Source organism: Plecotus auritus, assembly GCF_963455305.1.
Source record: "Plecotus auritus genome assembly, chromosome: 7".
NCBI classification, from domain to species: domain Eukaryota; kingdom Metazoa; phylum Chordata; class Mammalia; order Chiroptera; family Vespertilionidae; genus Plecotus; species Plecotus auritus.
This window is the reverse complement of record NC_137774.1, coordinates 163,274,733-163,346,821: the sequence shown is the minus strand read 5'-3', so window position 1 is coordinate 163,346,821 and position 72,089 is coordinate 163,274,733.

The window sequence follows — 72,089 nt, the reverse complement described above, 5'->3', positions numbered from 1 at the left end:
TAACCTGGTTTCTCAACATTTTTATCTATCTTCATTATGATAAATAAAACACCTTAGCCAACCTTTAACAATGCCTGGGTATTCTGATAACTATAATGAAGACTCCAGTTACAAATCATTACTTTATATCCCCAACCAGACAAGAATTTCTGTTAAGTTTTATTTTTGTTGCTTGTATAATGAAAACTATTTTTTTTTACATTTCTCAAATGCAAAATTATAACATTTGGTATGCTTTTAGAAATTTCAAATGCCCTTCTTTCCCTCTTACCCACTGCCCAATAGGCATTGCACTCCCCAGGCAGACAATTTGTTATCCAAACTTTTATCCTTAGCATGTAATACAATACCTGGTCCTCAAAAAATATTTTATCAGAGAAAAAAAGCATAAATAAAATAATGAACAAGTTAGAATATGTAAGTTTTACTCCAATATTTACTATTACCTGCATAATATTAGCCTGTGTACCCTTTAGAAAAAAAGTGGATTATACCAGAAATCTGTAAGATCTTTTCTGCCACTAACATTCCATAAGCTTGTGATCCATATGCATGATTATGATCCTGAGTTCATAATTCTGTGTAAGGGATGACTCTTTAGAGATAGGAAAGCATATACCTTCATAATTGAATGGAGATTAAAAGATAATCGATAAAAATTAAAAAAATTTCTAGTTAATCACAGCAGCTGGACCATATATACTTATCTTCTGACTCTCAAAATTATTTTAAAATAAAAGTTAAAAAAATATGATACACAAATCCTTAAAAAAACAAAAGGAATAAGAGCAAAAACATCAGTGAACAAAGGAGTTTAGCAAATACTTGGAAGTCAGCAAGGTGATAAAATGGAAACGTTTTCTGAGATAAGAAACCTAAAGTTCATTTAGAGGCCAGTATCAAAGTGAAGCCACCTGATTTGGCTTTGGAAGGCATTCAGTTCCAAGGAAAGTGTAGAAGAGCTATGAGTCTGAAAATGGGGGGATTATTGAAAATTCTCATGTGATATAGTATTATATTCCTCAGCCCCTTCTAGAAAGTACTGCCTCAAATGTTGTTGATAACAATATAGATTAAATCATTCAAAATGCAAAATATTTACTTTCCATGCATGTCATATTACAGGTCAATTGAAGAGCAGCAAACCAAGGAAATGAGACAGACAATTTAACAAACAAGAGATTTAACAAAGGAAAGTGACCAAGAGGAGGGCCACAATAACAACTTCAAGGCATTCCTAAAAAGAAACCAGTCCAGATGTAATTAGGAAGTGTTTCAAAAATCTTTCAAGGCCAGGTCTCCAAGGGGAAACATGGCTTTGTAGTTTATCTGCTGTGTTTGAATATATGGGGGGGGGGGGGAAGCATAAACAGGAGCATGACAGATTTTATATAATTCTAGAGGCCTGGTGCACAAATTCATGCACCAGTGGGGTCCTTCGGCCTGGCCTGAAAGGATTGGGCCAAAACCGGCTTTCCGACATCCCTTGAGGGGTCCCAGATTGTGAGAGGGAAGTTCTCAGGTGACACACCCCAGAATCGGGCTCCCTCCTCTCTGGTTCCGGGTGCATCACCTGAAAACCACAGCTGCCAAGTCACCGAAGCTCAGCAGCTCCTGCGTTGAGCGTCTGCCCCTGGTGGCCAGTGAGCATCATAGCTACCAGTCAGAGTGTCCCCCCCCTCATTGTGCGTCATAGCTACTGGTCAGACAGTCAAACAGTCAGACGGTCACTTAGGCTTTTATATATATAGATAAATAAAAATAGGTACATAGAAAATAATGTAAGTTAAAAAATTTAATGCCAAAAATGTTGAAAATAAATAAAATTATAACATATATGTCTCTTGGCATTAAATATTGACATGATTATAATGTAAAAACTAATTATTTAGTTAAATACACATTTTGTAAAATACTTAGATATTATAAACAGAATTTGTTTCTAGATAGAGATAATGGAGTAGATTTTCGAAAGAATCCTTTTAAGACAGATTCATATTTTCCATATGAATCTTTGAGGGTCCAAAATTCAGTTTTTTGTGCAGCAAACACTGAGGCAACAGCTAATAAGTCACAACCTGATACTATTAAAGATTTTTGGCATGATGTATAGTCTAACTTCTTTTTGATTGAAAGAAAATACATATGCTTCTCATCTTTCAATTCATAATGAATTAAATACTTGGATAGTCATAAATAGATTCTTTGGTTTAGAAACACCCAAAGCAATTTCCTTGAATGTTGGCTTACAAGGATGTTAGTCATCCAAGTTTGGTCCTGGGAGCAAGGAGAATTCAAATTCTTGCCAAACTGACATCTATCTCTGGAACTCAAAAAAAAAAAAAAAAAAAAAAAAAAGGAAAGCAAGAAAAGCAATATTGTCAGCTTTTTGAGTTGTTTGGTAAATGGGACAAAGCAGAATATCAGAAGGAGGATTAAGCTGCCCATGATGTTTCACCTCTTTCTTGCTTTGGGGACAGATCAGATACAATGACTTGTATTTCATCTTGAAAAGTATATAAAACATGCTTGAACAATTGCAACTCTGAAAATTTAACTGAGGAAACAGGACTCTGTGTTTTCAAGGATATTTTCTGCCCCCTGGTGCATATGTGTCTTATAAAAGTGTTAAAATATGTGTATGTGGGATAGCTATATTTACCTAAAATAACAGTTTCCTGATCACCAGGTCAATTGCATATTATCAATATAGTTGGCTAGCATGATCTTTTATGGAATGAGGAGGTAATAGTGGTCCTTGCAGACTAGATAATTAAAGAAGACTGGAGAGTTGGGAAAGCTCTGAGGTAGGTCAGTGAGTGGCTAGAAAAATTAAAACTCACTCTAAATCTTTACTAAAAGGTATAGAAAAAAAAAAGAGTTCTCCAGGTCAATAATTGCATACTAGCTAACAAAAACTGGTAAAGAAAACACATCGAGAGCCCCATTTGCAACTGGAGTCACTACATGATAAAGTTGATATTAATCCATTGGCGTTCTCCAAGGTCCATAGTTTTTTGTTCTTTATTTTTTTCTTTTTTGCATAGATCAGATAGGTTATTAGAATGAGAATTTGGTAAAAACCACTATCTTTGCATCCTTCAAGTCCTTGAAAATGACACTGCTCTCTGTGGACCCTCTGGGAATGGTTGACTAGATTTTTAAGTAGAAGCAGATCTAGTGACTTTTCGGTTCTATTACAACATCTCTCATTACATTTGTCAGAGAACCAATATATGAATTTGGCTTTTCGCTGAGTGTGTTTACACTAAACTATATATTCAAGAACTTGGAAAATAACCAATGGATGTATTCAGGGACCAAAAGACTCACCATAAGGTGAATTCCAGAGAAAGGCCATTATTTACTTGGTTTTCTATACCCCTACCCCAAAAGTCCCATTCTGGACTTTTCAGAAACTACCATCAGTGTAGAATCAATATCAAGTAATCCTTACCAATGGTTCTCAACCTTTCTAATGCCATGACTCTTTAATACAGTTCTTCATGTTGTGGTGACCCCCAACCATAAAATTGTTTTTGTTGCTACTTCATAACTGTAATTTTGCTACTGTTATGAATCGTAATGTAAATATCTGTCTTTTCTGATGGTCTTAGGCTCTACAGCAGCGGTTCTCAACCTGTGGGTCGTGACCCACAGGTTGAGAACCGCTAGCAGGGTCGCCTAAGACCATCGGAAAACACATATATTTACATTATGATTCATAACAGTAGCAAAATTACAATTATGAAGTAGCAACAAAAATAATTTTATGGTTGGGGTCACCACAACATGAGGAACTGTATTAAAGGGTTGCGGCATTAGAAAGGTTGAGAACCACTGCTAAACATTTGGGGAGTATATCCCTATCCTCACTTCATAGTCATCCTGCTAAGTAACTAAATTTTGAAGATAAGAATCTGAAATTCCCCAAGTGGATCCTTAGGGGTAATGGGAATTTGTGCCACTCCTATATTTAGATCCAGGTGTTCAGACCCATGAGTTCTATTTTTAAAGGAAGACACATAATAGCTTTTGATGTAGGATGCTTACTGCATCTCGGAAGAAAGCAATCCATCTATATGTCTTCCGATCTTTTATTCCAGCAATGCCTTCAAAAAGTAGAGTATTTTCAGCAGCTTTTATATGGTGTAGTAAGACCAGTAGATCCCATGGTCTCAGGCTTATTGCACACCCCCTTTGAAGTTTAGTGAGCCCCTTGGATTAAGACGATATTAACCAGCATACTGTTTCAGTGAATCAACCCTCTTAAGCCGTTGTATAGTGGTGCGGGTGGAGGCATTGCAGGCAGAAAAGGCAAACTGGTAGCTGGAAAAGTATTGGTTCTAGAAAAAGATTTATGGCTGCTGCTTCCGGGATAGAAGCACAATGTAATCAATGGCAACCCAGCGGCTAGTCATGCGAAGTCAGGGTTTCAGCATTGGTGTTCATTGCTGGCAGGTTACATAGGCAATAGAACAGTAGTTGTGCCTGTCATTTTCAGGCAAATAAGAAGTGTTTTGACAAAAAAGGGCATACATTTTTCTATGCATGTTTATAACCTGGCATCTAGACAATGATGATGCAGAACCTAGTACTCAGGATTCCAAGGAACCCTGCTTTGCTATTTAAAAAGAGCCTTGTTGGTAAAACACGTGACATGTGTGTGCTCTGGTGCTTACATCAGTCCTTTCAGGTTAAGCTCCATCCTTCTCCACCTTGGCTACTGAAGCCCCCTCTAGTAACTGTGTCAACAGATTCCTGTGTCCATGTACTGGCTTTGGCTAATAGAGATATCAGGAAGCAGACTGGAGAAGGGAAGTGAGTTGGGGATTTTTAATCTCACAGCTCCCTACCTTCAGGCTCTGCAAAGGGCTCTCTCCTTTCAGGTTGAAAGAACAAATTATCCTGCACCTTCAGCCCAGAGTAGTAACAATCCAAATATTTCTAGTATTTTTAAGTCCTATACATTACCTGTGGATTAGTAAGTATACCAAAACTATGTAGATGATCCATTTACTAAACCCCCTTCAAAGTATCCTCATTTCTGTATGCCATCTTCTTCCTGCAGGGACTCTGACTGATATAATATATGAAAAAAAAATGGGGGTAGGGGATTTTAATGAAAGTGAAAACATGGAAACCAGAAAGTTCTCTTCAAGTAATTAAGAAAATGGACAGAGTTTCTAGTGAAAATGTTTTGTTAATACTGAAGTGAGAACCTAGAGAAGTGATAAATCCCAACAGATATAATTAACTGATAATATGTTATTTCTCTTAAGGAAGGCTTTAAGATTTGAAGCTCCAGGGATACTAAATTAAAGTTAGATGTAATCTACTCTCATTGATGTTAAACAAGCCAATTGTGTATATTTATACCAGAGATAAATCAATTAATTTTCAAGTATAAATCTACACCTCTCTCTACGTAACCCTGAACAGGCAAATATTTCCACTGTTTTCATTATAATCCCCACCCATCTTATGCTGAATAGATAATGATAGATAACCAACAATACAAAACATCCCTAACTTAAATAATAACTATTTGCTGCTTATGTGTGTGGACTCAGCAGCTACTAGACCAGTGGCTCTGCTAAACTTGGCTGGGTTCGCACACAGGATGGCTGCTCGCTGTCAGGTGATCTCTCTTGGCAAGATCTCCTGACAATGGAAGGCGTGTAAGAGCATCAGTGGAGACACAGGAGGACTCTTGAAACCTTGACTTAAAAACTTACAATTCCTTCAATCATGGGCTACTTTTTCACCCAAACAATATGCAGGGCTAGCCCAGACTCAAGAGATGGGAAAATGGCCTTCACCTCTCTAGTGAGAGGAAAAACAAAGGTATATGGTAAAGAATGTGAATGCAGAGAGGAAAAGTATCAGGGTCCTAATTTCACTCTTTATGCGCCCTATGGGGACTGGCTGTTTATCTCTTTCCATTATCCAAGACTCGTGTCTTCAAACTAATCATTTCCATTTTAAACAAAACTGTAGGCCTTTCTGATTGTAAGAAGCAGAGATGGAGCCCATGAACATGAAAAAAAAAAAAAAAAGATAATTTGCATTAACAAGGGCCAAGGAAAAAGTGACTGGGCTCACGAGGAGCAGGGCCCCTAAACCAGGCACTGACATTAGACATCAGGATTTGAACTCTGTGCTCAGGCAGCCAAATGTTTGATCAACTCGTCATCTCTTTGTTTTCTGCTTCGATCCTTGACTATCCTGCTCCTCTTTTCATGCAATGGGACGCTTCCCCTGGGTCCAATATGCCCCCTCTTTCCAGTATTCTCAATAGCCTCGATGGAGCAGAGAACAGTTTGGAAGCATTTTTCCGAGAAGGTTGGGTAGAGTGAGGAATTGTAAGTTAGGCAGCAGTCAGGTGTGGGAGGAGTCCTGAAACCATCTCCAGTTATAACACAGATGTTTTCTCCATTATTACCATTATCCTGGTGAAGATTCTTTTCTCTTTTTATAACTCAAAAACTGCCGCATGAAATGTTCCATACAAAGAGGAAATAGAAATTCCTGCTACATCTGTACATAATATGGAAATTCCTCCCCCCTACTAAACTGTTTCTATCTGCAAAGGATATTTATCACTTATGTAGGCCTTGGTAAGTATATCAAAACATCTGAGATAAAAATTGACTTCTGCTCCCTTGCTTTTCAAAGCATGCTAAATTTTTTACAAATAAAACAAGATAATTTAATAAAATATAAATCATTATATTTTCATTTAACTATAAATTTGAATACAATGGTTTATTATTATTTACATTTGAGAGTGAAATCTACAGACTGTTAGATTTAGTGGGAATGCCTACCTCACCAAGTCAGAAATGACAGGAACTGAACAAGCATTATGGGAGGTACTTTGACAAACATCATCTCACTGTACAAAGCTGCCCGAATGTAGTGGTCAGGGGGTTGGGTCTGGGGGCATCTGCCTGGGTTCATATCCTGCATCTCTTGGTTTCTAGCTGACTTTAGGCAAGTTAGTTAATTTTTTGCTTCAATATTCTTTTCTTTTTAAACATTTATTTTTATTGATTTTTTACAGAGAGGAAGGGAGAGAGATAGTTAGAAACATCGATGAGAGAGAAACATCGATCAGCTGCCTCCTGCACACCTCCTACTGGGGATGTGCCCGCAACCAAGGTACATGCCCTTGACCGGAATCAAACCTGAGACCTTTCAGTCCGCAGGCCAACACTCTATCCACTGAGCCAAACCAGTTAGGGCTGCTTCAATATTCTTATCTATAAAGAGGAGTAATAATTGGGCCAATTTGAAAGGATACTTACTGGTATATGGATGAAGGGACTTCAGATAAGTAAAACCTATAGAGGAAACACATAGTAAATGCAAAGTTAATATAAGCTATTATTACTTTTGAAATTACAAACTCTATTCATTTTTAGTCTAAGGGCTCTTTTAATGTTTCTTAAAATTAAACTGACCTATTATTCAGTTTAAGGGTGACAACAAATGCATACAGTATTAATATATGGTAAATTAGCTTAAGACTATATTTTAAAATGCTAGATTTTATTATTATTGCCATTATATCTCATCCATTTTTCACCTGAGTGGAAGGAGTGATGTTACCATCAAAGCTGCCATGGCCAGATCCCACTGCCTGCTATGGACTCATCAAAGATCAAGTCATAAAGCCTGAAAGTACTTCTGCAATTTAAAATTCTATAATTAGATTCTGCTACGCCCTACTAACTAAAAAGAGGAAAATCAAGGATTCTCTCTTACCTTCTGTGAAAAGATTGTTCAGATTAACTTCATGGCTTGGTTTCAGTCTTTTCACTATGGAACACCTCTGAGGGAAGAGATGTTTTGCATTTTAACTAGAGGCCCCCTTAACCTTCTGTCTGGCATTTGAAGAACTCTGTCTGAGACGCTAATAAAGGGCAAGCAGGAGGGAAGTGAAGAGCCGTCGCTCCTTTGTCTCTTATTTGTTGCAGCCTTTTAGGAGCAGAAGTGGAAAGGGCGCTGATTAATTTTGTGCCTTCACGTTTCCCCAGTCCCATGACATATCGGAGGGCTTTCCTTTTATGGTTTCAGCGTTGCTCTTGAGCTTCCTTTACATACTCCTCCCATGGAAAGCTAACCTTTCTGCTTTTATAGACTGATCCTGCTCAGAGTCAAAACAAAGCGGGCAATCAAAGGCTAGGGTGGCATTTGAAAGCAAGATCATACCAATGGGACTCACAGGATGAGCTCTCTGAAGCCCTCGCGTGTATCTCTTGAAACCAGCCTCCTCTGCATACCATTTGTTACTAAAACGCTAATACTGTTAGTGCTCAACTCACATCCCTGCTCTCTGTGGGCTTGGTGTACACTGTCATGCACATTCTTCACAGGCCTGATTTTCAGATTGTTGGACAAAGTACTGGGCCTTTATTATGATTGTACCTCGACTCAGTCTTATGTCGGGCCAGCTTACTGACTGGTCTGTGTTACGCAGCCAGAGGATGGTGACCTACTTACTATGCCTTTTCCTGCTTAAACATATTGACTTTAAGATTAAATATTGTATATATTCTGCTGCTTTCTCTGTGGACATGAGACTGCTAACTCATAATCTGTGGGCTTTTAGATATACTGGATGTGTTAATTAGTAGAGAGCCATAGTATTGGACACTACTTTTATTAGCTCTGTGTGCTACAAGCCCTAACCACTTGCAGATCTCTCTCTCTCTCTCTCTCTCTCTCTCTCTCTCTCTCTCTCTCTGTGTGTGTGTGTGTGTGTGTGTGTGTGTGTTTGGGGCGGGGGGCGCAGAGACTACTAGTAGAGGGCGGATACTGAGGTAGGAATAGAATGTAAGACAGAACTTGGAAGGTGGTTACAGCAGGGCAGGATCTTCTTTCTCTTTTATTCCTATTAGGGAAAGGAACTTTAATGAAACAGTTAAAAGGAGAGTGTCTTTCTTAGATTAATAGCACATCAGCTTTATGCTACTGGAGTGGACATCGCTGCCACTTCCTATGTTCCATTAGGACAAAAAAATATGAATGACAAAGTTTTAAGGAAATAAAGTGTCCCTCCTCCTCGCCTCCCCAAAGGAATCAGAGAGATCACAGGCTTTTGTGCTTTCTCAACAAGATTAAGCCTAAACCAGGAACTGAGGATAAGGCAAAGAGAGAAAATATCTGGCAAATCCAATAAGGAGAGATAAAACACACACAAAAAGGAGTCAGGATAGAAAATGGTTCTGGTTGAAACACATATAGAAATATTTTGTACCATTGTCTGAATTAATGGTTTATATAAGATTAATTAGTAATGACACTTTTTAAAAAAAAATAATGAATTGTGTCCACGTGCCTGCCATATACTACAAACTTGATAAAGGGTGATCTTTAGAGGCTAATGAGCATAGTCCAGTGGGACAGGCACTGGTCTCTAAGTTAGAAGACCAAGGCTTTTTTCTTGCTTCCTCCTTACCGATCTGTGACTCTGAGTAACCTATTTATGAAATGATGATAACTTTCTTCCAGTGTTCTCAGAAAGAAAAAATAACCAATGCTAAAGGTCTCTAAAAATCTGACGGATTTCTATAAATGCTAAGTAATACCGTTAGCAAATGAATCTTTGACTTCATTAGCCTGACTCTTGCCACAAACTGTTCTCCATCTAATTGCCATCAATAATTTGTCTTAAATTAATATAGCTCAGTAATTGTCAAACTGTAAATGATGACATTGAAGATTAAATACTAGAGAATCATGGTGCCTCGGCCACCAGTTTGCTGAGGGTGTGCCTGGGCTCACCATACCAGATCTGAGAAAGGACCCCTTATGTAATTCCTGGCAACATTCCCTGTGTCCAAATGGATTTAGGCACAAAAATTACTGCAGCACATTCTTTTGAAAAGCAGAGAACCAGGTCTCGGCATCAAGCTGATCCAGGTTAGCTTCTTGGCTTTGGCTCAATGCAATCCAAGTCGCACTAGGGAACACGAGGCTGGAGAGAAGGACCTGCGCTGGGCCTGCGGAGTTTGTTCTGTAAACCCTGACACGGAAATAGAATCGCGTTTGGATCTTCATACCTGGAGCATGCAATCAGGCTCAATTTGAAGGGGGGGAAATGTATTTACAATTTTTAAATGTTTGCCTATATGGAGTCTGAGAACTTAGAGACTGCAATTTAAACAAAAAATTTAAAAATGGTCATTATGTGGTGTGATGGAGGTGTTAGCTAATGATCATGGTGGAAATCCTTTTGTAATACATAAGTATATCAATCAACACATTGTACAAAGTATGTAGTGTTACCTGTCAATCATAGGGGAAAACATTAAATTAAAAAACAAATTTAATTTTTATTGTTAACTGACCTCTGCAGTAGTTCAGGTGGATTATGAAACTTGAGAAATATAAAGCAATGTAAAAAAACTAGGTCTACAAGGTTATCCTAATAATTAAAAATTGAGTTTTTTTTAAGGTTTAGAATGACATTTACTATTAAAAAACAACAACAAAAACACCCAGCATATAATGAAAATAAAGACTCAGACCACCATTTGGAATCTTGTGAAATCACGTATAATAAAAATTTTATTCTACTCTCTCCATTGTTTAAAGACTTTATTTGCAATTATAGCCATAGTTATTCCTTTCAAATATGTACTTTAAATTTTTAAAGGGCAAATTATTTTATTTTCAGTGATGAATTATTCAGTTGTTTATGCTTAACACTGAGAAATCTTTTGGATTTTGGCAAAGCTTTAAGACCACATTACCATCATCTGTCAACAGTTACATTGCTTTTGCATTCTGGATATAAATGCTAAAAGTATTCATATTTAACTTTTTATTTAATAAGTGTCTTCTTGGACAAATACAAAATAATTTCCTGTAAAAGTTGAAGTGGGGAAGGCCTCTGGCATTGATAGAGCTCTACAATTCCAATCAATGTTGTCCATGTAAGAAAGCACCACTGTTGGTTCAAATCCTTGGGAGCTTCCTGGTGAAATCTGAAACTGGTCCCCACACAAGAGGGGCAAGGAGAGACTGAAGAAAGGAGACCACTCCAAATCTGTAGGTGGAAGCTTTAATAAACAAGGAACTTACTTACAAGGCTTGTCTTGGGCAGCCACAGATGAGTAGATCTCTGTCCCTGGTCACCAGTATCTTAAAAGTTTATACAGAGGACTTAAATGGGGTTCAGTCCCAGACATAGTCCAGATGGTCTCAACAACAAACTGCTTTCTCAAGGCTGCATCCTTGAAAACAGATCCCACCGTGGGAGTGGTCAGCAGAGTGTGCAGTCCGAGGATACAGGAAGGGTGAGGAGGATCCTCATCCTGGGTCCAGCTCAGGGTCAACCAGCAGTTGCATCCTCTCAAGATCTCAACCAACAATCATATAGCTTTTTTTTTATCCTCACAGGAGTATATGTTTACTGATTTTGAGAGAGAAACATCAATGTGAGAGAAAAACATCAATTGGTTGCCTCCCATACACACCCAGTCTGGTCTCAAACCCACAACCTAGGTATGTGCCCTGAGTGGAATCAAACTCATGACCTTTTGTTATATGGATGGTGCTTCAAACAACTGAGCCACCTATCCAGGGCATAAAGCATTTCTTTATAGTGCATCCTTGTAAGCTATGTCATTTTTTCTTTGGGAAAGAAGTGGGACAGAAATAAACAATTTTTGAAATAAACATCAAAAGATTTAGTTAATCTGCCATGTCAGTACAGAAAGAATACATCAATAAGATGCTCTTTTTTAATAAATAGGAGATATTATCAGTCAGAATGGGCTAGGTATGTTGCAGTAATAAATAACCCCCACATTTTAGTGGTTGAGCGCAGCCATGATTCCTTTTTCCCTCATGCCTCTTGACCGTGGTGATTAATTAGACTCTGCTTATCTTAGTCCCTCAAGATCCTGGCTAATGAAGATGTCAAGAGACACCATCTTGAACTCGGGGAAGGAGGCTTCATGCTGAGTGCAGAGGGAAAGAGGGTGCTCTTGAGAGCCTTAGTTGAAGATTAAAATGCAGAGTCCAGAAATGATACTCAGCATTCCAATCTCAGCTCATTGGTCAGAAATGGATTTGTGGCTCTATCAATCACAAGAAGTCAGAGAATGAACCCACCTTGTGCCAAAAACTGGGGGAGAAATTATATGTAACCCTAAAGACCAGCTCAGTGTACCCTTCTGATCAAAAAATACTTGTTTCACTCTTCATTTCACCAGCAAAATGCACTTACAGCCTCCCTGGGTGAGAAAACTTAGAAAGTGTCCATCCAGGCACGCCCTGAAGCTCAAAGGCTCACATGTCTGAGTGATGTACAGTAATATCCATATCAGGAGGGGGTGCTCATCAGTGATCTACTGTCTCTCAGCTTGAATTCCACCTTTCCACATTCCACTTGATGACACTGAGATGCTGCAAGCTATATTTTCTCGTTTACCAACTGACTCACAGATAGACTCTGCAGCAGGGGGTTCTAGAAGGAGCCTGGAAGACTAATAGAAGGAAAAACACAAGATGCTTGCTTTTTGATCCTATAAAATGACTCCAGTCCATCAGTGGCATGTAGTCTAGTCACCGCGGCTGATTATGGTTTGTAATTTTTCAACATTCCCCAAAGAGCACCAGTTTGCCCCCTCATAGACAGCAGCATCAGCCAATGGGAGATAAGTGCTACTCCATCGAAGTTTGCATTCCATTTCCGGCGGGCTTGAACTCCAGATTTACCAGCCAGAAGGCTGACTCCTAGCTCTGAATCCAGTCCTGCTTTAATTCTAACTTTTCCCTTCAATTTCCAACCCCTGGGAGTAGCAGTTGCTTCCTGAATACTCTTTATGTGATACTTCAGTGTTCTCTTTCGCCTTTCCATATGGCAATGTTTTATATTTAATTCTCTGTTAAAACAACTGGTGTGTTTTTCGTTATGCCAATCCTTTCAACAACACTTCCAAAATATATCAGAAATCTCACTGAATCCAAAGGGGAAGGGATTTGTCTCTGGTTTTGTGTTTATTATCAACCTTTATGCCTCAATTCCCTCTTGTCTGAAATTGATATGAATATTATCTACCTCATAAGGTTGTAGTAGCCTAACATATAGGAATTGCTTAATAAAAGGCAAGCATAATCACACTTTGTACTTTAAGAAGTTCGCCCAGTTGGGACGTGGTATCAAGTTCATCAACAGTGCAACAACTTCATCTTTTTGTTTTTTTCCTCCTTCCTTCCCACAGAAAAACTCAGTCAGCAGATAGGCATACTCAAACCTGAAATGGTGGAACATAAATTGGGTTTACTGTAGAACACTCTCACGGTTTCTACTCTCACTACTGTCTCCCTAATGTTGATGCAAAACTTTTAAAAACTGAGACAAGGCAACAGCCAAATCTTACCTAATAATAGAGAAACATGTAAATTGACCGTACCTCCGCTATGCCCACAGCCAATCAGAGCAAGTATGCAAATTAACCCAACAAAAATGGTGGTTAATTTGCATACATACCTGGGTCCCAGGAACCTCCTCGGCACCCAGGTCACTCCCAGCCGGCCATTGGAGGGGCAGTGGGGGCGGGGGGAATCTTTCCAAGCCTAAAGCCTCAGGCAGAAGCTTTAGGCTTGGGAAGGGGCCAAGCCTGTGATCGAAGGGGCCCCCTGCCCAAGCCTAAAGCCTGGGCAGCTCAAGCCCACGATCAGAGGGGTGGGGGTGGGGGCAGGTCTGCCCAAGCCTAAAGCCTCAGGCAGAAGCTTTAGACTTCAGCAGGGGCTGAGCCTGGGATTGGAGGGAAGGGGAAAAATCAATGGAAACATATCCTCAGGTGAGGATAAAAAGAAAAATAAAGAAAGAAATGTCATATCCTATGAAAGACACATCTTGAAAATGCCTAAAGAAAGTTGTCATGTTTTCATGGTAAAGGGACTGGAGTCCATGTTGATGAAAATACCTTGGCAGCTGCGGTGACTGGCTTTGGCTGCAGCAGCGGGGTGATGGGGCTGGTGCCTTCCCCTGATCAGCCCGGTCACCTCCCGCAACAGGAGGCCAGACTGCAGCTTAGGTCAGCTCCCAATGGACATCCCCTGACAACTCCCAGTATGTGAGAGGGGGCAGGCTGGGCTGAGGGACCCCTCCCCAGTGCACAAATTTTGTGCACCAGGCCCCTAGTTTAAATATAAATGCAGCAATAAAATTGAGTCAACAATCATCAATATATACACACTAGAGGCACAGTGCACAAATTTGTGCACGGGTGGGGTCTCTCGGCCTGACTGGCAATTGGGGTCGATCAGGCCCATCTTGCCCAGTCCCGATCGGGGCCCATGGGTGCCAGCTGGCTGGGGAGGGACTGTGGGAGAGCTCCAGGGCATGTCTGGCCCTCTCACCCAGTCCTGATTGGCTGGACCCTAGCAGCAAGCTAAGCTACTGGTCAGAGCATCTGCCCCCTGGTGGTCAGTGCACATCATAGCAACTGGTCAAGTGGTTGACCGAATGGTCGACCAATGGGTCAGACACTTAGCATATTACACTTTTATTATATAGGATGTGCAATGTTATATACCATAAAAGGAATTTAAGATGAAATATTCCCATATAACATGTCTATCCTAAGGGTTTATTCTTTATTTAGATGAAACCAGCATCATTTGATTAGTCTCTTTGTTTTAACATTTCAAAAGGGGAATATTTTTACTTTCTTCTGTCTTCTAGAGATTACTAAAATGCTTTCACTTTGCTTGAGATAGCATAATCTAGCACTATTTTTTTAAATGACATGATTACATTAAACAAGAAGTAGATAGAAGTAAAGGATTGTCTTACAAAAGGGATGACTCATTCCAAAGTATCTTCTAGGCCAGCACTGGCCAATAGAACTTTACTGTGATGATGAAAATGGTCAATATCTGTGCTTTCCTATATGGTAGCTATTAGGCACCTATGACTGCTGAGCACTTGAAATTGTCTACTGTCAGTGAGAAGTAGAATTTTAAATTAAAATAAGTTAAGTGTAATTGAAATTCAACATTAAAGAAAGTTATTTTATTTAATTTAAATTCAAAAGTCCTTGCATAGCTAGTAGCTATAGTATTTAACACAGTTTTAGACAGAAATCTGTATTTCACTATGTCCTTCCTAGTCAAAACATATCTTGAGTATTGTATGATTTGTTCTTAGTCCATCTTGCGTGTCATCATTAGAATATACTTTATTTAGAATTCAACAAATGTTAATTGAGACCCTGCTATGTAACAGGAACTCATGCTATATAACAGGTATTTCTTAACAGGAATCATGCTCAACATCATCTCTCCTTATCCACCTCTGCCAAATTTTCAGGGTTCTGGACTCATGAGCAAGTTCCCATCTAGGAATTTTTAGTTAATAATCAATGCTTATTTGTGTATGAAATGATTAACATAAACCTATTTGGAATTGCATAGGTAGAGATATTAACAAATGGAAATTTTTATTTCCTTTCCAAGGAAAACCTTAGATTCACTTTGCCTGAGGTATATGCCTACTCTTTCATTGACTACTGTTTCCAGAAATATGAGGTCTTATAACTAACAAGGACTCATGATATGTGATAGGTATCCTATCTAATAAAAGAGTAACATGCAAGTTGACCGTACCTCCGCTACACCCACAAGCCACACCCACCAGCCAATCAGGAGCGAGTATGCAAATTAACCCAACCAAGATGCCTGTGGCCACAGAGAGAGCAGGAGGCTTGGGTTTCCCTGGCAATGGAGGAAGCCAAGCTTTCTGCCTGCCCTGGCCTAAATTGGCCTCTGCTTAAGGCTACAAAGTTTCAATTATAGAAGATAAATAAATCCCAGATACCAGGGCCTCTGCTTGGGTAGCCAGGGGTCATGGCCAGCCTGCAAACCACCACAAGACCCTCGCCCAGGCTGCCCCACGCCCCAAGGGAACACCCACCCTGATCCCAGGACACCCTTCAGGGAAAACCAGCCAGCCCCCACCCGTGCACCAGGCCTCTATCCTATCTAATCCTATCTAATAAAATAATAATATGCAAATTGACCATCACTCCAACACACAAAATGCCTGCCCCCATGTGGTCAAAGATGACTGCCCCCATGTGGACACAAGATGGCCACCACAAGATGGCCAGCAGGGGAGGGTGGTTGGGAGGGACCAGGCCTGCAAGGGAGGGCAGTTGGGGGCGATCAAGCCTGCAGGGGAGGGCAGTTAGGGGTGACCAGGCCTGCAAGGGAGGGTAGTTAGGGGAAAACAGGCTGGCAGGGGAGGAGATAGGTATCAATCAGGCTAGCAGGGGAGTGGTTAGGGGTGATCAGGCTGGCAGGCAGAAATGGTTAGGGGCAATCAGGAAGGCAGGCAGGTGAACAGTTGGGAGCCAGCAGTCTTGGATTGTGAGAGGGATGTCCGACTGCCCGTTTAGCCTGATCCTACCGGGATCAGGCCTAAACGGGCAGTTGCACATCCCTGGAGGGGTCCCAGATTGGAGAAGATGCAGGCTGGGCTGAAGGACACACACCCCTGTGCATGAATTTCATGCACCGGGCCTCTAGTAGATCTATAAACAAAAGCAACATAATCTCTCACTTATTCAGCTAAAAGTTTTCAGGTTAAGGAATACCCAAAAGCCTGCAAATAGTTTTAATCAAGTTACTCCCCTCTCCAAAATGTTCTGTGGCTCACTATTGCCAATCCTATGAAAACCAAAATTTAATTCAATTTTAATATGGTTCTTTTCTATTTTTATCTCAATCTCTCTGCCAGATTGGATCATAATTAATTCCCTAAATATCCCTGCCTCTATCACTATCATGACACCCTCTAATAATTGACCTTGAAGTTTTCTCCATATTCCACATTTCAAGGCTCTTAGCAAATGTCACCTTTTTAAGTAAGAATTATCTTTTCTATTTAATGATAACTTGAAATTAGCCTCTTGATAGCTTATATGTCACATAGATATAGGTTTTCATTCTCAACTTGGACTCAAACACTAGTCAGGTGCTAATGTGGAATTACTATAGAAAATTTAGAACATAATTCTAGAGCAAGACATTTTTTTAATCAAACTGATAAGATGAGCAAAAAGTGAGAGTCAAATATTTCAGTTGTCTAGTTTCACAAAGGAGATCTTCAATTTTTTTTAAACACTAATGTACTAAGTTGATCTATATGTCATATACATTAAAGAAGGGAAGTGTAAACTACTGGGTAGTAAAGTTGATTCTCCAACATAGTCTTTTCATTACCCATTCAGAAAATAATTCCTAAAAGGTGAAGAATTAGGACCCATGATGGACATGGAGAGTTCATGTGGAATGACATGTGGTTCTTTCAAGCCCCTGAGTTTTTGGGAGCTGTATGTTACCACAGCACAACTTAGCCCAGCCATACTAATACAGATGTTGTGACTGATGAAAAATGATGGTTTTGTTGGCTACACAGCCATCTCTTTTAGAGGGGAAATATGTGACTCATGTATTCTCTAATCAATAAAAAAGAAAGTACACATAAAATGGATTAGAAAGAATCCAATACCTGCCCTGACTTTCTGCTTTCTCTATATTAATACCCAGGATACATTCCTACTTACCCACATTCTTTTTCTCCGTATTTGCTAACCAGAAACCTTATCTCTTTGTAAAACTTATTTCATACAGCACAGCCTATATTTAGCAGAGATGCAGTATCTGTCCAATACAAACTAAATGAGCTTTGAAAATATCTGTCAAACCCAATAAACTTTGTAAAACAGTTTATGAGACAACTGTGTTTGATCTTTGGATAATTTTCTTTAGTAATACTAAGTCATCCAGAAAGAAAACAGAATGAATAATAAAATCTACTGGATCATTTTAAAACTATACTTTGTTTATTTAAATATTTGAAAATATTTTTCTATATCTCAGTTACAATAAAGAGGGCTGTGGTAAGGAAACAATATTTAATCTTGGTGTGAATCTCAATGAGAAAAATTGGAAATACCTAAGTTTTTCAGTTAATGGTTTTGAGCAATAATTGTACAAATATTTCTAGTTGCATGACTTCAGAAGCACATCTTCTCTCATATAAATTATGTAAATATATGTAATAGATAAAATACGTAAATTATATACAAGTATTTATCTGCAATTTATATACTACATTCTACATCATTGTTTTCATCATTACTATAGAGACATTAAAAGACATGATTCTTTTAGAAAATCATTTAGGTTCATGTGACTAGCTGATAGTAAAATAAAAGCCTATTTTTATGTTCTGCATTTAAGTTCCTTTTCCTCTGTATAAAAGAAACCATAAATTTCTTATTAAATTTCTTGCAAGAAAAATGACCTGGAGCATACCCATGTGTTTTCTTAGAAGCAGGAGAATTTCTCACCTTAGACAGACAGAGCTAGTTTCTTGTAGGCAGCAGGGTCTGAACTGGGCAAAACCAAGAAATGTGGTTTTATTGTGTGCCCGCTGCCTGGTTTTGTTCCTGCCTGTATAAAGCTTTCCCTTTTCCTTCCCCACTTTACTTTCAGGCAGCATGCTGTCCACCATGTCAGAGGCTTACTTGTCTTGTATATTTGCTGTGGTTCTCCAAATTGGCTGCCCATTCACTACCTTATAAGAGGGGACATCTTAAAAAAAAATACAGAAGCACAGAGTTCTGGTCTTTCAAATGTTCCACAAACAAATCTCATGTAAGAGCAAACGATTTGGAATAAAACCTTCAAGACTAACCATGATGACGATGATAATGATGATGATGATGATGATGACGATAAAAAAATAATTCTGTAGTTTGGAGATTTACTACTTTGCTGGCCAGAGAACAAGATATATTGGCATTTTTAAATATATTTAAATATACTTTGAAGATATTTTGTAATCTTTTAAATAACACCCCAGGGATGCTCACCTAGCCCTCTGTGAGGCTGCACCAGCTATTTATCAGTGTTATGTGGTATTTGTACTAGTGTCAGTGATATTCAGTCTGGGCACAAGTTGGTGTCTGCCTCACCCACTCAAACACATTCTCACATCCCATAGAAAAGTGGTTCTTAAATTTATGTTTACATGTATTACCTTGGAATCTTGCTAAACATGCAGAGTCAAGGTCTCAACTTCCAGAGACTGAGTCACAGAACTTGCATCTTTAATTACTCCCCAGAATATCCTGATATAAGTGATGCATGGCTCCCAACATCAGGACCACAGACTAGTTCTGGAGGGAGCTAACTGTGATGGGTGTTTTCCCGTTTCTTTAAAGAAGAAAGAGAGCTGGGGAAAGAGTTATATATCTAATATAAATGTAGTAATATCCCTCTCTATTATGATGTTGGCATCCTGGAGGACCCATAATATATGAAATAGGATAAATGGCCTCAATTCTTTAGAAGAATTAAAATCATAGAATTTGGCGTCAAGGAGATCTGAATTTATTTATTTATTTATTTATTTATTTATTTATTTATTTATTTATTTATTTTTAAATATATTTTTATTGATTTTTTACAGAGAGGAAGGGATAGGGATAGAGAGTTAGAAACATCGACGAGAGAGAAACATCGATCAGAGAGAAACATCGATCAGCTACCTCCTGCACATTCCCCACTGGGGATGTGCCCGCAACCAAGGCACACGCCCTTGACTGGAATCGAACCTGGGACCCTTGAGTCCGAAGGCCGACGCTCTATCCACTGAGCCAAACCAGATAGGGCTAGGAGATCTGAATTTAAAACTCAGCTCAGCCACATCCTCATCGTGGCAGCTTGGACAGGTTATCTCATCTTCTGAAATGTTTTTTCATTTATAAAATTTTTTGAAGCCAAAGTAGCTTAACAAATTTGTAGTAACAATTAAGTCAAAAAGAGAGACAATATCAATGCCTAGTGAACGGTAGTAATTTTTAAAGTTCATTTAAATACCTGCCCATCTTGCTTGTCACTTTAAAGGTTTCCTTTTATACCTGCAGAGTGGTTTCGTTCTAATAAAAATTGCTCTCCACTTGCTTCTATGCTGAAGCAATTCTGGAAAGATTAAAGTTGACATTTCTCCTGGCTGCATGCAGTTTTGACTGTCCAGTCAATTAGCAGTCTAACTCAGTCCAACTGTGTATAAATGGTGCTCACAGTTATGTGTTGGGTCCTCTAACCCCAGCTGGTGAAAACAACTCTTCTTTCAAAATCCAACAAGCGTTCTTTATGTGACGATGTACCTACGCTCAACGCTCCTTTCTTTTGCAATGAGGGAAACGGTGATTGCCCTTCATGGATGTTATAGAGTCATGCTCTGTTTTCAGGGTGTTATTGGAAAACAAACTGTTTAACCTTCCTTTGGAGTCAGGCCGCTGACAGGTAAGGGAAGGCTGGTAATCATGGGTATGTAGGACAGTGGATGGCTCAGGGGAATAATTGGTGAGGGAAAACCAAGCCTTTGAGCTCCAGGTCACTGATTCTAATATACACCAGGTCAGCGGTGATGGAAGGTGTGAGGGACTTTATACATCTTTTCTGGTTCCTGCTACATGGAGGGTTTATGTCAGAAAAGGCATCTCCAGAATTGACAGCCTCGACATAGAAGCCACGATTTAATTGACATGGAAGAACAGCCATTATTTCATATCATAGGCTGCCAGAGCGGAGACAATTTCATATGAATCCCTTTGCCTTCCAGGGACATATGCTGCAGAAGACTGGAGTGACACTTGATAAAGGAGCTCAAGTGTACACAATCCAGCAAATGGTCAGTGAAGTTGCCTGCTGAATGAAGAGATAGCTCCCAACAGTTTGTGCATTATACCTTACACAGGAGATAATTAACAACCAGGTTAAATGCCACAACCATGTGTCAGCAGTTGTCCATGATTTGAAGATATTTAGGGATGATGTCCTCTTCCCTCCATGCTGTCCAGTGTTAGGTACTATTCCAGCCTTCCTCACCTCATTTTCTAAGGAGCAGTGGTGGCTGTTTCTCTTGTAATGGTCTCCTCCTAAATTTGGAGAACTTTGGCATTCTTGTGTCATTGATCCTAGATAACAATACCCTTCATGACAATATATCAGCTAGAGCTTTTCTCCCATTGGAATTTTGGTGTTAAGAAGTGGTCATTATTTCATGGGAAGGACACTAAAGATGGACAGACCTGGATTTTAATCTCTACTCAATAGTCACTGTCTAATATGTGAAGAAATTCATGCAAGTTACTTAACTTTTCCAAACCTCATTTTCTATCACTTATCAACTGGTCATAATAATACCAAGTCTATGTAATGTATAGCATAGGGCAGTGGTTGGCAAACTGCAGCTGGCTCACGAGCCGCAGTTTGCCGCTCTGTTGCCTAATGAGTTTGCCGACCACTGGCATAGGGAATACCTTTGTGTGGTGACCGATAAGTGACTACATTTATCATGGTGATCACTTTGTAAGGTATATAAATATTGAATAACTATGTTGTACACCTGAAACGTAATATTGTATGTACATACATACAAGTGTGTACATATACACAATTTTGTATGATCATTGTAAGAATTTAATAAAATCGTATTTATAAAATGTTTCTTAAAAGACATATTTCATAAAAGATAACCAATAAGTGTCAGTTTTGTTCTATCATTGGTAAATGTAGAAATTACTGAAATATTTTTGCAGCTTTATTTTTTATGGATCTAGTCAAATGTGTAAGTCATCATGAACATGAGTCTGAGGTTTCCCTCTTTGTGGAGAATGCAGGCCTGTCCTAAAAGGGCAGCATCGGTCATGTGTAGGAGGATGTCTTCTCATCTGGGAACCTCAGGATAGAAAGGATGAATGAGGCAAAGTCAGAAACTGTGGGAAAGTACTTTGCTATGTTCACTGATTTCTTGTGAACATTTGACAAAATTAAAATGTTCACATTATAATTCACATTATATAGTTCACATCCTATATAATAAAAACCTAATATACAAATTGTCCCCTCGACTTGGAGTTCTACCGCTTGCTATGATGTGCACTGACCACCAGGGGGCAGTGTGGAACATGTCAGGCGTTGGCAATGAGGCACTGGCAGGGGGGGCAGTGGAGGCCCCAATGGGCTTCCGGGTGAGCCGGGCCGCAGCTTCCGGGACCGCAGGGGCTGGTCGGGCTCCCTGTGGGTTTGCGCAGTAGCCAGTCTGCAAGGCTGGCTGGGAGAGAGTGCGCTGCCCACCGGCTTCCGTGTGGTGCCGCTGGTCGGCCCAGAGGCCCATGCTGTGCCCAGCTGTGGTGTCTGGCTGTGCTCACTGCATCTTTGCATGGGGACTCGGGTGTCGTGACTCAGGTGGAGGGGCCCAGTTGCTGCACAGGGCCCAGAGGTCAGCTGAGACCTGCCCTTCCCCACCACATGCTCATGCTTCAATCACCAGCCAGGCCTAGGGACCGCATCTGTGCATGAATTTCATGCACCGGGCCTCTACTTATATATGTGTGCCCAATTGGTAATTTTGTCAATAATCAAGTCCATGAAAGGAACAAAAGGAACAAATTCAAATAATGATTGGTTAATTCTCTAGATTCAGTCAGGAGTGGGTATCTTACAGCTACCACATTGGTACCATTGTTCCATGTGTAGTGGTACCCTGTTGTGTGGTCTCAAGGATTGATTTAAATGATCTGTGACTAACATATTAGGTTAAATAAATAATAAAAGTTCTTTCTAGGTATCAATCTATTAAGAATGTTTGCTATTATTAATGAGAAAGAGAAAATGAATTAATTATAATTTTGACTATTGCACTATTATATTTCTCTTATTGTAATTGAACTGTTTTATTTCATATTCTAAGCAGAAATTTACTCATGCAGAGGTATTATAGCTTTTTATGTTGCATCATTTACTTCATTACTAACATTGCCCAATAATTTTAAATTTTGAAAATGTACACTATCAAGAAAAATGCAGCTTGATGTTCTAGTGCCAGGGTGATTTTACAGCACAGACAATAAGATTAGTGCACACCTGACAAGTGAGCCTAATAAATTTTGACAAGAAAGTCACTAAGAATAAATACATGTCCCCATATTTATTCTGTTCTGACTATAAATATATTTTAAAAGAATATAGAACATTTTCCTTGACAGCATCCTTGATGTTTTAGCTACCAATTTATAAATCATATAGGAATTTGACAGAGTTACAATATTCAAGGGCCCGTGTAGCATTTAGAAATGGAACATCCAAACCAACCTTGAAACTAAAGAAAGATAATAGTTATATGAAATGGCATTATTGTAATTTATTGGAATTATGTTCCAATATATAGAGAACTTCCAGAATCAATCAGGCAGAAAACAACACTTGTTCTCACTCAGTGACTTAGATGTATATTCCCCTTCCTTTTTATTACATAGTTTAGGCATTACAACTAATGAACACAATGTATTATCTTTGGAAGTCGGATGCTATTGGCTAACATAAATCCATTTATTAAATCAACCTATATAAAGCATCTGCATGTAAAAGAATCTACACTAAGTTCTTAAATATCCTATATATTAAAAGCCTAATATAATAAACCAAGAAGGCGGCATAGGTAAACACTTAAATTGCTGCCTCACACAACAATTTCAAAACTACAACTAAAAGACAAAACAGACATCATCCAGATCCACAGGAAGGCTGGCTGAGTGGATATTCTACAACTAGAAGGAAAGAGAAAAGCACACTGAGACTCAGAGGAGCTGCAGGAGGCAGAGGTACTGAGACGCGCACACAGAGAGGACTGGCAACTGAGTGTGCAGCTGGCTTTCACAAGCGGGAGGGAGACAAAAGCTCCCGACTGTGCTGAACTCCAGTTCCGGGTGAGACACTGGGGACCCAGACTCATACAGGGTGAAACTGGACTGTCAGGAAAGAGAAAAGCCCACTGAGACTCAGAGGAACTGCGGAAGGCAGAGGTACCGAGGCATGCGTGCAGAGTGGGCGAACAACTGAGTACGCGGCTGGCTTTCTCAAGAAGGAGGGAGACAAAAGCTTCCGACTGCACTGAACTCCAGGTCCGGGCAAGACTCTGGGGACCCAGACTCATTCGGGGAGAAACTGGACTGTCTGGCAGCTCGAGGGTGGCTTTCTCTCAGAGGTGCTTGCAGCGATTACCACCAGACACTGAGACACAGGGGCCTCTTAGGGCAGGGCTGACAAGAAACCAATGCTGTCTGTTTCGCCCTGAGACTCCACCCCATTCAAGCTGAGCACAGAGGCTTTTGCAAGTCTTCTCCCAAAAGGGTGTCTCCAGCACGGAAGTTCTCCCCGCGTAGACACAACTGATCCTCACAACCAATTGGCCTGGAGGTCAATTCCTCCCAGTGATACCAACAACAATCAAGGCTTAACTACAACAAGACTGTGCACACAGCCCATAAAGGGGTGCACCAAGAGTATCCACCTCAGGTAACTGGGGAGGCTGAGCCACTGGGCCCTATAGGACACCTAGCACACAAAGCCACTCTATCAACTCAGGGAAGCAGCCAAAATGTGGAAACAAAGAAACAGATCACAAATGAAAGAAATGGAGGAAAGCAAACGACTGGATATAGAGTTCAAAACCACGGTTATAAGGTTTTTCAAGAATTTTCTAGAAAAGGCTGATAAATTTAGTGAGACCCTTGAGGATATGAAAAAGGACCAACTAGAAATTAAGCATACACTGACTAAAATAAAAAAATATACAGAGATCTAACAGCAGACTAGAGGATCACAAGAATCAAGTCAAAGATTTGAAAACAAAGAAGCAAAAAACACTCAACTGGAAAAAGAAAAAAGAATCCAAAAATATGAAGGTAGTGTAAGGAGCCTCTGGGGCAACTTCAAGCGTACCAACATCAGAATTATGGGGGTGCCAGAAGAAGAGAGAGAGCAAGATACTGAAAACCTATTTGAAGAAATAATGACAGAAAACTTCCCCACCTGGTGAAAGAAATAGACTTACAAGTCCAGGAAGCGCACAGAACCCCAAACAAAAGGAATCCAAAGAGGACCACACCAAGACACATCATAATTAAAATGCCAAGAGCAAAAGACAAAGAGAGAATATTAAAAGCAGCAAGAGAAAAACAATTAATTACCTACAAGGGAACACCCATATGACTGTCAGCTGATTTCTCAACAGAAACTATGCAGGCCAGACGGGAGTGGCAAGAAATATTCAAAGTGATGAATAGCAAGAACCTACAACCAAGATTACTCTACCCAGCAAAGCTATCATTCAGAATTGAAGGTCAGATAAAGAGCTTCACAGATAAGAAAAAGCTAAAGGAGTTTATCACCACCAAACCAGTATTATTTGAAATGCTGAAAGGTATTCTTTAAGAAGAGGAAGAAGAAGAAAAAGGTAAAGATAAAAATTATGAACAACAAATACATGTCTATCAACAAGTGAATCTGAAAATCAAGTGAATAAAAAATCTGATGAACAGAATAAACTGGTGAATAGAATCAGGGGCATAGTAAGGGAGTGGACTGACAATTCTCAGGGGGAAAGGGGTATGGGAGGTGTGGGAAGAGACTGGACAAAAATCGTACACCTATGGATGAGGATAGTGGCGGGGGGAAGGTTAAGGGCAGAGGGTGGGGCGGGAACTGGGTGGAGGGGAGCTATGGGGGAAAAAGAGGAACAACTGTAATAATCTGAACAATAAAGATTTATTAAATTAAAAAAAAAGCCTAATATATTAAGTCGTCCATTTGTCTGTCCAACCAATCAAAGCATAATATGCTAATATGCTAAGGCTGATCATCCGCTCGCTATGATGTGCACTGACCACCAGGGAGCAGATGCTCCGACCGGTAGGTTAGCTTGCTGCTGGTGTCCAGCTGATTGGGACTGAGCGAGATGGACCAGACATGCCCTGGAGCCCTCCCAGAATCCCTCCCCAGTTGGCCAACCTCCCTCATCCCTCCCCAGCCCCAATCGTGCACCAGTGGGGTCCCTCAGCCTGGCCTGCACCCTCTCTCAATACGGGACCCCTCAGGGGATGTTGGAAAGCTAGTTTACCCGATCCCACAGCCCAGGCTGAGAAACCTCACTGGTGCATGAATTCGTGCACCGGGCCTCTAGTATTCTAATATCAATGAGACACAATTCATTGACCTGGAGGATTAATGTTTAGAACTGACAAACACATACACTGTCAATGAAATTTTAGTTTCACAGAATTCAGCAGCTATAACATCTCTTTCCCATGCATTGGTCACCACCCTCCCATACACACATACAAGTTATTTTTAAAATTCTATCCAGAGTGGGTAGAGTTACCTTGGACAAAAGAAAGAGTGCTACTCTCCCCCCCCTACCCCCCAAGGACAACTGGTTAACTAGTGTGCAATCTCATTCTTCGTTGCCATTGATTTCCCTAAGATTATGCCTGTGTTACTTTATAATAAAATATAAGGGAATTTTTTCTGAGGAAATTTGTTTTTGCTAAGTCTGAAACTTACACAGAGAGTCAGAGATTTTTCCTACTTTCAGGCTAACATCTTATCCTGCCACATTTTTTTATGTATGTTTTTGACAAAACAAACAAACAAACAAAAAAAACCCACACACAAGACCTGTGGGTCAGGGAAATATATAATTTAATACTCGTGTCACCCTGACAGGTTTGGCTCAGTGGATAGAGCATTAGCCTGCAGACTGAAGGGTCCCAGGTTCGATTCCAATCAAGGGCATTTACCTTGGTTGCGGGCACATCCCCAGTAGGAGATATGCAAGAGGCAGCTGATCGATGTTTCTCTCTCATCGATGTTTCTAACTCTCTATCTCTCTCCCTTCCTCTCTGTAAAAAATCAATAAAATATATTAAAAAAAATACTCATGTCAAACTGAAGCAGCCAGAGAAATACCTGGCAACAGTGCTCCACATCCTAATCCTCAAGGGCAATGCAGTGGGGACCAGGTGCTTACATGCATACGCAATTGGTTGCAAAAACAACTCCAAAATGTTGAGAGTTGGAGCTTAAATAGGACACTCAATCTGCCCATGCTCCAATCAACAGGTAGAGAGAGACCTTATCTCTGCTCTGGAATGTGAATGGATCCTGACTGGGAAAGTAGGAGAAAGTCTCTAAATTAATACTTCTGAATGTGTCCAGATGAGAGAAAAAAGAAAAAGTCTCTAGCTTTCAAGGCCTTTGTTATTCAAACACACCCTTTGTGCAAAAGGACCCTGCAAACCTGAAATGTTCATGGAGAATTATCTCTCAACAGCTTCCCATCCTGCATAAAAATACAAACCCTTCCAAGATAAAGGCCTTTGGCCTTTTATTCCTTTTCTCTTCTTTTTGTCTGGCAATTGCATGTAATCCCTGGAGATGCTAATACTGTTTGCAGTCCATGAGACAACAAACATGTTGGCAAAATCAACAGACTAGGAATGATAGAAGAGAAAGATAAGAAGTAAAAAAGTTTGTACACCTCACTGTGTTGCTCAACATTTGAATTAATGAGTGAGACTCTGTCTCTGTATTTAATGTCATGTGGGTAAAATAAACTCTCATTTGTGATTAAAATCACTCCTAAGTCATGGACATCATAAGAGTGGATTCATAAATGAACATGCATTCCATGTACCCTGAGGAAACCTGTGGTAAAGTACGTTAGTCCTGACTATACTACATCTGTGGAACACATAACGTGATTAACATGCAAGCTATGATTTAATCCTCACAAACCTTGGAGGTGTATAATTTCCCTGATTTCACAATTGAGGCTTAGCAAGGTTAGGTAACAGGATATGGAGGGGGGGGGGGGGGGCGGAAACACATGTAAACACATAAAGCCCATGTTGTTACCGACTGCTATGTACAGGCATCTCCTGCTGAGTCCATCCTCCTCAAGCAACAGCCCATGCTGCAGGCTTTGTCCTAACAACCCCCTTTACAAAGTAGCTTTCTCTGTGGTTCTCTCTCTAGACTCACTTCTTCCCTTCTGAGTAGCAGTGATGTTACTCTGATCCATTGGCCCTTTGACTCTTCACCCTCTCCAGATAATACTAGTGTATGCAGAGAATAAGTATTCTGAAGGCAATGCCAGGACCCGGGGTGATAATGCCTTGACCCAGCATGATACCATTGGTTAGAATATCAGGCTGGTGGTGGATAGTTGCTTGGGGTGATGGCAAAATCACTGGATGTAGGCAGCCCATTCTTTGCACAGAGAGATATGTTGGTTCTTATAATCTATCCCTGAATAACTCATTTTTTCTGCAGGAAAAAATCCCATTATAATAAGCACCTAATACCTCTATATTGTACAAAAGCTTTCCCAATTCCACTAGGCCAATGGCTCATAAATTTCAAATATTTTTCAACATAATAAATTGTTAGTGAAACAAGAGACGTAATCCCCTTCAGTTATGCATTGGTTAAACCCCGATAGCAGAAGATGAGGTGGATGCTGGGAATGTTCTGATTTGCTGAAATGTGTGATGAGTGAGGCCACACAAATGAGTAATAGATACTAGTTAGGTTGCCTGATGGGTTGTCTTGGTTATCTAGGCAATTGCCACATATCAATTCTGTCTGGCACATTCAACTACAACAGTGCCTGTGTAAGGAATCTTTCTGCTAGTTTGCTTTATTTTTCATTTCCATTGTGAACTAATAGTTTTGTAAAATGCAATAAGAAAGAAATACTAATAAATTAAAATAACAAAAACAAAAAGATACAAGAAATAAGTCCCCACATGTTTAATATTAATGTCTGTAGAGAAATTCCAGGAAATGTAGAACAAGCATACAATAAGGAAAAGGAAAAAAATTAAACACCATAAGCCTTGTTTATTTAAATTGTGCACATGGGCAATTAACAGAGATTTGCTGTTACACATAACTTTTTGTCATTCTTAATCAGAAGCTGTGAATAAAATACGAGCCTCCCTACATTAAACACACACATATATCCTTTGACTAAAGAGCATGCATATCAATATTTGAGGGAACAAATGAACTTGCTTCCTGCTTTTAACCTAAACATTCTAAGTTTGATTGACAACAAAGCTGTTTCTGAGAGGATGCTGATGAACTATTTTTTGGGGTTTTGTTTTAGAAACATTGAACCTAGAGAATTCAATCTAAGCAATATTTAATTTTCACATGACATAAACAAGTGATACTCTGTTTTCAGTTTTTGTTTTTATTCCTATATCAGCTGCTATTTCCCATAATTTATTCTGTAAAGTTTTGGTTAAATTTAAATATCTTTGATGACAACTAATGGATTCTGGGTTTTATATACTTGTTAGCTACTGTTGACAAATTCACCTGAAAATGCCACGGATGAGCTTGTACTGTATGGAACAACTACAGAGTTTGTGCTACCAGCACTTTACAAGGAAAGATCTATAACACCTGAACCTATCTATAATTGTCCTAGTAATTGCTACAAAAGTTTCCAAACTCTTACTCTTAAAGCTTCTGTTTATCTTTTCAGCAGACCGCTTCCAGTCCCTTGCCCACACTAGAAGCACTGACCTAGAGAGAGTGTAATGGTCTGGCCAGTACCCTCACTTCAGAGGAATTCAGAGTAGGCAGGCAGCTACTTAAGGCATCATGCTCTATTTTCTGCAACCACCATCTCATTTTCCATGAACAGCGTCTCTCCTTTCTTCTTCCTTCAACTTTGCCTTGTCTCTATTTTAGGTCATTAAAACTGTTTATTTTATTTACACTACTGTCTTAAAAATGTAAACATTTAATGAGAGACCACGCATTTCAAAAGACTCATACTAATGACTTTCATAGACCACTAGATGGCAGCAGACAGGATAAACATGATTTGGACTAGCCATTTTCTGTGAACAAAATCCTTTCCAGTCATCCTAGAGAAAATGTAGTTTTCTGGATGCAAAATAAGAAATCTACTCTTTCACTGTTGTTTCTTTTTCTTGGTCTATTTTTCTCTCTTCAATTAATTTTATCCATCTAAATGTTCTAGGTTCCTGGTCTGCAAACCACGGCTTGCAAGCCACATGCGGCTCTTTGGCCCCTTGAGTGTGGCTCCTCCACAAAATACCACATGCGGGCGTGCACGTACAGTGTGATTGAAACTTCGTGGCCCATGCGCAGAAGTCGGTTTTCGGCCTGGGCAGGTCTATTTTGAAGAAGTGGCATTAGAAGAAGTGGGGGTGTCAGTCGGTCGGGCGATGGGAGACGAGGCGCTGGGGAGGCGCACGCGCAATTCATGCCCGAGTTGAGTGAGCCAGTCAGCCAGCATTCTCATGTGCAGTGCTTAGTGCTAGCCGCGTCTGCAAATCGCGTGCAGCTGGCAAAAGTACCTACTCGAAGCATAAAGTTACCTGTATTTTTCCAACCAGCTGCAAATCCTGCAGGTATTTTTGTCATCAATTTAAGAATTGTAATTATTTTGTGTTGGTGGCTTTATTATTATAAAATGAAACTTTTTTTTTTAGGTGCCCTGTTTGACATGGGTACAAAGAAGAAGCAAAGAAAAACGGAAGACGAAAACCATGAATTTAAAGTTGAATGGACCGAGACTTTTGCGTTTATTCAAAAGTTAAATGGCCTTCCGACCCGTCTTATTTGTCAGGAAAAATTTGCGCATAACAAGAAATCAAATTTGGAGAGACACTTTACAACTAAACACGTGTCATTTAGTACTAAATATCCTGTCGGTGATGCAAGGCAGAAAGCAGTTGAGGAACTTCAGAAGAGTCAAGAAAAATCAAGTTCTGTATTTAATTACGGTATGCAATCTTCCAACAATGTTAATATTGCAAGTTTTGTGGTTAGTCAAGAGATTGCTAAGAGAGGAAAACCATATACAGACAGTGAATACATAAAAAGTTGTTTTATAAATGCATTGGAAGAGCTATTTCGGGATTTTAAGGACAAAGCAGATATTCTAAAAAAAAATTAAAGAGTTACCATTGTCTGCTAAAACAGTGAAAGATAGAACAGTCAAAATGTCTTCGAATATAACCCACCAGCAAGTCGAAGATCTTAAATTGGTTTCAGCTTTATCAATAGCAGTTGACGAGTCTTGTGACATAAATGATACAGTGCAAGTTTCACTTTTTGTACGATTTATTTCATCTACAGGTCCTAAAGAAGAACTTTTAGGATTATTGCCACTCAAAGGTCAAAAAGTTTCACTTTTTGTATGATTTATTTCATCTACAGGTCCTAAAGAAGAACTTTTAGGATTATTGCCACTCAAAGGAGAGGATATAGCAAATGCTGTAATTGAGTGCATTGAAAAACATCATATTCCACTCGATAAAATTGTGTCAATTTCAACAGACGGGGCAAAAAGTATGACCGGCGTAAGAAAAGGGTTTGTTGCTATTTTGAAAGAAAAAATTAGTCACGAGATACTTACTTACCATTGTATCATTCATCAAGAAGCGCTTTGTGCGCAGACATTTCCAGAAGAAATTTGCAGTTATGGAATTGGTGATTAACATTATCAACTCCATTAGAGTTAAAGCTCTTAATCATTGCCAATTTAAAGAATTTTTAGTTGAAATGGAGAGTGAGTACGCAGATCTTCTGCTGCATAACAAGGTACATTGGTTATCAAGAGGAAACGTTTTGAAACATTTCGCTTCCTTATTAACAGAAATTAAAGCATTTCTCCTTGAGAAGGGTGTTCACTATCCAGAACTAACGAACGATCAGTGGATCCAAAAATTTTATTTCATGGTAGACGTTACGTCTCATCTAAATCAGCTTAATCGTAAACTACAGAGGAAAGGAAACACAATTTTTTCGATGTTAGAAAAAGTTATTTCATTCAAAAACAAATTATTTCTTTTTGCTCAAGATTTTGAAAGAGAAACTTTGATTCACTTTCCAAGCCTGTTGTAACATCGCCAAGAAAATAATTCTGATATTGACATTTGCTATTTCAAAACAACACTTTTAAATATGAGGGAAGCTTTTCTCAACAGGTTTCAGGAATTCAGAAACAGCAAAGTGACATTAAGCCTTTGTTTAAAAACCTCTCAATGCTACTGTAACAGAATTAAATTTTTCTCCCTTTAATATTGACATTGGCAACTTTGAAATGTAGTTGCTGGATTTAAAAAACAACGAATTGTGGAGCTCGAAATTTGAACGTTTTTGTGCTGATATAGAAATATTGGGCCGAAACCGGTTTGGCTCAGTGGGTAGAGCATCGGCCTGCAGACTGAAGGGTCCCAGGTTCGATTCCGGTCAAGGGCATGTACCTTGGTTGCAGACACATCCCCAGTAGGGGGTGTGCAGGGGGCAGCTGATCCATGTTTCTCTCTCATCGATGTTTCTAACTCTCTGTCCCTCTCCCTTCCTCTCTGTAAAAAATCAATAAAATATATATTAAAAAAAAAAGAAATATTGGAGAAAAACAAATGTGAACTTAGTTCACAGCACAAGTGGTCTGCTTTGAAAGACCTGGAGAAGGAAGATATGTTGATTTTTAACACCTAGAATAGTATTCCTGACTCATATAATCAACTGAAAAAACTAGCATTTGCTGTTCTTTCCTTATACGGGTGTACATATTTATGCGAACAATCATTTTCAAGCATGAACCTTATCAAAAGTAAATTGAAAAGTCGTCTTATTGATGAGAACCTGGAATCGTGCCTAAAATTAAAAACAACATACAAACCTGACTTACCCAAACTTTCCAAGGAGATGCAAGGCCATTGTTCACATTAGTGTTTGTCAGTATTGTCATGATTTAATTTTATGGATATTGTAAGGTAAATTGTAAGGAATTTAATTTTATCAATAAATAATATCGTTATTAAGTATGATATCAAGTTTTATTCAATGTACCTATAGTATAACTAAGACTTAAAACTTTAAGTGAAGTTTATTAAGTTAATTTTAGGGAACGTTGTGGAGTGAAAGAAGATGTAGTGTCCAGGATTGAGAAAGGTATGTTGAGATGGTTTGGACATATAGAGAGGATGAACGAAAGGAGATAGACGAAACAAGTATACAAGACAAGTGTGGATGGGAGAGTTGGAAGGGGTCGACCTCAGCAAACGTACCTCAATCAGATTGAGGACGTTTTTAGCAAAGGCCAGCTTAGGAGTACCCTAATTAAGTTAACAACAATGTACCTACCTATATAGTTTAAGTTTAAAAAATTTGGCTCTCAAAAGAAATTTCAATCGTACTGTTGATATTTGGCTCTGTTGACTAATGAGTTTGCCAACCACTGTCCTAGGTGAATTTTAGAATACCTGTTGCAGAATTCGAGACCTTTACATCCTGTCACCTTTAATACTAGCTGGGTAATTGAATTGTTTCGGGGCTCTACAAAACTGGCTGTGCAAAATGAGTTGGTTGTTCTTTGCCTTGCAGGAAATGAAATAGCACTGCCCATATCACCACGGGGTTTATAACCCCCTACGCCATGGCTTACTCTTAGTACTGACAGTAATTGAGCTACTTGAGTAGCTTAACCCAAGACAGAAAGATGTACAACTCTTGGGTTCTGGCATAATTTTCACTTCATCATATATTTAGTTCTTTGAAATGAGTGCTCAGCCATTACAATGCTAAAGTGCAATTGTTGGGAGTCCTCGCTAATGGAAGGAGCCAGGTTGTTATGCGTGACATTTAGACACACAGCCAAATACTCCGACAAAGATTTGGTGTCCACATGACCTCCCCGTGACTCACACAGAGTCATCCTCATGGAATCTTCTCTCTGACTATTGTTTGCTTTATTTGGAGTGGTTTGGGCTGTTCAGAAAATATATCATTGATCCTAATTGGTCTTGGCTTCAGCAAGTAAGCGTATTGAAAAGGAAGGTAGGCAAAGTGAACGCTCTCTCATAATAATTTCTTTAGGATTCCTCATATTCTGCAGAAGCTCTAAAAGTCCAACATGTTTCTCCTTATTTCTATGTTGCAAAAAAGTGTTACCATGGCATTTAAAGGTAAATCTCTTCATTTGACAGAACATACATTGCTTAAGCTAGCAAATTCCAAGGCTCATGATAAACCAAAGTGTTTTATTTCTTTTGTTTCAAGGTTAAAAATGTACTGTGAAGTAGATATTTACATTTAATTCAATGAACACAATGCTGGAATAAATTACTGCCTATCTATGAAGTACAGATGGGACTCCTGGCTTCAAAAGATTCCTAGATTGTATCTCTGGAAGCAAATAAATAGTACTTATTTCACATATTATTATTCACCCAGGGCATTGAATGAAAATATTATGTATGAAAGTTTTATGATTTAATATTTCTATATTATTGGGTATATAATTTTACTCTTCGAATAAGTAATAATCTTTGTATATTGTTTAAACCAGGGGTGAGGAACGTCTGACCTGCAGGCCGTGGTATAAGAGCTACGAAATCATTTGGTCTGGCCCTGCTGAGGCATTAGGGGTGAGTTAACTAAATGTTTGAACACATACAGCAGGCTAATTTTTAGGTTGATAATTTTGTATGGCCCGAGAATGATGTCATAAATATCCAAATGGCCCTTGGCAGAAAAAAGGTTTCTCTACCCTGGCTTAAACTATTTAGTTTCAATCATAACAAGTTTCTTTCATGAAAAGTTGCCAATGTCAGACACCTGAGAGGGCAAGTGTGTAGCTGCTCAAGTGTAAAAGTGCAGGATGTTCTTAGGTGAAGCATCTCTAAAATACTGAGCAACATAGAACATCATTTCCCTAAAACATTTCTCTAAACAAGGAAATAAGTGATAAAATGAAAGATTGGTTCTCATCAGAGCAGGTCAGAAAAAGCAACAGGGAAAATTCATTGATGTCCAATATTAAATCAATATTATCATCATTTATAACTTAGGACTCCAATTAATATTTTTCCTCTGTGATTCTTTAATTTTCACCACTCTACCCCTATTAACCACCATTCCTAGGGATTTCTAATCGATGTGAGTCGGGGGGGGGGAATAACTGTATTACAGAAGTTTTTATTCTTTTCCCCTCAAAACTAAGTCTAAAAGATACTGTGACCCAGGTGACTTAGTAAGTTCCAGGAGTAGGAACATTAACAAAACACGATGAAGTGGAATAGTATGGGATAAAGGGGCATTCCTTAGGAAAGGATACCAGTAAACTAAGGACACCAGACATTAACTCCTCCATGCAATAATACAAATAGAATCAACAAACAGTTATAAAACAAAAATTCCATCCACTCACTCATTAGTCTACAAGTATTATTTTGAATTCCACCAAGTAGTCCATTATTAAGCCACTCAGTACCTGGGTGATTCACTACTTAACTAGAAGTGATAAACACAGGTCAAAATAAAAAGCAGGGTGCCCTAGCCGGTTTGGCTCAGTGGATAGAGCATTGGCCTGTGGACGAAGGGTACTGGGTTCGATTCCGGTAAGGGCACATACCTGGGTTGCGGGCTCGATCTCCAGTAGGAAACCTGCAGGAGGCAGCTGATCGATTATTCTCTCTCATCATTGATGTTTTGATCTCTCTCTCCCTCTCCCTTCCTCTCTGAAATCAATAAAAATACACTTAACAAAATAAACAAAGAAACTGGAAGAGAAAAATAAATTGACTACAGTTGGTTATAATAATTTCCCAGGTTTGCCAGGAGATTAAAGTGCCAAGATTTTTAGTGTTGCCTTTATCATTTACTAGGGGCCCAGTGCACCTTGAAAGGAACTGTGGGCCACAAGGCTGCAGTGGGCACAGGGGTGGGTCTCCGCCCCTCCTGCCGTGGCCGGCCCCTCTTCCCCCCTCTCAGTCCCCTGTCTGCCAGCAGCCCCACTCCCACCACTGCTCCCATGCACTGACAGCGTCAGCCCTGCTCACACCGCTGACAGTGTGGAGCGATTGGGGCCAGCACCAGCAGCCAGTGTGAGCAGGCGCTGCTGCCCTGATCGCCCCTCAGGAACAGGGGGAGGTGGAGAAGCCCACAGGGGCAACCAGGGCTGGCAGCCACCGCTCATACCCACTGATGGCACCGAACGATTGGGATTGGCACTGAGCGCTGGCAGTGGGTGCAAGCAGTGGCTCCTGCACTGGCTGCAGGTATGAGTGGGGCCGTCACCAGCAGTGGGTATGAGCAGGGGCTGCTGACCTGATCACCCCTCAGGAGCAGGGGAAGGTGGAGAAGCCCTAAGGGGCAATCGGGGCTGGCAGCCAACACTCATACCCACTGATGGCGCTGAGCAATCGGGACCGGTGCCAGGCGCCGGCAGCAGGTGTGAGCAGGGCTGGCGCCGGCAGCAGGTGTAAGTGCCGGGTGGGACCACGGTGCAGGGAGCAAAGAATTTTCAGTAACCACCAGAGGCTCACCCTGATGACAGCGATCGGTGCCCCGCCTTGGTGTGGTGCCCCCGTTCACCTGCTCCACCCTCCCACCGTGGCTGACACCTGCCATGTTCCACATGCACCCCCTTGTGGTCAGCGCACATTGTAGCGACTGCTTGTTTGGTTGTTTGGTTGTTCTGCAGTTCGGTCTATTTGCATATTAGGGCTTTATATCTATATAGATAGATAGTAACATATTTCATCCAACAAATTTGAAGACCAAGAAGGATACAATTAAAGGCTAAAAATTGTGTGGAAATGGAAAAAGTGAAAAATAAGAAAGCAGCCCTTGTGCTTAACAAATGCAGTGGAAGACCAAGAAAAAAAGAAGTGCTACTTTATTTCTAAAATCACAGACATGTTATTCATTGTCAAATAGAGGTATGTGCTGAAAGTATAGACAGGTTCAAGGAAGTTGAGATAGATATGTGTTTTATAGAGAATTATTATTTTGAACAGGTAAAAAAGGAGTTTCAGAGTTTTGGTCTTAAATTTTGATACAAAAAAATACATACCCATATTTTGCCAAAGTATGATATTGGTATTTCCACCAAAAGCAAAATTTGGGAATAAATAAAAAATGAATCTGGTGTTGGATAGTATTATTAATGCAGCTATTATGTTACATTGTCCATTAGAATGACACAGGTAAGCCGTACTTAAAGAATACTCCAAAATATAATTAAATAACCTGGCATATGTTTAAAGTATTGCCTCACATTTATTATTGTAGATTTTGCTCTTGCAAAAAGATTTCTATTGTAATGGTATCTGCAGTAACACACATGGACTCTAATAATGATCTCTTGGCTTGCAAATCTTTATTTTTGTTATTTATTTTACTACTGTTACCACATTCAGTTCACAAAGTTGGTGGAGATATGCAATTTGTGTCACAAATGATTCATAAATATTAGGAATATCTGTTGCAGGAGAATGCAATTAAAAATAGTCAGGAGAATAACCTATTTTATGGGAAATTCTGTATCTTTTTCTATTACCACTAAAAGTTGTAAAGGCAATATTAATTTTTATAAGCATATTGTAGAACTACTAAATTGAAGTAAAAGTGTGTTGTCTTTGCAGTTTTAAAGAGCATCTAAAATTAAGCTGGAAAGAGACATGTTCTTTAGATGAGCAATTTTCTGCAAACATAGGCAAAATCTATTACATGTTCTTCCATGGAATAGTAATGACACCTCAAACCAAGGCCAAGTCATCATTAAGAGTCAAACTCTGTGTTTACGGTTGTGAGTCATATTTTTTGCATTATTTTGTGGTTTAGTTAGTTTGTATTTGGGATGGAGGGAGGATGGGAGTTGTTTGTTCTAGTAAAGAAATAGGTAGAAACAGGAGCAGAAAAAAATTTAAAAGGCTAAGCTTCAAAATTACTGACAATTAAACCAAAATAATCATAGGACACTCTAAATTTTCTCTTATTCACTTCAGTTTATTTCCATTAATTCAAATCAACAAACTTACAATAATTAACTAGTGAGGTATGGAGCTAGGTCCTTTGGTTTAGAATAATGAAATAACTTTAAGCCATATTCTGTCAAGAGAAATAATTCTCCCAAGAAATAAAAACAAAAGTATTTCTTAGAAGATCCACACTATGCCATGTTTGTGCTTTATTTATTGTGTAGAAACAGATATAATAAAGTTACCATCCTAATCATGTTAAGTGGATAGCCCAGTAGAGCTAACTGTTGTGAAACAGATCTCTAGAACATTTTCATCTTGCAAAACTCTTCCAGTTGTTTTTTTTTTTTTATTTTGCTATTGATTTCTAATTTTATTCTACTGTGATTAGAAGAGACTTGATATCATTTTAATATCCACAGATTTGTTAAGACTTGTTGTGTGGTCTAATGTGTAATCTGTCCTGTGCACTTGAGAAAAACATATATTATGCTCCAGTTAAATGAAGTGCTCTATAAACATATTTTAGATTCAATTGGATATGCTGTTGTTGAAGTTCTCTGTTTCCTTACTGATCATAGTTTAAATGTTTGTGCCTCCTCCCAAAATCGTATGTTGCCCAGCCCAGCCAGTGTTTCTTAGTGGTTGAGCACCAACCTATGAACCAGGAGGTCATGGTTCAATTTCTGATCAGGGCATATGCCGGGTTGCAGGCCCCAATCCCCGTGTGGGGCATGCAGGAGGCAGCTGATTGATGATTCTCTCATCCTTGATGTTCCTATCTTTCTCTCTCTCTCTCTTCCTCTCTAAAATCAATAAAAATATATTTACAACAACAAACAAATAAAACACACACACACACTATTGCCCAATGTTATTTGCAATTGGGGTTTTTGGGAAGCTCATAAGGGTGGAGGGATCCCCAACCATTTCCACTGTGATTAAGTCAGCAATCTGCAATGAAGCATGCCTTCACCAAAACCCAACAATGCTAATACCTTGATCTTAGACTTCCAGTCTGGAGAAATATGAGAAATAAATTTATACTTTTTACAAACTATCCAGTCTGTAGTATTTTGTTACAGAAGCTAGAATGGACTAAGACAGAAATTTGATACAGAGAAGTAGGAATGCTTCTGTATCAAATACCTAAAAATGTATTCTTGTATGATTATATGATCATATTAATATCATTTGACAAAATGCATTCTTTCAGGATAAAAACTCTCAATAAATTAATGACAGAAAGAACATATCCCAATATAGTAAAGATCGTAAATGACAAGCACACAGCTAACACCAACTCAACAGTGAAAGGTTAAAAGCTTTTTTCTAAGTTCAGAATCAAGGAAAGTATTCCCACTTTTACCATTCCTATTTAACATGGTACTGGAAGTCCTAGATAAGCAATTAGGCCAGAAACATAAATAAATAAATAAATAAATAAATAAATAAATAAATAAATAAGGCAAATTTGAAAAAAAATAGCAAATTTATCTCTCTTTGCAGATGATATGGCTTTATACATAAAAAATCCTAAAGACTGAACAAAAACTATTAGAACTAACAAAAATATATATAGTAAAGTTGCAAGATAAAAATCAACATACAGAAATCAGTTCTATAAAGTAATAATGAAATATCTGAAAAGAAAGTACAAGTTAAAATAGCATCAAGAAACCAAAGACATAGAATTGGAAAATATGGTTTATACCCTTACACTGAAATCTGTAAGGCTAAAGTTAGAGTCATTAGCTCTTCGTAAGTGCTCTTAGCTCTTCATAGGCAGAAAACGCAATATAGAACTAACCCTAAGGTCTAGAAATTTTATGGATTATTATCCATTGTCATTTCCCATGGATTATCTTCTTATAAACACATTCTAATTTCTTCCAATTTAATACTGAATAGTCATTTAAGTTTTAAATATTTAAATTCAGCAACTCTCTTCTGCCCTTTAATCTATAATAATAAAAGTGTAATATGCTAATTAGACCAGACATCCTACTGACGACCTTCCGGACTAACCTGGGGCTGCGAGAGAAGCCTGGGTCCCGGGTTCCAGAGGGAAGCTGGTGCCAGCAGCTGGGGGAAGAAAGGCCTACTCTTGCATGAATTTTGTGCATCGGGCCTCTAGTTATTAAATAAGCTTTAGTAAAAGTATTAACTGATTTACATAAGCTAAAATTCACTAAATTTACTGCATAATGTGTTGAGGTTGACAAATGTTTATAGTTGTATAACCACAGTAGAGATATACAGAATAGCTTCATTACCTCAAAAAATGTCCTCTGGCCCTTTGCAATCAATCTTCTCTAAGCATTCTCTGCCCTGGGCAAACTCTGACCTGTTTTTTATCCCTATCATTTTCCTTTCTTTCTTTCTTTTTTATGCTTTCAATTCTTTTTTATTGGGGTGACACTGGTTAACGAAATTATACAGGTCTCAGGTGCACAATTCCACAACACATCATCTGTGCACACTATTGTGTGTTCACCACCCCAAGTCAATTCTCCTATCACTATTTATACCCACTATACTCTCCTCCACCTCCCCCACACACCTCCTCTCAGCAATCAGCACACTGTTGTTCATGTCCACGAGTTTTTTCTTTCTTTCTTTCTTTTTTTTTGCTTAATCCCCCCACCTCCCAGCCCCCACCTCCCAACACCTGTCAGCCTGCTCTCTGTCTATGAGTCTGTCTCTGTTTTGCTTGTCAATTCATTTTGTTCATTAGATTCCACATATAGTACTTGTCTTTCTCTCACTGGCTATTTCACTTAGCATAATGTTCTCCAGGTCAATCCCCATAGTTTCTCTTTCAGAGAATGGCATTAGTCCTAGCTGGTTTGGCTCAGTGGACTGAAGGGTCCCAGGTTTGATTCCTGTCAAGGGCACGTACCTTGTTTGCAGGTTCCCTGGCCTTAGTCGTGTAGGTGCAGGAGGCAACCAATCGATGTGGATGTTTCTCTCTGTCTCCCCCTTTTTCTTCCCCTCTCTCTAAAAATCATTGAAAAAACATCCTTGGGTGAGGATTAACAAAAAACAAATGAACAAACAAAAACAAAGAATTTCATTAAATTAAATCTTGCTGTATATAAAATAAAGTCTCTTGTATATATTTTTTTAACTTTGCATAGTTGTTGTATGTATCACTAGTTTGTTCTCTTTTATTGCTGTGTAGTATGCCATCCCACATGCTACAATTTGTGTATCCACTCACCTGTTGAAGGACATTTGACTTGTTTCAGTTTCTGGCTGTTACTAATAAACCTGTGATACACATTCAAATACAAGTCTTCATGTGAGCACATGTTGTCATTCTTCTTGGCTATATATCTAGAAATGCAATTGCTAGATCATCCGTTGTTTAATTTTACAAGAAAATGTAAAACTATTTTTCAAAGTGGTCACACCATTTTTCATTCCCACCCATAATTTATGAGAATTCTAGTTGGACTATATCTTTACCAACACTCGTTTTTCTCAGTTGAAATTTTAGCCATTCTAGTAGTTGTGTAGTAGTATATCATTGGGGTTTTAATTTGCATTTCCCTAATGATTAATGATGTTGGATTTGCACTTGTATAGATCTCCTTTGCTAAATTGTCTGTTCAATTTTTTTGCCCATGTCTTGACCAGGGTATGTTGGTATAAATACAAGTAACTAGAGACTTTATTCAGATTTTATCACTATTGTTATGAATTCATTTATGTGTGTATATAGGTATGCGTGTGTTTAGTAGATATGTAATTTTATCACATGTATAAGTTTTGTGGAACCAGCACCACACAATCAAGACACAGAATTGTTTCATCACCAAAATGAGCTCTTTATGCTACCCCTCCATGGCAGTACTTCCACAATGCTGGCAATAAACAATGACTATTGAAGGGTAAAAGGCTTTAATTTATTAATTATTTTAAAATTCATGTTTCTTGTCATTATAAAACCTTTGCCTAACCCAAGGTTACTACAACTTCTGGGTTTTTTTCTAGAAGTTTTTTCTTATCACATTTATTTTTTATTCTTTTCAAGTGAATTTTCTTTTTCTAGAGATCTTGCACATGTTTTTAAATTTTACCTTGAAGTATTTTATATTCTTTAGGCTATTGAAAATTATATTTTATTAAGTTTCAGGTTCACAAAGGGGCGAGGAATTCTCCTGCAACACTTTGTGACTCCACGCATTCTGAAATCCTTTCTTGTCATCTGTGGTGGAATGGATAGTGTCCCTCAAAATCCATGTCCACCCAGAAACTCAGAGTGTGACTTTCCTTGGCACAAGAGTCTTTGCATATGTTCTTATAAGAAACATAGTGGTAACATAGAGATATGCAGAGAGAGAAATCTATGAAATAACAAAGGCAGAGATTGAAGTTTTGCAACTACAAACCAGGTCACACCAAGAATTGCCATCAGGCATGGATCAGATTCTCCCTATAGTGTCCAGGAAAAATCAACCCTGCCAACTTCTTAGATTTAGATTTAGTGATGGTCATTTCCTCATGAAAGACAAAAATTATAGGTTGTTGAGAGATGAGGGAATATACAAGGCTTTTTCTCAAGTCACAATAAAATAAATATTATGAGGACACAATGGAAAATTCACAGCCATATAATAAAAAAATATTCAAATCACCTATATGAAACTTATGAGGAGAATTTTCATGAACTTGGGGTGTCTCTCCATTGTAAAGTCATTTAATGATCTGAAATATCCTCCAGGACTCACTCTTTTCCACAATGAATCTAGAATAACTTCCACATTTCAAATGAAGTTGATTTTCTTGTGTCTCATCTCTGATTCCAAGTTTCCTCAGGTGTGAAAATCAGTATTGCATTTTTATGATACCAGAATGACCTTGTCTTGTTATCACATTCTTTCTCAGCACACATTAAGTTAATAGAACACTTGCCTATTGAAAACAATTAAAATTCATTTTATCAGGATTATTTTTGAAACTATAAAAGAATTATAATTAGTGTGGTAATAGTATTCATAGGTGAAACTTATTAATATATTATTATTAAAAGTTATTATAGAATCCTAACTTTTTAAAATTATTCTGCTATGGGCTTTCCCTTTCTGCATTGTGTGCAAGCTGGGAGGCAGGATGCTTGTTCAGGCTAACCAACACAGTTACTCAGAAACCTACAAATCCAAATGTGGGCAAAAATTTTAAACAGTTATTTCCAATCTATAGCTGCAAGGTAATAATAGAACAGCTATTTTGTACCTCAGATCCTCCAAAGTCCGTCCTCTGTACCAAAAAAAAAAAAAAAAAAAAAAAAAAAAAGAAAAAGGGAAAGAAAATCAAGCTCATGATGCCAAAGTCCAGAACACTGACAACGCCAAATGCTGCTGGGGCTGTGGAACAACAGAGACGTTCTTTCAGTGCTGGTGGGGATGCAAAATGGTGCAGCCACTTTGGGAGGTAGTTTGTTGCTTTCTTATAAGTCTGCACATGCTCTTTCTATACAATTCAGTAATCATGCCCCTTGGTATTTACTCACAGGAGTTGAAAATGTATGCCCACACAAAGCCCTGTATAGAGGTGTTTATAGCAGATTTATTCATAATTTCCAAAGCTTAAAAACAACCAAGATATTTATCAGCAGGCAAATGGACAAATTAACTGTGGTATGTACTAACAATGGAATATCATTGACTGATATTTTTATTTATTTAATTTTTTAAAAATACTGGGTGTTCTCGCAAAAAGAATGTAACACACTTTGAATAATTAGTAATGCCAATGGGTTAAATCTGAAAAGAAAGAAACATCAATTGAGCTATCAGTGTACATATTTTAATTGAATTTATTGGGCTTACATTGGTTAATTAAATAAGTTTCAAGTGTACAATTCTATAATTGATTTTTAAAAAATATTTTATTGATTTTTTACAGAGAGGAAGGGAGAAGGATAGAGAGTTAGAAACATCGATGAGAGAGAAACATCGATCAGCTGCCTCCTGCACACTCCCTACTGGGGATGTGCCCGCAACCAAGGTACATGCCCTTGACCAGAATTGAACCTGGAACCCTTGAGTCCACAGGCCGACGCTCTATCAACTGAGCCAAACCAGTTAGGGCTATAATTGATTTTTTAAGTGCTACCAAGCAATGAAGAGACATGGAGGAAGGTTAAATGCATATTACTAAGTGAAAGAAGCTAATCTGAAAAGGCAACTTATTGTATAATATTCTGGAAAAGGCAAAAACTATGGAGACATTAAATTGATCAGTGGTTCCAGGGCTTAGTGGGAGGGATGAAGAAGTGGAACACAGAAGATTTTCAGGGCGGTGAAAATACTCTGTATGGCACTAAATACTCTGTATGGCACTAAAATGATGTTTGTCCAAACCCATAGATGTAGAACACCAAGAGTAAACCATAATGTAAACTATGGACTCTAGGTGATAATCAGGTGTCAATGTAGGCCCATCATGTGTCAGTGTAGGCCCACTTTGGTGGGAGATGTTCACAATGGGGAAGGCTAAACATATGTGGGGGCAGGGCATACATGGGAAGTTTCTATATCTTCTGCTCAATATTGCTATAAACCTAAAATTGTTCTAAAAATAAAGTCTATTAAAAGAGGTCAATGGGGAGGAAAGGAGACATATGTAGTACTATGTGTAATACTTTATACAATAAAAAAGGAAAAATATGCATGAAGTAATATTTTGAATAAAAATTTAGAATCTGGGAAAAAAAAGTAAATAAGTAAAGTCTATGTGTATCGGGTGAAGAAGGATGGAGTTAGTGTTGTTTTTTTCAAAGGGAGGTTCCCAAGATTTTCTAACAACTACAATTTTTATCCAATTCCTGATGGGTATCATGCTTCCGGTTGCTATGGTAAGTCTCCCTGGCTGACTGCCCAGAGCCTGTACAGAATCCTTATGTCACTCAGAGAATTACATCACTGCTACTTCTGCTAAGGTTGCCAAGAGCAACACTACACAGCACATTCACCCATCTTAGTTGGTCACAGAACAGGAAACTAGAAAACTTCTAGAAGCTTGGTATCCTTGGCTAAATTAAGAACCCTGTGGTTCTACATTGTTTCAGCAAAATTTTTCTAGACAATGTTAGACATTGCTCTAAGTGATAAGATTATAGCTGATCCAAAGAGGCAAAGTCCCTAATCTTAAGAAGCTACATTAAGGCTGGGATGAAAGAAGGAGAAAAAAAAAAAAAACTTGAGTGAAATAATATGATGATACATAGTGATACATGACAGAAATCTAATGAACAGCATTTCTACATAGGTTATCGTGTAGTAACCATAGATAGTGATCTTGGTAGTGGGGAAAGTAGAAGACAGGGAGAGGTGAAAATATTTGAGCTGAGATCTAAATGATTAAGAACCAGACATCCAAAGATATGAAAGAACAGAACAGGAAAATTAAAATCAGTGCCAAAGACTGGGAGGACCAGGTGAGATGTTTAATGTTGTTAGTCTCATGTGCCAATTGGTTTGAACCCTTCTACGTACAATTAGAAACTACTGAAGGGCTTTAAAGGAGTTGCATGATCCGATTTAAGGTTATAAATGATCACTATGATCACTCTGATGGTTCCATGGAGACAGACTATAAAGATGCAGGAAAGGACCAAATGAAAAATGCGAGAATAATGCATATTATAGGAGGGCAGAGGAGCAATAAAGATATCTTGAATCAGGCAGTCATGGAAAGAAATGGGTAAGCTTATAGGAGAGTTATTTTGAAGGCAGAGTCCATCAGACTTTTGATAGATTGGTAGATTTGATGGGGGCAGGTGGCCAGTGAAGGACAGGTGAGAATCCTAGATGACACCAAGTCTGGCTTGAATCTTTGCATCAGCACTTTTGCATTAAATGGCCTTAGGCTGCTGTTCATACTTGTCTCTTCCCATCTCAACAACATATTTTTGGAAGACAATTCTCCAAGGGTCTCTCACATTTCTGTACATTTTATGAGCACTGATTGCATTTGTTCTGGACTATCTTTTCAGAAGTGTTTCTACAGCCAAAGCCTAGGAAAATAGGAATAATGTGCCCCCGAGGAACAAAGGAGAGTTTGTTTACTATTCAATGTAATAAAGACAATGTCTCCCACAGAGGCAAAAGTCAGGCAGCTTTATTTCCCATTATATAAAAGGAAAAAAATGGCTTCCCTGAGAACATGGCTCCCCTCTTGTAATGCAGCCTATGTCACCCAGTCATGCAATCATGTCACCTGCCAATTGGGACTTAGGGAATCAGTGCAAATGCTATCCAGGATTTATGCATGGCTCCCCTGGCTTTGAGTAATACACTGTCCTTATCTCTAACCCAGTGGTTTCAGTTTTCTGATATCATCCACAGCATCTATCAGTGTGGCAGGCTCACTTGATAACTTGCAAGTCGAGTAAAACCTCTGATCCTCCCTAGTTCTTGGTATGTATCACCAGGGAAGTTTAAAAGAGATACCTTTTCTTTGTCCCAATGGGTTGCATTTTTCCAGTGGGTTGTTTCCTTATTCCTGCCAGCTTTTCAGAAGATTCAGTTACCAAGGAGTGGCAATATCTTGCTTACCAGACATAGAATGCTCTCGGGATGTCACAATAAATGTCATCTTTTTAAAAGTCCCATATCTAGATTAATGAGCATATATGATAAAGATAAGTTTTCAGTATTAGAAGCTTAATTTAGAAACACAATTTTAGTATATTCTTTTCCAGCCAAGAAGACTTATCTGTAGCATCGCCTATGTAATAAATTACCCATTTTATTTTCCTTTCCATAATTATAGAGAAGGAAGTGCTTCCTAAGTAGATGCACCATGTGTTCCTCTTAAATGACATGGAATCTAGATGACCTAAAGAAACAGGGTGTGACATAACTTGATAAGCGAATTATCATCAACTGAATGAAGATACACATTAAAGGAGTGGAAAACAGTAATTACTGGGAGAAGGGGAAAGGGAGCTTGAAGAAGGTACATCTAAGAGAGGATCCGAGAGAATGAGAGTTATTCTGACAGAATAAAACCAAGGTCAGTTTCAGTAGAGCAGAGTGAAGCAAAAATGTGAGGCAAATTATTCAGTGGAACCACCTTGTTGGAATAATTGAGAGAAAGTCCCAAGAGCTCTTGACAGGAATCATTAGGTACCAAAGTGTGCTTAAAATGAATGTCTTGCTACTTACAATAATGACCGTAATTGTGGTCACCGCATCCTTACAAGAGCTATGTTGTACAATTAGCCAATTAGGTACAAAGATGAGAATCAAGATCAAAAAGAAAAATGGGGTGTAAGGACCACTTCTTAAATTGATTTAGATATGGAATCCCAGTTGTCAGTGACATGCTTTGTGAATTCTCTTTTCTGTAGAATGACCAATATTAATGCTCGTTTCACTGCCAAGATGGTTGTGGCTAATATGGAAACATGCAAACGTGAGGGAAATGTATATACCTGCAGGAAAGGGGGCATTATCGTGTCACCCACAGCTGGCATCATTTTTAGTGAAGCATCATCTACAACCTCTTCTGCTGGATTCTAACTTCCTGGCTCAAAAAATTCCCTCTGAGTTCCAACTATCTTCACAATTGAATTTTTAAAAGATATATATGATGACATTCTATCTTAACCATCTTCCAGCCATGGCTTTCCACCAATATTATATGTGTATGCTATTTAAAGAAACATACATTTTTATGTCAAGTTCAAGCCATCAAGAATATTAGGAAAAGTTCTATGAGAGGCAAACCAGACCAAAATATAAAGCAAATATGTTACAGATGTATATTCCATGAAATTTTAACAAATCCACTGAGAGTTTTATTTTAACATTCCTGAATTAAGAATGACTCATTTTTGTACCCGACCAAGTTACAAAAAGTAGGTCATACATTTTGATAAGCTTCTAGGGGAGAGTTGATAAATTTTCACTGAATGATCACATTAAGTCCAATCTTTTTCATTGCTATATTTCATTTAATAAGTTGCAGTAAGTACATGGCTTAATTTGTCCCAACCTACTTACCTTGTGTCCTTCTAACTGGTTGTAGATTATAAAACCTGTGTAAGTGTAATTTTAAAATGTCTCCCATGACCTTCATTCAGGCTCTGATGTTACTCTCATGATTATTTTACCTTAAGTGACAAATAGGAGGTTATCTGAGTGGACCTAATGTAATCACACTAGCTCTTTAGAAGCAGAGATTTCTCTGACTGGGGAACTTGGAAGCACCAGGGCTGCTGCCAGCTGGATGGAGGAAGGGGGAGCCTGTGAAGGAACCGGTTAGTATTAACTAGAAGCTGACAGTAATCCCCGGCAAGCCAGACAACCAGCAAGGGAATAGAGACCTCAGCCTATAACCGCAGGGAGCTCAATTTTGCCTACCAACTAAGGATCTTGGAATCAGATCAAAGTTCAGCCTGTCTAACTTCTTGATTCTAGTCTGTGAGACTCCAACAAAGGACCACCTGAGCCAGGCTGGACTTCTGACTACAAAAAGAATGCTAATAATAATCAATGTGTGTGTGTGTGTGTGTGTGTGTGTGTGAAGATGCTACATTAGTGGTAAGTTCTTAGACAGAATATAAAAATGCAGAACCAGAGCATTTATAGGTTATAAAATTATGGTAATTCCTATCCATAATATAGATAATATATTGACAAAATAATCTTCTGATACTTATTTTAAAATAATTTTTTTTAAAAAAAGCAAACTTACAAGCAAGGTTCCAGGCACATATTTTTATTCTGTTTCTCTCAGTTTATCTTGTTTTTTCTGTTAGCTGTCAGCATTTTATTTTTCAGCAAAATATTATTCACTAGTGAGCATCTTAGAAAAAACCAAATAAGTCTCAAGGAATGATGAGGATAGCAGGGATACCATTGTACTTGACACAAAACATCCACCTCCACCTTTACCCTTGGTATTCTTTGGCTCTAAGATTTGCTGGAAAAGTTCATTAAAATCAAGACTGCTCGATTTCCATGACAACAGATCAGGAGGAAGTTCTAAACACAGCATATGTGAGGCAGTGTTGCATAATGGTGAAACCCATGGGCTCCTGAGTAGATCTGTCTGTTTTCCAATTCTGGCTCTGCCAGTTATTTACTATGTGACCTTGAGAAAGCTTATTAATCCTGATGGTGTGTCTTCTTACCCATGAAATTGAGAGAGACAGTTTCTATCTCACAGAGAGCATCACAAAGGTATATTTTAGGTACTTCTGGGTTATAGTGAATGCTCAGTGAATTTTACACACCAATGCAATGTGCTTGATCTTAGGAAATTTTACCAATCTCTAAACCATAGCCTTTCTCTTGTCTTCCCTCTTTTTGTAGGTAACTTCCACCGTTTCCCAAGTTACCCAGACTCAGAGCCCCAGAATGATCTGTGGCAGAAGTTTTAAAGTTGAATGTCTTAGGGATGATCTCTGATTGGGTGGCAAAAGTAGGTGTACAGTTGCATTGTGACATTCTTTTAATAATTATTATTATTGTAATAATAAAAATCTGCATGCCTTTCTCCATATCAACAATTGTACACCCGCTTTTGCAATCTTATACATTCCTGTTAAAGTGGTCCATAGGAGATGGGCTTGTGCAAAATTTGGAGACTGGAAGTGTGGGAACGCCCATTTTTAGCTCATATACATTGTTGCCAACCTGCTGACTCACAACAAGGCTGCAACTGCTCCATCTGCCTTTGAATCCCACTCTGGCTTCTCTGATTACCAGCTCAAGGGTGTGCGTTTTGCTTTATGACAAAGAACCCAGCTTCTATAGGATACCCATCCCACCTAGGTCAATGGCAAAAAGAACTGATGCAAGTTTTAGGCTTCTCTCATGGACTCCAGCATGTGCTTGTGGACATCAGCTTGTTCTTCTCTCCATCTGATCTCCATCTTCCCCTCTGACTGCCTGCCATGTGGACGTCAAGCTCTAGGATCAATCCAAAGACCACATGCTTGGAGAGACTATTCAGCTAGCTTCTAGGATCATTTGCCCTGTGGCAGAGAGGAGAATTGAACTCTCCAATGTAAGACTGAATGAAAAGGAACATCAAATGAGCACCAAAGAAGTAAAAGGATGGATCTGACTAGCAATCGGGGACAGCAGTTTAACTCTCTGCAGCAGCTTAGAGGGAGGTGCGAAAAGAAAAGGAAAGGAAAAGGATAACACTCTGTTCTGGAGATGGGTAGGGCAAGAAGTTGGGTGAGGTGGGACAGGTGGTATCTCCTTCATGTATATCTCAGAGCTTGGCATAATGGCTGCTTTGATGAGGGTGAAAAATATGAACCTGTAGGAAAATTAATAGTCAGCAATAGCAACAGGATTGACATTCATATACTAGTACACATATAGACACTGTGTGTGCACCATCAGAAGCAAGAGGTCAGGTGGGACAAGGCTGATGGGGCAGATTTTATGATGCCTCAGGGATAACTCTTACTAAGAAGGGGAAAAAGTGGGGTTCAAGTGTCAGCGAAACTTTCATTAACCAGTTGGCCATATTAACTTTCCACCTCCCAAACACATCTTCTCCTTTCATTTCAAGGACTGTTTACATCTGCTTTCCTTCTAATTGGAAAATTCAAAAGTTAAGTTGGGCTTCAGCCATCAAGGGCAGGAAGAATGAGCTGACAGCTAAGTAACTCAGAGGTACCCTCTTATGTAGCAGAACTCAAACAGGCCAGGAAAGAAGATGGCAGGAGAGAAGGGACAAGTTCAGAATTATAAGGAAAAATTCTCAGTATCTTGGAAATGACCCATGGTAGTAGGAGAAAGAAGATAAAAATGGCATGTCATGCTCAGGATGATGAAGTTTCTGCCTAAAAGTGACATAGGTCACTTTTGTGCAATTGTCTTTAGACAAAGCAAGTTCACATGGCCACTTTTGAGTTCAAGAGAACAATGGTGTAGTTTTTCCACAAGAAGGGGAATTGCAGGGAGACAACCAGAATATTTGGTAAACTATGTTGAATTCCTTAAAATCTTACCAAACTTAGAATAAAGCAAAGCTACTCTTCTGAGAACTTAAATTAGCCCTGGTAATCAATCAGTCCAAGTATTTTAACTAAGAAGAGTATATAGCCAAACTCCAACATGGGCTGTTATTGTCATTTTGGTTGTTGTCATAAACAAGCCTCAGAGGTAATTCAGCTTTAAGATGTCCAAAGCAGGGGAAGCGCTACAGCTGGTGGAATGCAGAAATTAACAGATATATTGCAATGGGCAGACAATAAGACAATGGGTACTAAGTAGCTCGAATTAAGAACCTAACATAATGCTTGCCTGTGTTTATAGTCTTGTAAGACACAAATTAAAACAAACATACATGTGGTCTACAGGCACCAGTTTACACACCCTAGTCTATCAATAACTACATCAAAATATTATGGTAATTGACTGGGTTTCTTTTTAATAAAATGGGGGCGGGGACAACAAGGCACCAATGTACATGAAAAAGATGGTACTAAGATCCATGGATCTCCCACTACCAAGTTGTTATGTGACCTTAAGTAGATAACTAAAATCTTCTTTATTCTGTTTTCAGCTTAATGGCAAAATAGTGTTACCACATTCACGGGGACATTATGGTGTAAACATATGTCATTGTGGACAGCTCTTTAAGTTGTTCTACCATGAAATCAAAACTAGTAAATCATAGTACCACTCTCCTATTAGGATGATATAGAATGCCCATTAGCTGTTTATGACCCTAAGAGCAGAGAAGAAAGTGAGCAGCCAGCATTAATGCTTAATGTGATGAGAGTCATCATTCAGGACTGTCCTGGTAATTCCTACATGCTCGCCACTTCTGAGAACGCCTGAGACATGCCCCAGCCATCAGCACGTTTCCTTGAGAGGCTGTCAGCAGGATGCCAGAGTTTGTATGAATAAGATTTTTTAATATTCATAACACCTTTTTGAGATATAATTCACATACCATAAAAGTCATCCTTTAGACTGCACAATTCAGTAGTTTTTCGGTATACTCAGTGTATACCATCACCACTATCCAATTCCAAAATATTTTCATTGCCAAAAACAGGTGGCAGTGATCAAGAAACTAATATGGATATTAACAAAATGTTTTTAAGTATCTAGAATCTAAATGAGTCCAGTGACTAATTGAAATAACAGGCATGGGGATCTACAGTCTATATCAGGAAATGATTCAAAATCTCCTGAGCACCTACATCATCTAGGATATTGTAGTGTCTGGATATTTAATATCATTTGCTCTAAGTCTAGTGACTAGATATAACATAGGGCTTTTAAATAACAGAAACCACATTTATAGCCCTTTGGTTCAATAGTTAGAGGTTATGGTGACAATACCTATAGGATATAATTTTCTCTATGGTGAACACAGGCTGTGCCTGCAAGGTGTTAGCACACCCAGCTGAAAGGTCAGGTTCCAGCTCAGAAATTCCATACCCAGAATGACTGATTTCTTTAATTGAATTGGGGCATATTTTGCATTATATTATGGTAAGTGTATCTCTGATGTTTCACTACAGATAATTCAGGTATTTAAAATGTCCTTCAACCCTTTCTTAAAAACTACAAATTCATTTAATCAGAAGCTCATCTGAGAATGATGTTTACTGAAAGTTGACTGGTCTGCAGAAATCTCTGCTTCTCATTTATGAGTTGGTGAATTGAAGAGAAGGAACTAGCTGTATTGTATTATGTGCAACTTCTTTAAGGCCAGGGGTAGATGAAATGCCTGTCACTGGGAGTGGGCAAAGCAGTTCAGGCCATAGGGAACATCCGAAGATCCTGGGAAGTGCTGCCTCTGGGAACCTGGAGGGCCTTCCACTTTTTCGTCGTTCTCTCTCTTAGCTTGAAAAATCAAATCTGAGATGTTTCCTTTTCTTTGTGCACATTTTACAACATCCCTCCTCATTGCGTGGTCACATTGATCACTGTCCCTAAAGTTCACCCCTATGGTTTACACATATGTCATTTTAGACAGTAATATCGCTTTTGCCTAGTATTGTGTTTGACCTCACTACCCATGTATCTGTTTTTGTAGGCCACAGACCTTGTAGTCTTGTTATCATTCTACACCCAATCTGAGGGCATTCTGTTGCCTGAACAGCAATAGCAAACAAACAAACAAACAAACAAACTGTTGGAGGGGGTAATTAATGAACAGTCTCTTAGTTATATTTTTGTACAAGCAAAAAATTACACATGTGAATTTACACATTAAGTGTAGTCAGAAGCAAGTTATTGTAGCCAGCAGCTACAATAGGTAATCTGAAACTGGCTTTTTCAAAGAGAGGATGTTTAAGGTTACAAGGCAGTCATAAAATCTCAGAATACCATCCACAGTTCTGGAATTTAAATGCAATAGTCCACGGCTGCGTGGCATCTAATGTAAGGGGCTGAGTAGCTCCATCATTTCGATCACCATAAAAATGTATTTTTTTATGAATTCTCAATATTTGACAAATAATATCATTTAGCTGTCTGTGCTGGAGAGATTTGACTTTCAAATCATAATGCCGGTATTTTATAACAGTAGAAACCTCTTTTGCTTCTTTTCCTTTAGCAAATTTTCTGAAAGAATTTTAGCCTCACAAATATATCCCATATATTAATCCAGGCCATGGTAGAGCCAGATAGGTAATAGTGGTGGTAATAAACTGAAAAGGTAATCATTGGAGGTACGCAGCACTGTGGAGCTGGTGGAAATGGTGTCACACACACATCACCTCTGCTGCGCACACTACTAGGTCTTCCCATTGAAGATCTAGTGGGCTCCTGCCCCACAAATATTGAGGATCTTGGTCAATTTCTATTAAAACCAACCTTAAAAAAACCAAACAGGACTGCAACTGAGTGTCATGCTGATTTAGATCAGTACCTTGTCAGGTCCCCTGAGCATTTTTAAACCTTGTTTAACATGTCAAAATAAAATGTTTGTTTTTTCCATTGAATGCAGTTGGTAGTACCAAGTCATCAGTGGAAAGTTTTGGAAGGTCAAGAAATTAGAGTTGGTAGTTGCCCACTCCATCTTTACAGATGCTCAGCCATTCATTCCATTTCTCCTCTCTACACCTTCCCCAACCTGATTTTCCTGCTCAGGTGATTTTGAGATTTTAAGTGAGGTCTCTACCTAATCCTATATTCATAACAACTTAATTATTATCCCTCACACTTTACTGCTAAAAATTACCCTCATGTGCTCCCTTCTTTTGGGGCCTTCAAATAATTATTCCTGAGGAATTTTGCTCTAAACTAAATCCTATGTAGGATTACATAGTTGTTAGGATATCTTCAATTCATATGAGATGGGGTGGATTTGGGGGTTGAGACTTTCCATAACTTTCTTCTCCCCACCTCCCTGCACCAATTTTTAAGCTAACTGTATGGTTTTCTCTATATGTTATCCAACAGTCATCATTTCATTGAGCCATTAATTGGAAAGGAGAGGTTAGAGTAGATGTTTTTTTTCTATTTTTCATGCATTTTTATGAGAAGTTCTTCCAATAAAATAATGTTAGTTAAAGAAAAGTTTTCTGGGATGTAAAATTGTAAAGAGTCAATTTGATGTGTAAAAGACATAGCTAGTGACTTAGAATGTTGGACAAAACTTCATCATTCTCATTGCCCTAATAATAACTTTTTTGCTTTGTTCATCTCCATGCAATTTGGGAGTAACTTCCCTCTGTTTAATTTAGGAATCAGGAACCCAGAAGCATGAGTGTACAAGATTCTTCAGTTAATTTAGAATTTTCAAAAAACCTCTCTCAGGAAATTATTGTCAAAAGCCAGTAGCATGGGTTAGTGTGTTGTAGCTCCTGTAGTTAATTTTGTAAAATAAAAAGCACATAAAATAGCTGCAGTTTTATTTAATAGTTACACAAACTCCAAACTTTGTAGGCAACTGTATGATTTATCCATGAAAAATTTAATGCACAATAAACCAAATGAGCAGAGAAATGATAGCATTATTGTTGAATTAAAAATTAATTGATTATGTTTTATTTATTTCCTTTGTACATTTGAAATACTCTTAGTTTTGCAGTGATCTAACTCAAAGGAGATATTTACATGGCATCCAATCATTTTTAGGGTTGTCTTTTGACAAGAATTTTTTTGACAACATCTTTTCTATAGCTCCTTTTGCTTATGAAGGTAGTCTAATACTGTACTAGTTTTATTTCCCTAATGAGGAACAAATTTTTCTGTATACCTAATCTTTTATTTTTGTAGAGAGAGATCAAGGAAAAGGGGTTTTTTCATTATCTTTTCTCATAGAGTGACATCCCAAATATCCCAGAGAGAAATGCTAGCTATGTAGGCAATTCTGTCAGATATGAAAAAAATGAGCCTTCGCCTTAGGTACTCGAAGAAAGGGAAGGGTTTGCTACCTGCCAGTACTTCTCCATCATGGTGCTTCTGGATCATTCACTCTGTTGCTAGTCAACTGCATTTTTAAATAGAGTCCTGGCAATTACCAAATGAAAATTATGGTTTTAATTGAGTGTGGGAGTTGTTAAATGTCTGTTGTTGTAAATGAGTTGAACTTTTCCTGAAAGATCCATTTTAGTTATATTTTTGTACAAGCAAAAAACTACGCATGTGAATTTTGCACATTAAATGTAGTCAGAAGCAAGTTATCTCTGTAGGGGATAGTAATTTTTCTACTTAACGGTTCTAAATCAAGCATGTATTGAGAACTACGCTAATGAAGAGAATAATGATCAATGAGGAACTAAAGTATTAAATTGATTTGTAGTTAATGAACAGTCTCTGTCAGTGAGTGATGTTGTAGGCAGATGGCAGAGCTGAAGCCTCAGAAGCAGGAAAGCCAGTATCCAAAGATTAGTTAGCCCCACCAGCTGTTGGTGCTATGATCTTAGACACGTTACATATTTAAGCAATCTTTTTCCCTTCCTTGCACCAAATCCCAAGTGGAATTCCCAGCCAGTCGTCACCACACAATAATTATGTGAATATATGTGACATGTGTCATGATCCTGAAGAAGGGCTCATAATTGTATAGTCAGGGAAAATGCAAAATTTGATAGCTCAAAGCCCTTCCAAGTGAACTAAGGCCCCTATGACTGATTCTACTTCAATTTTATAAACACATATATACAAACATATATAAACTTTAAAATTTTTTTGTGATAATCTATAAAGCTACCACCCTATCTCCTTCCAAACTACTCATCCTTGAGCTCCCAGTTAAAAATCAGAACCTAAGGGAAGACCTTCCTTGAATCTTCACCCAGCCCCTCACACATACACCTAGACCTTCCGTGCCCACAGAACCCTGATCATTTATTCCTATACTGATTACAGTTTCAAATATTTATGTGTGTGATTATTTGATAAGTATTGGTTCTTCTCCCCAAAATTATAAGCCATTTAAAGACACAAATCATATCTTTCCTTTTGTTTATTATCATATTTTAAATATCTACCTGGATGCTGGGCACATGATATATAATTCAATAATTGGGATTTTTGTTTGTTTGTTTGTTTGATTGATTTTAATATATTTTTATTGATTTCAGAGAGGAAGGAAGAGGGAGAGAGAGAGAGAAACATCCTATCTAATAAAGAGGGAATATGCTAACTGACCATCACTCCATCACAAAGATGTCTCCACCCACAGCTGAGGCCAAGTTCCTATAAGGAGCCTTAATAAGCAATCAGCAGGGACCTGAGGCTACACCCTCCCCCACCATTGTGGGGCTTGACAGGGGACCTCAGGCCACATCCCCCACCCAGCAGGGCTTGACAAGGGGATCTCAGGCTGCACCCCCCACCCAGCAGGGTTTGACAGGGGACCTCAAGGTGTGCTTTCCATCATGGTGCTGGGCTAGGGGACCTCAGGCTGCTCTCCTTGCCACAGCGCCAGGCCAGGGACCTCAGGCCGCACCCCCCGCCCAGCGGGGCTTGACGGGGACCTCAAGGTGCACCCCTAGTGCTAGGTTGGGGGAACTCAGGCTGCACCCCCACCCAGCGGGGCTTGATAGGGGACCTGAGGCTGCACCCCCCTCCTGGTGCTGGGCCGGGGACCTAAGGCTGTGCCCCCCCCACCTGGCAGGGCTTGACGGGGGATCTCAGTCCATGTCCCCCACCTGGCGGGGCTTGATGGAGGACCTCAAGGCATGCCCCCTGCCCTGGTCTGGGCTGGGAGACCTGAGGCTATGCCCCATGCCTGGCAGGGCTTGACAAGGGTGGGACTGGCCAGGTCTGGATCTAGTCCAATGAGGGGGCGCTGGCTGGGTCTGTGTCTCATGCAATTTTGAGGTGCATGTGGGTGGGCAAGGACTTGACTCTGGGTCCTGTGGTGAGCCCCAGACTCTGTTAGGAGGAAGGTTTTTATATACATTTTACTAATTTTCTTTCATCTCCAACACTTCTATTATAGAGAAAGGGCAAATAGCAATAGTAAATTATTTCCTCTAATTAATCCTTTTTAATGTGCATGAATTTCGTGCACCAGGTCACTAGTCAATGATAAGAGAGAATCATCAATTGGCTATCTCCTGCATGCCTTCCTTGGGGATTGAGCCCACAATCTGGGCATATGCCCTGACCAGGAACTGAACTGTGACCTCTTGGTTCATAGGTGGACACTCAACTACTGAGCCACACCGGTTGGGCTCAATAAGTAGTGGGGGTTTTTTAAATATATTTTTATTGATTTCAGAGAGGAAGGAAGAGGAAGAGAGAGATAGAAACATCAATGATGAGAGGGAATCATTGATTGGCTGCCTTCTGCATGTTGGACCAAGCCCGCAACCCAGGCATGTGCCCTTGACTGGAATCGAACCTGGGACCCTTCAGTCCTCAGGCTGATGCTCTATCCACTGAGCAAAACCTGCCAGGGCTCAATAAGTAGTTTTTCAGTTAGAAAGAAACTGAATGAGTTAGTGAATGAAAGTCAATGGCCTTTACTCAGACTTTGAGATACGACATTATTCAATGCTCAACAATCGTCAATACTCACCATTCATAAATCACAATGCTAATCTGTTTCTTATCCTACATCTGAATACTGTTTGCTTTCTCTTCCCTGGTTTCTTATTCTTTTATCTCAAAAAATGTGAATATTTGCAAAAGATCTACCTTTATTTTCTTTTTACTCTCTATCTACACAATTCTCCTCTGTGATTTTATTCATTTCCAGAGCTTTTATTGTGTCCACCTGCTGATGTCTTATAAATAAATATATATCAGCTGTTGGACCTCCAAACCTAATCCGAATTTCAGTTTATTCTTTGTACTATGAAGCCTTTGTACTGGATTATCTCTATGATCTCTTTCTACTCTAAAAATACAACTAATTTAACATGTCTAACAGGGACTCCTTCCTGAAGCTACTGTTACTTAATTCCCCTTTGCTCTCAAGAGCAATGCTTTTCTCCACTCCCTGCCACAATTAGATTTGAGGCTCTCCTTTGATCTTATTGCTATTACTGCAGCAGCCTCCTAATTTTTTCCCTTGCTTCCAGTCTGCACACTCTCTAAACCACTTAAGATGATAGCCAGTTTGATTTTTGTTTTAATAAAATAGAAGAAAATTTTTGTGAATATATTACTTTCTTAATCAAAATACTTCACCTGCTCCCAGTTTCTGGCCGACTTTACAAAGGCCACAACACAGTATTTCAAATAAGCCAAAATGTGGTCCAATTTATCTTTCTGGTCTTATTTCTGTCTCTTCTATGTATATACTAGAGGCCCGATGCACGAAATTCAGGGCTCTGGCTGGTGAGGCACAGTTGGCTGGACATTGTCCTATGCACTGAAAGGCTGCTGGTTTGATTCCCAGTCAGGACACATGCCTGGGTTGTGGGCTTGATCCCCAGTAGGGGACATGCAAGAGGCAGCCGATTAATTTTTCACTCTTATATGATGTTTCTCTCTATATCTACCTCCCTCTCTCTTCCTCTCTCTAAAAATCAATAAAAATTATTTTTTTAGTTGTGCCTCTATAATGAGTAACTGTATATCTGAGTAATTTTTTATTCCCTGGTTCAATGCCAATCACATAGTACACATTCAATGAACAGTGATTGGTAAAATAAATGGATAAGTAACAGTTATGTAGGAAAGGGAGGTTCTGATCCTAATAAAAAAAGAATTGGGCTGAGCAACCCAAGATTTTCTTCCTAATTAGCCGAGTAACCTTGGGGAATTCAAAGTAAATTAAGTTAAATAAATAAACTTTAAAATCGTGTCCATAGTAAAATACTTTTGAACATACCTATCAACTACCTTCAATGAATCCTAATAACTCATAAACATTAGTAGAATCAAAGTGATCAGTAAATTCTAAAAAATTGCCCTCAGCATGCTTTAGTTATTAACGTCAAATAAGTTTAAAAAAATTCTAAAAGATTTCTTTCCTGTTGGATAACTTAAATATACAAACAGGGTAGAGACTTTCTAAGTGTGTGGGTAATATTCATATCACACGTCAGGCAACACAGAATTCTCTAGAAATTCGTACCAAAATCTACAGGAATGATTTCTCTAAGACCAAATGAGATTACCTGGGTTTCCCCAAGGAAGATGCTTGATTCCCCAGGAAACCATGATCTTAGAGCTGTTGGCCAAACCTATTCTATCTTGGTTGTCTCTTATGATAGACTAGAGGCCCAGTGCACAAATTCATGCACCAGTGGGGTCCCTCGACCTGGCCTGCACAATCAGGCCGAAACCAGCTCTCGACATCCCCTGAGGGGTTCCAGATTGCAAGAGGGTGCAGGCCAGGCCGAGCGACCCCACTGGTGCACAATTGGGGCTGGGGAGGGACTCGGGAGACTGGCCAGCCAGGGAGGAACCATGGGAGGGCTCCAGGGTGTGTCTGGCCCCTCTCCCTCAGTCCAGATAGGCTGGACCCTAGCAGCAAGCTAACCTACCAGTCAGAGCATCTGCTCCCTGGTGGTCAATGCATGTCATAGCGACTGGTAGACCAGTCGACTGTCTGCCCCCTGGTGGTCAGTGCACATCATAGAGAGTGGTTCAGCAGCCTTAGCATATCATTAGCATATTACACTTTGATTGGTTGAACAGACAACTGGATGACCGGACACAGCACAGTGGTTGGCAAACTCATTAGTCAACAGAGCGGCAAACCGCGGCTCGCGAGCCGCATGTGGCTCGTGAGCCGCAGTTTGCTGACCACTGACTTAGCATATTAGTTTTTATTATATAGGACTAGAGTCATGGTGCACAAAATCATGCACTGGGGGGGTGTCCCTCAGCCCAATACAGGACTGCTGGCTCCTAACTGCTTGCCTACCTGACTGCCTGATTGCCCCTAACCACTTCTGCCTACCAACCTAATTGCCCCCGACTGCCCTCCCCTGCCAGCCTGGTTGTCCCCACCTGACCTCCCCTGCTAGCCTGGTCGCCCCAACTGCCCTCCCCTGCCAGCCTGATGGCCCCCAACTGCTCTCCCCTCCCAGCCTGGTTGCCCCCAACTGCCCTCCCCTGCTGGCCTGATCTTGCCCCCAACTGCCCTCCGCTGCTGGCCCTCTAGTGGCGGCCATCTTGTGATGACGTCGCAGCGGCCATCTTGTGATGATGTTGCACGAGGGCATCGTGCGACACCACCTAGGCTTTTATTATATAGGACAGTTCCTGATGAATCAGAGCTACATAGCTGCCCTGACATACAGATTATGTTGCTAATTTCTGCTGATCTACCAGGCTCCCAAAGTATGGGTAAGTGTGAAACCCAATTCATTAAGATTTTATATCTTCAAGCCACAGGTCTCATAAATTTATTGTAAAAATTGCCTTGTAAATATAACCCATAATTAAAGTTAAATATTTTTTTAATTTTTATTTATTTTATTGGGGTGAATTGGTTAATAAAATTATATAGGTTTCAGATGTACAATTCCATAATATATTTTCTGTATATTGTGTTGTGTGTAGATGAGTGAATAAAAAAGCTGTGGTAATTTACACAAAAGTACATATTTTTAAAACTGTGAAAGTTTGTGAATATAATTCTAATGCATGCACTACCTACTTTACCCAGATTTTCCCATTTTCCTTCAAGCTGAAGAAATAGCTAGAAACATAGAAAGCTATGGTGTAAGTATACCACCAGCTTTTCTTTACCTATATTGTTTTCAACCTAGGCATTCTATCTTTCTGGTGTGACTTCCAGAATAGAATTCATTTTCAGATAGAGCTTTCCTGGAATGTTCCCATCTCTGATATTATAATCTAGGTTCCAGCAAAATATTCCAGCATCTGAAAACTATTCAAATTGCAAAACACAAAGTTACACTAAATTTTAAGCAATTATCTATAACTCTCTCTGTTGCTAATGTAAAATAAATAAGTCCAAAATTCAGGAATGTGCCAATATTTTTAAAGGTTATTTCCAAGACCCTACAAGACAATTACATGTATCAATCCAAGGCTATACCACAGAAAATCAGGTATCAGTGGTTCTCTGGATAATGTGGTACTGCTAACATTTTTAAAAGGGGAATAAAGGGAGCTTACCAATTGCATAAAACCATAATTGTTAATATAATATAATCTAAAAATTGGAAATAGAGCCTAAATTTATGTGTCTTCAATATTACAATGCTACAATGTCTAACATCCCCAATCAAGTAATAGCTAATCATCTAATCATCTTAAGACTTCTTAATTATTGTTAATCAGACCAGACAACATAATATTAGACTTATGAAGATTATTAAGTTATAAGTAATATTTGCCTGTTGGAAATGCAAATAATTTTCACCTGATAGGAAAAAATAACAATGGCAGTTATAATTTTATTGCTCTTTGGAACATTAACCAATTTTGTATCTTACCTAGAAATCTTATTGAAGCATTAGTCTAGCAATGATACATAATCTGTGCAACAATTTTTCTTCTGAATCAGCTTTACCACCCTGCTGGTTTCTTCACTAATAAATCAATTACAATCTGATACACGTTTTCTATATATTTGAATGCAAATCAGATGGTTAGTCTTTGTAATTTATACTTTAATATAATTGCTACAAAACGTTATCAAGAATTTAGGCATTTTCAATGAGGCAAACAAGTCACACTGGATCTTGAATCTAGCTGATCAGCCACTCTGTGCACACACTCCTGCCCATAATTCTACAATGGAAAATAATTATCATGACTCTAAAAAGATTCCTCTCAGCTATACACACTTTTATGGGAACAGATTGCATTATCTTTGTAGATAAATTGTTTCCCCTCTCCTAAAATCGAGCTGTATGAGAATTAGTGAATTCTATATGAAATGAGTAGAAGACATACATATTCCATCCAAAAGACAGACTTTTATTAGGTAATAGGAAGAAGAACCACGACTGAAATACCAGTGAATGAGATGAACCAGACAGTGCCTGGATCCTCCAGGACAGTTATTTAAGCTCTGAGGAGACAAATGTGAGATTCAGCACTGGTTTTAAAGTCAATCTGTTAAGAGTGACATTTTAATTTCATGAAGATATGCATAGTCTTTGTTAACTAGTTAAGATAATTAGAACTACATTGGTGATGCCATTAGTGACTAATTACAACCCACACTTAGTGAATAAAAGAAAACTGATTAAAGACTTTTATAAATTTGAGGGAACATAATTTTTTACAATAAACATTTTTTGTTGATTTTATCCACAAAATTTTTCAGCGTTATTAATGTACTAGAGGCCCGGTGCATGAAAATTCGTGCACTTGGGGGGTCCCTCAGCCTGGCCTATGCCCTCTCCCAGTCCAGGACCCCTCCAGGGATGTCCACCTGCCATCTTAGGTCCGCTCCCCAGTGGAACGGGCCTAAGCTGGCAGTCAGACACCCCTTTGGCAGCCAGGGAGCCCTTGGGGACATCCTTAGTACTGTGGAGGAGGAGGGAGAGGCACCCGCCACCGCTGCTGCACTTGCCATCAGCCCAGCTTGTGGCTGAACAGAGCTCCCCCTGTGGGAGCGCACTGACCACCAGGGGGCAGCTCCTGCATTGAGCATCTGCCTCCTGGTGGTCAGTGCGCATCACGGCGACCGGTCATTCCCGGTAGTTCCGCTGTTAGGGTCAATTTGCATATTACCCTTTAATTATATAGGATAATTGATAAATGAAACAGTAAGATAATTAAAGTAAGCATCATGGTGATTTAATATACATATACATTGGGAAAGAATTACTAACACCTAGTTAATTAACACATCTATCGCTTTATTTATGTGATATAATGTTTAGGGTATGTAAAATACTCATTAAATAAAAAATATTAATAGACATATCCACTGTATTCAAGGAAATTCAAAATACCAAAGCTAAGGATATTGAGCAAAATGTACTAAATAACTGATGTATCTTTTGATTAAACTTACAATTTTATTAAGAAATAAACCAATTAAATTAGAAATGTCATTTAATGCTTTCAATTTGCTCATATGGTTGTAGGGACTGACAAGCATAAAATGTGCAGAGTAGGCCAGCAGGCTGGAGACTCAAGAAAGGTCTGATGTTTTTGTTTTAGTCCAAATTCTTGATGAAAGGCGGCTGGAAACTCCAGCAGGGTTTCTATGTTGAAGTCTTAAAGAGATTTTTTTTTTCCCCCAGGGAAACCTCAGTCTTTTTTGGAATAAAAGTCTACTTGACAAAGGAGCATAAACATTAAGAACTTGCCAGAGAAAATAAACAAAACCCCCAATACTTTTCAAAGGGTTTATTGTTGGCTGCAGGACAGAGCAATTATATAGATACACTACAAATTGTCCTTAGCTGGGAAACTGGAGTGATGAGTTCTCTTTATGTAACAAAAGAGAGGGAAGCCTGAGGAACAGTGTTAATCAAAGATAATCTAACATAAGAGATGGAGGACAGAAAGATAAAACCTTTCGCAAGATAAGGTGCAAAAGGATCCTCAGCAGAAGAACTGGATGAGACTGGGACATTCTGTGGAAATCTTCCCCTGCAGAGCTATCCACAAGATTGAATGACTGCTTGGAGCATACACAGATACACAAATACTATCAACTCTTGAGAGTCAAAATATGACTCGTCCATCTCCTCAGAAAAAAAAAAAAAAATTACCATTTCAGTTGAATAGCAGCCAGATCTAATTGTTTCTTAATGTTTTTAAAAAAAGAATTAGCCCTGACCGGTTTGGCTCAGTGGATAGAGCATCGGCCTGCGGACTGAGGGGTCCCAGGTTCGATTCCAGTCAAGGGCATGTACCTTGGTTGCGGGGCACATCCCCAGTAGGGGGTGTGCAGGAAGCAGCTGATGGATGTTTCTCTCATCATTGATGTTTCTAACTCTCTATTCCTCTCCCTTCCTCTCTGTAAAATATCAATAAAATACATTAAAAAAAAGAATTAGTCAAACTTAAGGATAAAATGTATGGATAAACATAGTAATTGATTTCCAATGACATCATGCAGACTCAACGCAAATTGCAGTGATAAATAATCTATTAATCTGATAAGTCTATATTAAAGTAGGTTTTAGGGCATGCAACATGCAACACGGGATGGAAAAAGAAAATAATGAGGATCAAATCCAAATGCTTTTGAGTAAAAGTCTGAAATCTGCCTCCCAGTGACTTGTGTGATCTTGGTTGTGTTATATAACTTCTCTAACTCAGATTCCTCGTCTGAACAATCGAGACAGGAACCCTGACTTTATACAGTTGTTGTGAGTATTCAGTAGCTAATATTTTTTAGGACCACCTATCCTATTATTATTGTTTACCGAGAGTCTTATTAATTGTGGATAAATGTGTATCGACTTTACATTTCCTCCCAGTTATGCTCTATTACCCTCTATCTCCTTGCCTTTGAGGGGGGAGGGACAAGCTCCATTAATGTAATTTCAAGCTATATTTTTTTAACTTTCTCAGTAACTTTTGCTATTAAAGCAACAGTCACTTCAGGGTCTTCAGAGATGCTACATTCCTCTCACTTCCTGACAACCCTACCCTCCCACCCATCTGTCCCCAAAGTGGGTGAAAATCTAATAGTTCAGAGATGTGGCCTATTTCTCTCATACACACCCCATCAGTTTGGGGATAGTATTTGCCCCAAAAGAAAATATGACCTTGCTGTCTGTGAAGAATCTCCTTTGTCACATCTGCTGACCCACCCAGCTAGATGTCAAGGAAGAATTCAGTGTGAAAGACTAGCTCCACCCGTGAGGGCTCCGGTAGACTCTGCTGATGAGACACTCATCCAAACTGAATGTCTAGGCACTGTGATTCCCATGTAAGATTTGCTTGTGCTCTCTGGCCTGTACCCTGAGCTGGATGCATCATTTTGTACCTCTGTGATACTCTGTCCACTTTGCCCTAATCTGTGTTGTTGCCATTAAACTGAAATTTCTGATCCCATCTAGGATGATTGATTTTGTGTGTCAATTTGGAAAGGTCATGGTGTCCAGTTGTTTTGTCAAACACTGGGTGTGAAAATATTTTTTAGATGTCATTTATATTTAAATCAGAAGACTGAGCAAAGTCTTCATAATGTGGGTGGGCCTCATCTAATCAGTACATGACCTTAAGAGAAAAAAACTGAAGTTTCTCCAAAAATGAAGAAATTCTCCTCAAGACTGCAACATAGAAACCCTGCTGAAGTGTCTAGCGTTATTCCATGAGGAATTTGGACGAAAAATTGAAACATCAACTCTTACTTGAGTGTCCAATCTGCTGTCCTGCTCTGCAGATTTTATACTTGTCATCTCCTACAATCATGTAAAACAATTTCTTAAACTCTCTCTCTTTCTGTTTATTGCTCTCTGTATGTGAATATATATATATATATATATATATATATATATATACACACACACACACACACACACATATATACAGGTACATTGATATGTGTATACTAGAGGCCCGGTGCATGAAAATTTATGCACTGGAGGGGGGGTCCCTCAGTCCAGCCTGCTCCCTCTCACAGTTCAGGAGCCCTCAGGGACGGGAGGCAACCCAGCAATCAGGGGAAGGCAATGCCGCCATCACACCTCTGCTGCTGCCACTGCTGGCAGCGCAAGCCTTAGCCAGCCCTAGTTACCTGAGCCTCGGGCAGCCCTGGATGGCTGGGCAGCTGCCATCCAAGGCTTGCCTGTGCCTCAGGCGTCGGCTGGGCAGCCGCCATCTGAGACTTGCCTGTGCCTCGGGCCGGCCCTGGGTGGCTGGGGGGCTGAGGGTGGGTCTGGCTGTACTGTGTGCCTGCTGCCCCCCTCGCTGGGCTGAAAGGACTGTGGGACTCTGGTGGGGCTGGGCGCTGCCATCTTGTGGCTATGGGCACTGCCATCTTTGGGATGGTGTGACGGTCAATTTGCATATCCCCTCTTTATTAGATAGGATATTTATATATGTACTAGAGGCCTGATGCATAAAATTCATGCAAGAATAGGCCTTCACAGCCATGGCAGCTGCCTCAATCCCTCCCTCACAGCCGCACCTGGATCCCTCCCTCACAGCCTGGGGTGACTGCCTGGATCCCTCCCTCACAGCTGTGGGCGGCTGCCTGGACCCCCCAGCTGCAGCCCCATCTTCCTCCCAGAAGGACATCCAGTCTAATTAGCAATTATGCTTTTATTATTATAGATTATTATAGGTATACACCATATATATATGGTGTATATACTAGAGGCCCGATGCATGAAATTTGTGCAAAGGTCTTGGCCCTGGTCCCCGCCCGCCACTGCCGCTGGGGTCCCCGCCCGCTGCCGCCATGGCCAGGGGCTTCTGCCACCTCTGCCGTGGCCCCCACCTACTGCGGCTTTGTCTGGAAGGAAGGATGTCTGGTCTAATTAGCATATTAAGCTTTTATTATTATAGACTAGAGGCCCAGCACACAAAATCTTGTGCGGGTAGCTCACCGCTGCTTGCTGCCCCGCCCACCCACCCGCCACCATGAGCAGAGAGCTGCCCTGCCTGCCACCATGAGCCGCTGCTCACGGGTCGGGGGTGGGGGGGAGGGAAGGGACCAAGAGGTGGTCAATGCACTTCATGACAAATGGTCGAGCGGTCATTCGGGTCATTATGCTTATGGTCCCTGACCCTTTATTTTATAGGATATGTTTTCCTCCAAGGAGCTGGAAATTCAGGAGTGAGAAGATACTGCCCATCTCTGCCTGGTAGTGCTCCACCGTGATCCACCATGACATTTTTCAGCACACACCCTCTTATAAAAGATACCCAGTCAGTTATTCACTAATATCAAACACCCAGCAAGGAAATAACATACTCTTTTCATAATTGCTAGAAAATATTATGTCATTACCTTAGTGTCTTTCTTCCTTTAGAGAGTGGAAGGCAGAAGAGAGTTCTCAAGCAATAAGAGCAGTGCTTGGAACATAATAGGGGCTCAATGAATATAAACTATAATTATTCACAGACACTTCACTACCCCAAAAAATGAGGGGAGGGGGCTAGGGTGGTGAGGAAAAGGGTATGAAGATAGGATGATGCTAGTTTGGCTGGCTCTCTCAACACACATTTGTAAACTTCTTGGGGAAGAAGCTGGTACAGCTTCAGTTCTCAGAACTTAATATGTGGGATTGTTAGCATCTTTTCTCATCAGCCAGGTTATGAATAGTCAATTACCAGTAAAAAGGGTCCCACTCAGCCATTAGGTTATACTACTCTCTTACATGTAAACCATAAGCCAGATTACAAAACCAGATTTAAGCACTTGACCATCAAACACTGAGATAATATCTATACTAATAAAAGGGTAATATGCTAATTAGACCAGATGTCTTCCAGACGACCTTCCGGATGTCCTTCCTGACAAAGCCAGGCCCGGGAGAAGCCGCCTGCCCTGTGGTCCCAGGCACCAGCAGCTGCGGCCCGGGAGGACAAGCTGCCCTCCCTGTGGTCCTGGGTGCCAGCAGCTGCAGCCCAGGCAAAGCTGCCTGCCACAGTCCCCTGTGGCTGCAGCCAGCCAGAGGGAGAGAAGCCCAGGTCCTGGGTGCCTGTGGCCGGCTGGAGGAGGGAATCCTGGGTCCTGGGTGCAGGGTTGAAGCAGAGGCATTTAGGGGCAATCAAGGCCAGCAGGGGAGCAGTTAGGGGTGATCAGGCAGGCAGGCAGAGGTAGTTAGGGACGATCAGGCAGGCAGGAGTGGTTAGGGGCAATCAGGCAGGCAGAGGGGTTAGGGGCAATCAGGCAGGCAGGCAGGCAAGCAGTTAGGATCCAGCGGTCCTGGATTGTGAGAGGTATGTCTGACTGCAGGTTTAAACTGGCATTCAGACATCCCCCAAAAGGTCCCGGTTTGGAGAGGGTGCAGGCTGGGCTGAAAGACCCCCACCCCCTGTGTACGAATTTCATGTACCGGGCCTCTAGTCCTTTAATAAAAATGTTATTTGGGTTGAATTCAGAAGCTCTGGCTTCTAGTTCTTTACTTTGTCTTGGATAAATTACAGGTTGTAAGTCTCAGCTTTATTTTATAAATAAAAAAAAAAGTAGCTTGTAATGTTGCTGGGAGGATCCAATAGATACTCTATGCCCAAAAACTTTGCATAGTATCACACAAGTGCTTTGAGGAGCTCTACTCACCTTCATCTCACCAAAGAAAAGATGAACTGTTTTGTATTGACCAAAAACTGTGTCTTTGACAAGTTATATAATTTTAGTATAGATTCAAAGCTATTTATGTTCCCTCAAGAGCCATACAGTGACATCATTCTTTAGCCAGACTCAGGATGATTTAGATCAGTGTTTTGACAAGTAGAATCCCCATTCCAGATGCTATAAAGCAGGGCTATATTATATAGTCTGCCTCCCCTCCTCCCACATATGCATGTAAATAACAGCGGGTGCACTCAGTGAGCTGAATGGCTGATTAATTGCCATTGCTTATAAGTAGACAAGCACTGTCTGTACTGAGGGTACTGTTTAAGTACCACCACAAAAAAAAAATGTACAGCCTTAAAGAAGCAATTAAACCTTTTGGCTAAATGTTGTCAGAAAGAACAACTTAGCATCAATTACTTAAGCTATATTTTCAGTCTTCAAATTTTAAAAGGGCAGTGTTAAATGGTTCCATGATGAGTCAATTTATTATAATCAAATCATAGTAATGTCAGGAGAATTGAACTAAGTTCCATTCAAAATTGGCAATTCTTTGAGAGACATCCTAAGATTTATTGTCATGGAGGCTCTTGCTTGCTGACATATTCTATTGAGTTTATAATGCCAAAATCATTGTTTCAAGGGCAATATGACACCAAAACATGGATCTACCCCATGTTTTCAAATAGATTAAAAAGTACTCTTTTGATGAAAAGAAATGTAGTTCCTATTGCTGGTAATCTTTGGACCAATGCCTTACTATAGAAGTAAAATGGTGTTATTTCAGGCAAGAATAGTAATTAGGCTCCTTAGTATTCAAAATCAGTTATCGATTCTGTCATTCATATATCTGATTACTAAAGTGTATGGTGATTTTTTTCTCTCATCACAGTTAACAGTTCAAGTGCCCTAACCGGTTTGGCTCAGTGGATAGAACATCGTCCTGTGGACTGAAGTGTTCAGGGTTTGATTCCGGTCAAGGGCACATACCTTGGTTGCAGGCTCCTTCCTGGCCCGGGCCCTGGTCTGGGCACATGCAGGAGGCAACCAATCGATGTGATTTTCTCATATCAATATTTCTCTCTGTCTTTCCCTCTCTCTTCCACTCTTTCTAAAAATCATTGAAAAAATATCCTCAGGTAAGGATTAAAAAAAATAAAAAAGTTCAAGTGCTCAAAAAATATCAAATATATCTTCAACCCTGGACTTAACACAATCTTTCTTCAGACACAATATTGATAAATATAATAAGAGACATAGTGACTATTCATCTTTCTATTTTCTCTAAGTTATATCACTGTATTGAAATATAAGAATTACGTTATCTTATGTTTCTTCTGTGGTTCTAATATTGCCTCTTTGTAGCCAACACATTAGTAAACCTTCAATCACTGTTTGTCAAGTTAAAATATCACACACATACCCATCACGGTGTCCACCCAAAACTTATTCTACCCCAATGGAAGGAGGGCAACACTAACTTTTCCTGAGTACAAGTACCCATTTCTGTGGTAGAACAGATCTTTCTACAACGCAAAGCAAGAAGACAAAGGGCTAGCCCATCCACAGCACGCTTAGAAAGTTAACCTCCGGGAAATAAACACAAGCTTTGAGACCATGTGGAAATCAAAGAGATTAGAGTTGAACTGAGTCAGCCTGCAAACTGTACCAGATTCAGAATCAAATGAGAAGGATACGGTGAACAAAGAAGCAAGGAGGCGCCATTCTCAGCTCCTGGGACAGTTCCTGGTACAGGAAAGGGGCTCAGTAAGTGCTGAGTGAGTGAATGAGGGAATAATGGATAAGGAACGAGTGGAAGTTCAACTGGCTAAAAGTGGGATGGTTATTGCCAGGCAGTATTTTATTTACCTGGCCATGTATTATAAACATAAGACAAAATAAAAATAAAATCAATAACATCACTAAGGTAGCACTTATTGCCTTTGGAATTATTCCTCATGAATCTATTTGTATCAAAGAGCCATGTTTTTCAGCCTTGCCTATTTGGCGCCTGCCTGCTTTAGATTTTCTTTTAGGCTTTGTCACCCAGGGTCCTGGCCTTAGCTGCTAAATTCTCGAATCCAGAATGGTTGGCCTTAGTTCATGTCCTTGATAACCGATGTCCCATTGCATTTGGATAGTGAGAAATACGGCGACTGCCTTTCTGAGATGTCCTGACTCTGCTCTCCTCCCCATTTTTACCTGAGCACCCTTTATCGTTAATGTTCCATCATACTCAATTTTCATTCAGTTTCCAGAATTTTCTCCCCATTGTGGGCCCTCATTTATAATGAAGCATTGGGAGGTTGTTTCAAGAGCACAAAAAAGCTAGACGGCTCCAGTCACTTCGGGTCAGCTTACGGCTGAAATTTTGCATCTCCTGCTATTGGAAAAGGTCATAGCATTTATGCTGCTGTTCTAAACTTCACTTGCTGCACTTCCCATGAATACCTGTTGGTTATTCTGTGATTTTTCCATTTGTAGGTCCATTGCTTCCAGCTGCTTCATCTTCTCCTCATACACACACATGCCAGCACCATAGCCTTGGGGCTGAAGGTAATGTGTCGCTACTCACTCGTGTCTTTAGGGCTCATAGGGTTGTGTTGAATAGAATACAATACTTTTCAAATATAGTTGCAACAATATCTATCGTTCTATATGCTCACATTACAATGTGGCTTTGACAACATTCCCAACAAGAGGCAGCATCTGTGTTCTTTCTCTTTGAAACTATACTGGGGTGTTTTTTTGGTTTTGTCTGTTTGTTTACCTGAATTTTTAAGTCAAGCATAGCAGAAATGTCATTAGTGAGTTGTGAAGCTGGGGCATAAAAGGCAGTACAGTTACCACCTTGCTTGATGGAGACCTAGAACCAGAACAACTCAGCTGAACTATGTCCCAATTTCTAGTCTACAGATATCATGATATTTTAAACCCCTAAGTTTTGAGCCAATCTCACTCAGTTGCACCATGGAGTGAATAAAATTGAACTGATCTGCAGTAGATTCTACACACCTTCTTACAGTTCTGCAAATTTACCTGCTGAGAATTTGATTGTTACTTGGCATAATTTCTGTGGGGGTGATTGGCCTCTTCTAGTCATTTCTTTCCTGTTGTTTTGTAAATGATGGATAGCCCAGGTGAATTAATGGGGGGAGAAACTACAAATGATAATATAAATGTTTCTCTCCTATGTACATATGTAGAGTGCTTCCTGTTTATTTAAAGTTATTTCACCATTTAAAGTCACACTGATAGCAGAAGTGAGTTTCTTTGTGCAGAATATTTCTAGGTCCAGGAAAAAATTGACAATGATTACTAGAAATTGTCATGTCTTATACCTTGGCCAGATGTGATCATTTGGATTTTTCCCCCTCTATATATTCACTTCTCTCCTTTTCTCCACAGGAACAGAGTATGCGTAATCATGTTGTTTATGTTCAGTCTGACCCTGTGACCATTTTGGTGGATGCAGTGTTACTAGCTATGACACAAGCTGAGGTCTTGCAGAGCTTTGGTTGTCTAGAATATAATACATCTCAATTAGTGTTTATTCAATAATAAGAGTACTAGATTGCAATAAGAAAAAATTTATTTTCAAAATTATAAGGCACTGTGATGGGTTAAATGGTAGCCCCTCCCCCAGAAACATTGTATGTTGAAGTCCCAGCCCCCAGGACCTCAAACTGTGACTGTATTTTGGAGAAAAGGTCTTAAAAAAGATTATTAAGTTAAAATGGGATCATTAGCATGGGTCTTAATTCAGTATGACTAGTGTCCTTAAAAAAAGAGATCAGGACACCGATTCACCCAGAAGGAAGACCATGTGACCAC